The 54743-nt window shown below is 40.6% G+C and overlaps 1 protein-coding gene across 1 annotated transcript; it reads right to left on the bottom strand.

The window, feature by feature from the left end:
• Window positions 1-13158: 13158 nt before the first annotated feature.
• On the bottom strand, window positions 13159-47393 carry SLC36A3 (solute carrier family 36 member 3). The gene is made up of 10 exons (XM_046667773.1): window positions 47254-47393; window positions 37807-37897; window positions 35356-35444; window positions 33062-33157; window positions 23134-23218; window positions 22082-22300; window positions 19760-19858; window positions 19203-19369; window positions 16400-16569; window positions 13159-13421 (listed from the first exon to the last, which is right to left on the bottom strand). Exons 1-10 carry the CDS (start codon window positions 47391-47393, stop codon window positions 13159-13161), a joined length of 1419 nt encoding a protein of 472 aa, XP_046523729.1.
• Between the last annotated feature and the right edge of the window lie 7350 nt (window positions 47394-54743).

Here is a 54743-nt window from a genome sequence, read left to right as displayed (position 1 = left end):
TTTAGAGAATAGTGTGGAATAGCATGGGGACAGGACCCATGGGCAGTCAGAGCTTCTGCTGCTGCCGCTTCTGCTGCCCCCGCTGGCATGGGGACAGGGCCCATGGGCAGGCAGAGCAGCTGCTGCCCCCGCTGGCATGGGGACAGGACCCATGGGCAGGCAGAGCTGGTGCGTGGGGACAGGACCCACGGGCAGTCAGAGCTCCTGCTGCTGCCGCGAGTTGAGGGTTAGGGCTAATTTTTATAAGGCATGGGTATGTGACTTATTTTTACTGGAGAAAAGAAAAGATGATGTAAAAAGTCATTAAATGATTTCAGTGCAGATGGGGTCTGGTTATTGTGCAGTCATATAACTTTAGATAGTAATCTGGCCATATAGATCGGCATGTAGGTGAGGATGCCCTGGGCTTCTCTCCCTGGGGCGGTCCTAATTCATACCATAAAAAAGTCCACTGGGTCGTATAGTTTGGCATGTAGGCCAGGTCTCTTTGGGCTTCTCTAGCTGGGGCAGCCTTAATCCACATCAAAACTACTTCTGGATCAAGATGTCTCTGGGCTCTGAGTGAGTACCTTTAAGAAAGCGACTGTCCTTCACCTTGTCTCTCTGGTTTGATCCCCTAGAAATGTAAGTTTGACTTGTATTCTGGGGAATCCTGGTGGGCTGAGTCTTGAGTCTTGGGCCTGAACCACTCAAGATAGAGACAGGATAAAAGGTTCACCCACAAATTACTACTGGTAGTTTGGTTCTGAGTATTCCTGGCAGTCTCATTAGTATTCTGATCTATGTTATATGTAGAATTGTATTGTGTATTGTTGTATATTAATGTTGTTTGTCTAAATTGAATTGAATGTTTGGGGACTGAGTTTCTTGGTGACCATAACAAACTCCCTTTAGAAGGTAGCTCTCAGACCCTAAACACCACCCCTACAAAGACCTGCTTGTTGTGGCTACCTTGAAAAGCCCTCTAAGATGGGAAATGTAAGTGGCATATTTTCTTTTATAATATGGCCTGACCCCAATACTCATTGGTGTCAGGAGAGGTGTGGCCTGAGAATGGGTCTTTGCACTATAATACCATCTTGCAATTAGACCTAATCTGTAAAAGGAAAGAAAAACAGCTATAGAGACATCCTTGCCAAAATTCTAGCATTTTGAGTGTCTTCTCCACAAATATTAGTAGAAAAGCTTAAAACCAAAATTTGGATAAAGAACAGAAACTGGATTTAGAACAATGGCCATTATGAGGAACTTCGAATTAAATAAGATCATCTAAGAAGAACACTTAAAAACAAGGGTCAGAGTTAAAATTCATAAACCCAGGGAGGATCCTCAAAAGTTTTTGTAAATGGATTATCTCCTGAGATTAGAGAATAGATAAAAAGGTGGAAAATAAGATGGGAGGCCATCATCTGACAATAGCTGATATTCAGAGCCAGAGAGGAATTTTTTCAGGCCTGCTCCCATAAGCTTAAGTAAAACTGGGTACCCAGAGAGAAAGAAGGAATCACAAAAATGTAGCTGGAAGGGTGGGTCAACCTCTTTATCATTCAGGCTGTAATCTAGTTCTTTGGGGAACTGGAAATGCCTGTCTTTGTCTTGCAAATCTTTGCAGGGCCAGAGATGTGGCTCTAGAAAGTGGTTCAAAGTTCACCTGTCCTTTTGCCAATTCCAAAACCTCCACTATTCCTCTCAAAATGCTTGTAGATATTGTGATGTTGGAAATTGATAGGCAAACATGTCTGTGGAAACTCCATCTTGGAAAAAATTTAAATACTTTCTCTGTGCCTTTGTGATGTAGATTTTCTACTCCTACCTTCTCCAGGACCCAAGAGCTATTCTTTGAAAAGCAAATAAATCTTATCAGAAAAACAAAAGCTTTAGCCATTTGAGCAGGTAAACTTAACTTTTCCAGCTGCCAAAACAAAATTTGGATTCAATTGTTTTTTCATAACTAGTGAGCCTTGTATTACTGTATGTGATTCATGGCAGTAATTTTAAAACAAAGGCTGTGGAGTCTCTGTGTACGTGTGTCTATATTTGTTATACATGTGTGTGATTTTTTTAACCTCCAGTTGGTATAATTTTTAAAAGAGCTCTATTTAATTGGCTTAAAGTAAGCACTTATATAAATTATTTCAAAATATAATAGAAACTAACCCAAATGTTTTTTAAGTTAACATGATATGGAATAATCTTTGGTAAATAAAAGCTTATTTAAGTTTGTTGGTTTGACTGAAATAGGCATATTTTTAGAGTTATTAGCATTGGATATGATGCTGACATGGAGCCTTTATTTTACCTGAGTTTATTAGTCATAAGCTCGTGTTATCTCTTACAAAATTTGTCAGCTAAACATAATTCTTGGGAGCAAATGATTTAGATCTAAGAGACATCTTTGGTAACTTGAAACTTTGAAGTTTTGTTAGGTTAATTTAAAGGGTGGAAAATTCATTGACTATATATAGGTTTATCTACTTTTGTCTTCTTAACTACAGAGAAACTAAAAGATGTTTGGGTCTATTAATAAGCATGTCAAGTATTTTATTAAAAGATTGTACTATGAAGTAACATGCTTCTAGAAATAATAAAAAGTATTTATAACTTTACCAAGCCACAGAATGCTAATGTAAAAGACAGTACATAATTGCTTACTTCTTAGTTTTCACTAAAAATTAAAGTTTCTAAGGATTAAGAATTCTAATATGTGATTAAAGTTACTAAAAATTAGTAAGGAAAACACCTTTGTATTCGAGGAAAGGAAGATATATGTTTTTAGTAAAAGAAGGTATAAGGAATGGAGATATTTTTCTTTGTCAGGAAAGATAAATTTGTCCTCAAGTATTAGGAAGGAGGGAAGACATGGACCAAATTCTGAACATAAAAAGACAGTTATAGAAGGTTTGTGGAAGAGGAACCCTGAGGAAAAGTTTTGTGCATGGATTAAAATGAATTTAATTAAGTAAATAAGTTTTAATATCAAAAGTAAGCTACTGCAAAATTAGAATTTGGCTTTTTCTCTTAAAGCATAATTTTCTGGGACTTTTAATCTGTTCTTCATATAGAGATCATAAAAGATTTTTCTTTATTTTTGAGTAAGTCTACCTAAAAGGCAGAAATTCTGTTCTGCTAAAATAATTTCCTATGTTCAATAAGCTGAGCTATGTCTATTAAGAAAACTAAGGGTATTAAAAACTGTTTAACTCTGTATGTTTGCCTTTAACATCTTCTGTTAAATGGATAACTAAGCATTGTTTCACAGTGACCTATGATCAAGTGCTTTAAAACCCTTTGATATTTTTGATAAACTTCCCCAAAATTCAAATCCTAAATAAATACCTTAAAGTAACTTTGAGAATTTCCAAGAGACTCCCTGGGACTTCTCAAATAATTTGTTCTTTCCATAAAGAGAGAGATATTAAACTATTTAGGCTTATTTGGTGTATTAAATTGCATGGGAAGCATTGTCAAATAAATAATGATATACCTTCTTAGGTGGTATTGCCTGTGTGATTGTTATTATAAGTATTTAAAAAATTGTATAACATTCCTAAAATTCTGATCTGTCCTGCTTATCAGGCATAATTCTAGTTATTATATTAAAATGTCATATGTCACAGAAATAACCACATTTATTAATCAATTTCCTTTTTTAAGTCTTTTGCCATTTATAAACAGCTTTACTCTGATGCTTTTGCAAATATGTTTCATCTTCAGAGAGATTCATGGAAAGGACTCTGACATTTACTCTAGAATACAGGTTACTGATAAGCTTTCAGATCATAGAACTGAACTGGTAAGAAATTACAGAACTATAATGGAGAAATTGATGGCTTCATAAAACTGCTAGTGAAAGATCAAATCAGGAGTTGATTACATGTGACTGAATGAACTGATGAGATGGTTATAATTTTTATGACTTTTTGTTTGAAATATTGTTGATTTTTAAAAATTTTTTGTTTTCCCAGATTTAAGGATGACATAGCAATTTTGTAAAGTACACCTTTGTAAAGAGAATTGAAACATTTATCTTTTTTTTCCTATCTGATCCCTTCAGAATTTGGAAACTCTTAATGAGTGAATATTCGTATTTTCATGGCAATATAGTTAGTTACATAAGTTCAATAAGGATCTGTTCTCCTTATAACAAGATACAATTGGAAACCTTGGATATATTAGCAAGGCTTTGACTTGAATGTCATATTTGAGAAAGACATACATAGACTCAGATATGACCAGACAGCTGTAGGGAAGAAAGGTTGACTTATGGAACAAATAAAGCCACTTGGAAATACCAGCTTGGTACCTTGCTTACAAGATTCCCAGCAACATTACCAGGTGAGTAGAAAAGGTCACTTCCTGGCAGGTGCAAGAACCTCAGGATATTTTGGAGAACCTCAAGAAAAGAGAGGAATTCACCCAGGTCTAGAGGTATTGCAGGTAGAGGCTGATGAAAAGTGTTAGCTTGGCTTTGGCTTTCCTGGCCTTGAGAGGCCTTTAAAATTCAATCTGATATTCTTTATGAAAAGTTCCAGCAAAGCAGATTTAAAAGAGCCTATATGATCAATTGGTATTCTTGCTGTACTTATGTAAATAATTGGGTCATCTATTGAAACTAAACTTATTTCGCAAACCAATTAGTCTTAATTTGGCTATCTTTAGTAAAATGAGGGTGATTTTAGAGAGGAAAATTATGTTTCAGTAGAAACGCATTCTAGTTCTGTTAATAGTCTTTGAGGTTTTGTTTTCTACCTGTAAACTGGACTGGATCCTGGATTCTTCTAGTTTCCTGAAATATCTGGCTACAAATCTCCAAACTAATATTTTAATTTTTTCCCATCATTTTCATTTGGAATCACTGAGAACTGAAACCACCCTTTTTCCTGAAGCCCTGCAAATTGAAGCCGGATGACTTGATATAAACTTGAGAGATCACCACAATAGCCCACGTTTAGACAATCTTCATGCCTGTGGCTGTGTAAGCCACTCAAAAATACACTTTAACATCTGATGACATCATCAGAGACATTTCTGTCTGTTCCCTGAGCCCAGGAACTGGTTTATAATTTGCTCCAACCATTAACTTTGTTTTTCTTTTTGTTTCCATAGAAACGCTTCTCATTAAATACCTGATTGCTTGCTTACATAATATAGGCCTAACTTTGGGAGCCCACTTGCATCACTGCCTCCTGAAATGAATTTAACTGGACTGACCTATCATCAAGACTAAGAGACTGGTTCAATGTGATGGAACAATCTACGCTCCTAGTCAGCAGGAAGTAGCTAGAACAGTCATTACCCTATTTCCCTCAAGATTGAAGAATGTACGAAGAAAAGGGGGGAATTGAAATAGCACACAAAACATTGACCAGCTTAAGCTAATTTTACTTCCTTAAAACAGGTTGTTAATTAATCAAACCTTGCTCAATAACAGAGACAGCATTTCATATGTGCAAGGCAGAAACCCATAGCCCCAGGATGACCCCAGAACGAAGAATCTTCAGAAATGTTGCCAACTGAGCCCTTTATGAAACCAGAAGTCTTTCACTAAGGAAAACCCAGCTTCCAGCAGCTCAAGTAACTTGATTACCATACGTGGACTCATTTGCAGCTAGCCAGTCACCTTACATGGGCACAGCTTTAGCTTAGTAGCTTCTAACTCCTTAAATTTCACCCCAAATACTGGATCAGGGAGACAGATTCCAGAGCCTTGCCTCCTATCTCCTTGTCAGTCAACCTCACAATAAAGCCTTTTCTTTTCTCAAAAGCAGGTGCCATAATTTTGGTTTGTTATGCACCTTGGGGAGTGGGCCTCCTTGCTTGATAACTAACTCAAATTGAGAGACACTACAAAATAACTGGCCGGTACTCTTCAAAAGTACCAAGGTCTTCAACAGTAAGAAAAGACTGAGGAACAGTCACAGATTGGAAGAGAATAAAAATATGAAAACTAAATGCATTGTGAAATGTTGGATTGAATGTTGGATTAGAAAAGAACCAGAAATAGGATTTCACCAATGTTAATTACTTGGTTTCAATAATAGTACTATGGTTATGCAAGATGTTGTTAAAAAGAAGCAACAGGCCAGAATGGTTCTGCTAAGCCCATGTCACCAAGCCGAGATTTAATACCTAACCTAACTGCAGTTCAACCTTCCTCAGGAATACAACCTTAACTGGTCAGTCTGGAATTTTCTGGTCAGCACTAATGAGGTAATATGCCTCAGAGACCCTTCCTAAAGGAAGGTAACCTTGTCTGAAAGAATCCTTCTTTTCATTTATGCCTTCCTTGTCCTACCTCCCCTCTGCCTTTAAAAACCTTTTGTTTTCTGTAGCTCTTTGGAGCTCCTTTCCCTTTGCTAGATAGGATCCTCCTTGATTTAAGAATGTTGGATAAAGCCAATTAGATCTTTAATTTACTCGTTGAATTCTGTTGTTTTTTTTAACAATGTTAACATTAGTGAAAGCGGGGTGAAGGGTACATGGGAACTCTCTATTATTTTTGCCACTTTAAGCCTAAAGTTTTTTCAAAATAAAAGGTTATGCAAGTAATCTTTTGAGAGACAAAGTGGATATGAGCTTGCTCTCATGGAACTTTAGGACAGGAAGGGAGATAGACATTATGCAAGTAAATACCGCAACTGCGATGTGTTACACAATGGAAGTTTATCGGGGACTGCAGAGTCCGGGTCAGTGGGGGAAGTCATGTTACTGAACCTGAAGTGAGTTCGCTCACCCGTTGCTCAGCAAGCCAATCTCTGACACCGGGTGTAGTGGAAGAGAGTGGGAAGTTTATTTTTGCACAGCGCTGACCAAGGAGAGAGGGCAGCTAACACTGAAATCCCAAACTCCCCAAAAAGCTAAAAGGAAGGGTTTTTATTTGGGGTTTTAGGTAGGGGGAGGGGGAGCATATGGCCTTGCTGGTCGGAGCTTTCCCACCAGCCTGTCTTTGGCCTTGAGACACTTACAGAGAGGAGGGAGACCGTGACCTTGCTGGTCAGCAGCTTTCCCACCAGTCTGTCTCTCTTTGTGGGGAGGAGATAGTCCAGGTGCTTGTCCTTGATGGTGTCTGTCTCCATGGAGGATAGTGGATTCTGGAGCCAGAAAGCCAGAGAGTAAGCAGGGAATGAGTATTTTGGTTTTAACCCCATATATGCTGGGTTTAATGTGGGGAAACTGATATCAGGGTCGGTATCAGTCACGGAGGATTTTCCTGAGGAAGTGATAGCTGACATCTGAAAATGAGTAGGAACGAAGTAGGTGAAGAGAGGGGGAAAGAGTTCCAAATGGGGGGAACAGTGTATGTGGAAGCCCTGCAGGGAGAGGGAGCTGCTTTTGGGAAACTGGACAAAGGCTGGTATGGTGGAAGGAAAAGGTGCTATTGATGCAAGAAGCAGCTGGAGAGGCGAGGAGACACCAGATCATCCAGGGCTCTTTGCTTCACCTGTGAGTCTCCCTGACCTGTAGGTTCAACTTCCTTAGTTGGAGTCCATCTGAAAACTTTCCCTTAAGAGGGTCATATAACTGCAATTTCACTTCCAAGTGGTGTTGGCAAGGTAGTGGTTCTGCTCTTTTGTGGGGTTTTTTTGACCTTTGAACTCAGATCAGGGAATTGCTTCAGGGGCTCCTGTGTGGGTTGAGTCAGGGACAGCCTGGACGTTGTTTGCGAATAACAAGTCATGTAGATCCTTAAGGAACTGCCTGTCAGTTTCATTCCCAGGGACACTGTGGCTTCTAAACCACTGTGCTTATGTCACTTATTTCCACTTGGTAGCCAACTCCTGGTGCCTCAGTTTCACATGGGTGACTTCAGCTGCCCCATCTTTGCACGGCTTGTGTTCCTTAGCAATCTCAACTCTCTCAATCCTTTCTTTCTTTCTTTCAAGGGCCTTGTTGAAGATCTGAATTCAGCCTCTTCTGAAACTGATTTTGCATCTCATTCCCTTCTATGCCCAAACATAGTCTAGCTCAACCCTGTTAAGACAGATCACATTTGTCGAGTAGAGAAGTGAAACAAGAAATGATTCTGAAGGTCCTGGGGGTCAGGAATCCCTCTACATCCTCTGTATCCTCCCAAATATCTCTATTCAAACTACAGGTCCTAGTTTTTGCTGAAGAAGCACATGGCAGCAGAGAATTCTGTTTACATTGCTGCAACTGGAATGACCAATTTGGGTCTTATCAGTGGTCTCAGAGTGCCAGCTGCAACCAGAAAATGTGTTTTGTACAGTCACATGGTGGCCTGAGTTTCCTTGTCTGTTAGCTTACTCCCTGAGTTATATTGCCCTAGTCTGCATTCAAACCTTAGTGCCAGGGTTGGCTATCCACCATCTGCAGATCGTTCAATGCTATGAGAAGCAGAAATTCTTGCATTTCTTTTTCCAAAGATTCTGACGCAAGCCAGGGTTCATTTACTTCATGGGATTTGTGATCCTGAAATTGCATGCAAAATTTAGCATGTACACGTATATGTGAATTTTATGGGAAGAAGGATTCATAGCTTCCATTAGGATTTCAACAAGGTGTACGACCCCCCACCAGAAGTCATAAGCCACTGTCTGACCTGCACTTTATTGCTCTATATTCTATAATAGGGCTTCCATATATTCCCTGAAGCCTCACCTTCTTGAGGCTTATGCTCTGGGTCCCAAAAGAGCAAAGATTTTATTATTGACTTATAGCTTTCTTATCTAGTGATAGGCTGCTCCTCTCTAACTCAGTCTCCTTCATAGCTACTTCACCTCTCCTCCAAGAGGTTGTTGATTGACATCTGACCATTGGTAAATGAATGACAATGCATTGCAGAATGAGAACTCTTGCTATCTCCAGCTGGGATTCCTGTTATTCAAGCCATAGTATCAATCAGTTAATAGAAGGTGAGGTTGAAAAGTGATGTTACCTATAAATATGCATTATACTGTAGATATATGCTACATACTTTCCCATGTGGGTGTTATAGTTCACTATAAAAAGTTTTTAAAAATTATGTTTCCTGGGGCTTGGCCGAGTGGTTAAGTTTGCGTGCTCCGCTGCAGGCAGCCCAGTGTTTTGCTGATTCGAATCCTGGGTGCGGACATGGCACTGCTCATCAAACCACGCTGAGGCAGCATCCCACATGCCACAACTAGAAGGATCCACAACGAAGAATATACAACTGTGTACTGGAGGCTTTGAGGAGAAAAAGGAAAAAAAAATAAATAAATAAAATAAAAAATTATGTTTCCTTTAGAGCAAAACAAATCTTCATTAATTTTTCACCTCACATGAAGTTTCTTTAGTTATAAAATCAACACATTATTGTTAAAAATGCAACAATACAGGCAAGCAAAAAAAGAGTATAAAATTTCACTCATAATTCAGCTCACTTGGAGAAAATTCCTATAACATTTCATGTTCTGCATATCCTTCAAAATTGTTTGACTATACGTGTATGACTGTTTTTTAAAAAAGAACCAAAATGGAATCATGCTTCACATTCTGTTTTTAACAGCTTTATTGGAGTATAGTTGATATATAATAAAATGTACATATTTAAAGTATATAATTTGCTGAGTTTTGAAATATATATACACACCTAGGAAACCATCCTCACAATCAAAATAGTGAAGATATTATCCATCACTTCCAAAAGTTTCCTCAAATCTTAACCATAATGAGTCTCTTTCAAACAACCCAGATTTGCTTCTGTTCCTACAAATTAGGTTGCATTTCCTGGAGTTTTGTATGAATAGAATCATGTAATTTGTACTCTTTTTGGTCTGGATTCTGTCACTCAATATAATAATTTTACCTTCATCCATGTCTTGTGCGTATCAACAGTTTGTTCCTATTATTGCCGAGTAGTATTTCATTGTTTGGATGTACCGCAATTTGTTTATTCATTCACCTGTTGATGGAGTTTTGGGTTGTTTCCCACTTTTTGCTATTACAAATAAACTTACTGTGAACATTTGTGTACAAGTCTTTTTATAGGTATAAATTTTCTTTTCTTTTAGGTACATATCTTGGAGTGGAATAGTAGGATCATATGGTAGGTGTATGTTGAACTTTTTAGGAGACTACCAAACTGTTTATCAAAGTGGTGGCACCATTTTCCATCCACGATAGCAGTACATGAGCGTTCCAGTCCCTCCACACCCTCATCAACATGAATAGGGTCCGTCTTTTCAATTTTAACCATTCTAATAGGTGTACAATGATTTCACATCGTGGTTTTAATTTGGATTTCCCTAATTACTAATGATTTTGAACATCTTTTCATGTGCTTATTTACCACTGATGTATCTTCCTTGGTGAAGGGTCTATTCAAATCTTTTACCCATTAACAAAATTCAGTTGTTTTCTTATTGGTGGGCTTTGAGAAGTCTTTATGTATTCTGGATATGAGTCTTTCATTAGAGATAAACTTTGCAAAGATTTTCTCCCGGACTGTGGCTTTCCTTTCCATCCTCTTAGCAGTGCCTTTTGAAGAACAAAGGTTTTAATTGTGATGAAGTCCATTTTAGCAATTTGTTCTTTTATGGATTGTGTTTTGGTGTTGCATCTAAGAAATCTTTCCCTAACTTGAAGTCACAAAATTTTTCTCCTGTGTTTTTTTCTAAAAGTTTTATATTTTGAGTTTTTTTTTTTTTTTGGTATATGATGTAAAGTATGGATTCAAGTTCCTTTTTTTTTGCATAAGAATATCCAGTTTTCACAGCACTATTTCTTGAAAAGGCTAGCCTTTCTCCACTCCTTTGCCTCTGCAACTTTGTCAAAAATCAGTTGCCCACATCTGGGTAGACTTTATTTCTGGACTCTCTATTCTGACCCATTGATCTGTTTGTCTGTCTTGGCACCAATACCATGCAGTTTTGATTACTGTAGCTTTGTTACAGTTCTTGAAATCAGACAGTGTTATCCCTGCAACTTTGATCTTTTTCAAAGATATTTTGGCTATTCTAGGTCCCTTACATTTCCATATGAATTTTAGAATTAGCTGGTCAACTTATACAACAAAAGCCTGCTGAATTTGGGGAGAATTGACATCTTAACATAATGAGTCTTCTAATCCATGAACAAGTTGCATCTCTCCATTTATTTAGGTCTGAATTTCCTTTAGCAATATATTATGGTCTCTAGTGTACAAGTGTTTCATATCTTTCGTCAGATTTATCCCCAATTATTACATATTTATATTCTATTGTAAGTGCAATTTCTGATTGTTCTCAGCTGGTATAGAGAAATACCATTGGGTTTTGCATATTGACCTTGTCCTGAAACTTTGTAAACTAAATTAGTAGTAGTTTTTTTGTAGATACCATTGGATTTTCTACATTTTTGATCATGTCATCTTCATATGAAGACAGTTTTACTTCTTTCTTTCCAATCTGGATGACTTTTATTTCTTTTTCTTGTCTAATTTCACTGTCTAGACATCTGGTACAATGTTGAATAGAAGTGGTGAGAGTGGACATCTCTGTCTTGTTTCTGATCTTACAGGGAAAGCGTTCAGTCTTTCCCCATCAAGTATGGTGTTAGCTGCAGGTTTTTCACAGGTGCTTTTACCAGTTGAGAACAGTCCCTTCTATTCCTGGTTGCTGGGAGTTTTATGTCAGGAATAGACATTGGATTTTGCCAAATGCTTTTTTGTGTCTATTGAGATGATCATACATTTTTTTCTTTTTCAGTTTGTTAATATGGTGAATTACATTGATTTTTAAATGTTAAACTAACCTGTATTCCTGGAATAAACCCCACCTGGTCATGATGTATTATCCTCTTAATATATCATTGAATTTAATTTGCTAAAATTTTGTTTCAAATTTTTACATCTATGTTCATGAAGGAGTTTAGTGTGCAGCTTTATTTTCTTGTAATGTCTTTGTCTAGTTTTGGTTCACATAGGGTTTTTAACCAGCTTTTTCGCCACAGTAAATCACAAATATATCTGCATATTGATAGGTGCATTTTTGCAATGTTTGGGGGCATCATAGCATTTTATTCTGGATGAACATAATTTAACCTAATGTTGAATCTTTGTTTCCAACTTTTCCCTATTATTAACAGTATGAATGCTCCTTTTGCATAAATTTTTGCAAACACAAAAGATTCTTAGGAAATTTCCAGAAGTGAAATTGACAAGTCAGAGGGTTACACATTTTAAGACATGTATTGCAAATTGTTCTTTGGAAAAGCCATAACAATGTACACTACCGTCTGCAGAGGGTAAGATTGTCTGTTTTTCAAAACCCTTTCCCAAACTAAGTATTATTTTTAAAAAATAGGTCAGTAGTCCTTGCACATGATGAAATCTTTTTCCCTCACACAAACTGCTCAGCCCCTTTAGCCTAAATCAGCCCTAAGTGGCCTTAAGATTGCAGAGAAGGAAAAGAAAGAGAGAGAGAGATGATGCCCTTCTAGGTAGGGAAGTCACCATAATGAATGATGGCTGAGAAATATGTTTTTATCCCTTAACCTGCTTCTGATATGCCCGTATCTTCAGGGCAACAGGTAACTTGCTGAAGGGAAACCCTTCAATTTTCACCCCTGTGGTTAAATGATAAATTCTTTTCTTTTTTTTTCACTTTCAGAATGTCAGAACTGGAAAAGTCCTTAATAGCCAAGAGGTCCAATCCTTTATTTCATAGCCAGGGAAGCTGAGTCAGAGAGAGGGAGGAACTTGCCCAAGATCATAGGAAGTCAGTGGCAGAGCCAATGGTTGGATAAAATTACTGCTAAGTTCTATATTTGTTCTGTATGTGACACTTCCACTTAGACGAATATCTAAATAGAAAACCCCCTTTCCCCAACATACACTTTTCTGAATTTGATGCCTTAAGGGCAGCTACTGCAGAATAGAGAGAACAATTGACTTTGCATTTGCGTTCCTGATTGGTCTCTGTTTCCAGGGATTGCTTTTCCCGTTAAATGAGACTGATAATAAGAATGGTTGAATGTGGTTTTAGTTCAGAGGTACAAAAGACCTCCAAAGAAGTCCCAAACCAAAAAGGCATGGGAGGTATCGGTACTGACTTGTGTCATCTACATTTCTCTCGGAAAAATAAAGAAGCCGCTAATTAATATAGAGATATTGGGGTTTGATGAATGTATATAACATCCACAATGGAAGTCAAATTGGGGACAGGAGGAAGGGAGAACTATTAAAGTAAAAATAGATAATTATGCATATGTGGAGTTGGCTATGAAATAGCTGATGGGTTGGGTCAACTCATAGAGGGCTTGGTATGTCCCAAATACACAACCCAGAAGGCCTAGAATGCTGATCATGATGTCCTTTGCAATAGTGACACAGCTCATGTCTTCAGGGTAAAAAGTGATGAGCTCCAGGATGGGTGGGATGATGAGGGCCAGGGCACTGCTGCTCACCGAGCCCACCAAGGAGATGACCAGGTCCAGGCGCGGGATGAGGATGGCTGAGATACCTGCAGTGAGAGAAGAAATTTAGAATCCAGCTGAATGTTGCTGCAAGAGAGGAGCTCAGAAACAAACCATTTGTTTGGAGCCTTATAATTCCGCAGATGCCTGACAGACCGCTTTGGAGAGCTGGGAAGGAGCCCCCTGCAGACTTGAGCTGTAGGTCAGGCACTACAGCTCTGGACTCTCATCTCTGTTTTAACTATCAATATAGATGCTCTCCTTTTATGTTTTATCTGTAGGGTTTTTTGCATATATTTATTGGAAAGGCTCCTCTACCACCTATCTATTATAACCTGCTCATTGTAGAGACGGGAGAATCTAGAGCTCTAGAGGGAATGGGATGTGCCCAAGGTCACACAGAGCTGACATGTGATCCATTTAAATGCCTAATCTAAGGCCCTTTCCACTCTACTGTCCTGCCTCCCAAGTATGTGAAAGAACTTGGTTCACAGTAAGGGCTCAATAAATGCTTGACTCTTACCCAGACACTGAATCAACCTTTGTGCTATCTACATAATACAGCCACTGTCTAGAAGCAAGGATGGGTAAAATATGAGAGACGGCTCCGTCGCTGTCAGAATCTCAACCACTTGTTTTCCTACTCTTGGAAGGAGCCTGGTAATTAAGGAGGACATAAAACATGAAGACAGCATTAGGCTCTCACTCCCCACCTCTCCTCTTATATAAACACTCTTAAATCTCCATCTTTTATACATATGGTGAACATATATCATGGATTTTCCAGGGGAGTCCAATTTTGAAAATGTTTGGATGAATAAATATACAGTTTATCCATCTTAACTGTATACAACTATATGATTTTCTGATGAACAAATTAGGGAAAACCTGTTCTGGAAAGCACCCATACTAGCTTGCTGGATCTTGAAGAAAACATCACTTTTTTCTGAAATTGCTCCAACACATCCAATCAGAGAATGAGAGAGACTTATAGACTCTCACAGTTGAGAATCTATCAACCCTCTGATGGGATGATCCCCATCTCAGTTTTCCTTCATCAGATGTTTAATAAATTGCCTACTGGAGGAGGTACAGAGAAAAATCAGCGTCTGTTCTCCAGGAGAGCTCACACTGACAGGGCAGAGAAGATACGTTCAAGGAAAGCTATAATGCAAGGTACACTGGAGGAGGGCTCCAGAAGGGTCAGAGTTGGTCATGCCAACCCACTGCTCAGGGCCCTTCCATGGCTAACCATTGCCCACTCTCCTTAGCACAAGGTCCCTTAGGACTTGGGCCCTGCCAAATCCTCTGGCATGTGTTATCACTCCCCACTGCTTTCACTTCTACAAAGAGGCCATATGTAAGCACTTGCCTCAGATCTGTGCAAAGCCTGCTCCTACACGTGGTACATTCTTCGCTCCTCCACACCTCCCACTTATCTTTTAAGTCTTAACTGAAATATCACTCCATTGGAGAGGACTCCCTGAGCTGGCCCCAGCTAAGTTACATGACCTTCTTATGTGCTCTTGGGGTATCCTCTTATGATCTTAATCATCATAGTACATCACTGTGTACCATCTTGACATTCATCACACTGTGCTGTAATTGTTTCCTTGCGTCTGTTTCCTACTCCACTGTAAGCCTCATGAAGGCAGGAGCCATGTCTTCTTCATTATTCATTATTGTATCTCCAATGCCTAGCACAATGTCAGACACACAGTAGGTGTCCAACAAATGATTGCTGAGTGAATGAAGGATAATGCAATGGATGGATGAATGGAGGAGGAGGAAGTGGTCATGCAGCATATATCAGAAGCAGGACATGTCACTAGAACGTCAGCTGTCTCTAGTGTTGCCTTCCCTGACCTCGAGTGGCCTGAACTACTCAGTTTTTCTCTTCAACTTACATCCTTCCTACTAGGAATGATCTCAAAACAATATATTGACAGGTTCTTGATGTCTTGATACAGACTGGGAAATCTCTAATACCTTCAACCAAGCAAGAGTGCTGTTTCTTCCTGTCGAACTCCAGTTATATGAAGTGTAATATCTGATGGCATGTCCTTCTGGACCGCTCCAAGAGTTACACAGCTTCTCCTGACCCTGAACTGAGACTAGATTCCCTCAACTTTGAACTCTGATGCCTGGAGCCTTTAAGACTAAATTTTCTCTCTCGCACAATAATCCAACAGGCGTTTGAAGAAATATAGAGGAGCCCCAAGCCTTCGCTTCTCCAGCAAAACACCCCTAGTTCTTTTCCTCATTCCTCATGGGGCAACTTTTCTGATCTTCTTTCTCTAGATGTGCTTCAGAGAAAGAATTCCTCTGCCCTGTTCGTGTGGTTTCCCAAACATCTATAATAGTGCATGATGTGGAATGAATAAGTGAATAAATGAATGGAAGGAAGCATGAAGGAAGGGAAGGAGGGAGGAAGGTGAAGAGAAGAGTGCACCCAAAAAGTGATCTCCAAGACTTTAACAAATCAGCTGCTTGGGGTTTTTGCCTACATTAAACACTACTTTATGAGACGGGACTTGACCTTAATTTATGCAGGAGGGAATATGGCCCAACCGAAAATACAGGCTTTGGTGCTACACATCTTGCATTCGAATCCCAGCTCTGTCACTTCGCAGCTATATGATTTGAGCATGTTTTCATTTCTCTGGCTGTAGTTCTCTGAATTGGTAATATTACATCGCTAGGCCATCATGAGTATTAGATAATGTCAGTATGGCGCCTGGCAAACAGGAGACATATAGAATTGTGATTGAATGAATGATACTTTCTCCTGGAACCCAGCCAGTGTATTCCTTCTATGTGTAGGCAGTAGAGATGACTGTAACATTTACTATGGGATAGCTCTGGTAAGCCCATTTTTCAGGTGGAAAGTCAAGGTTCAGGGAGGTGAAGTGTCTTGCCCAAGGTCACAAAGAAGGCAAGTGGCAGAGCCAATGATAGTGGGATAGATGCCACTGTGGCTCCCAGACACAGCTTTGGGCAAAGAGTGCCCTTTTATCCTACTCACAAGTCAGACAGACCAAGACTGTGCGGACAGACAGGTCTACAGACAGTGCCCAGTTCTCTGACACCTGGGAGATGACAACGGGGATGATGATCTCGGCTGGGACGTGGAACTGGAGAGTGTAGGTGAAGAAGATGCCGACAGAGTACATCAACTTGACTGACTGGTACAACCTGCAGACAGGGGGATGGGATGTGAAATTCCATGTGGCTTCTGGGCGGGGACATTCAGGACTTACTCATTGCTCAGAAGCTGGTACTTGTCATCGAGTTATAGAACTGGCTGACTTCTGTTGACTCAGTCCTGACCTGCCATCAGAGCCACCTAGGAAGCTTATTAAAAGTGCACATTCTTGGAGATTCTGATTCAGTAGGCTTGTGGCTCAGGATTCTGTGCCGTTTTTTTTCTTTTACTTCTAAAAAAAGTTATACCTGCATAAAGTAAAACTCATAGTACAAAAGCCATGCTGTGAAGAGCCTCCCCCCACCCTTGATTCCCAGTCTCCAGTTCCTTTTTCCAAAGGCAACCCCTCTAGCAGTTTTCTTGTCATCTTTCCAGAAATAATCAGTGTACATACAAGCTTATATAGAATGTAGGTACACACACACACACACACACACACACCATTGAGCTCCATTTCCGTTCATTAAATATTTCTCGGACATTGTTCCCTATCAGAACACACAGATCAGCCTCTTCTGTTTAATAGCTGCTTGGTTTTCCAATTGCTTGGATATACTATAATTATTTTACTGGTCCCCAGTTAATGGATATTTAGATTATTCCCAGTCTTCTGCCAGTAAACAATGCTACAAAGACTACCCTTGTACATGTAACTATGCACATATAGGATACAACCCTAGAAGTAAAATGCTGGGTAAAAGTAAATGTGATTTAACATTTGACAGCTATTGCCATTTTCCCTTTACTGTCCCAGCATACTGGGGCGCTTGCTTCTGCACACCCTTGCCAAAACACAGTGTGTGCACACATGCTGCTCTTTGCCATTGCATTTGTTTAAAATTGGCATTTCTGTTATAAGGGAGACAAAGCATCTTTTCAAATATATAAAATGCTATTCTTTGGATTTGCATGTGAACTGTTTGCTCATGCCCGTTTTTTCTTGGGTTATTGGTCTTTTCTTATTGGGAAGGCATATTTATTTATCCCTTCTTTAAGGCTCCTCTGGAGAGTGTCATGACCAGCCAAGTTCAGAGCAGGTGTGAAGTCCTCATGGCACCACGTTTTCCAGCTGAGGCCCCTGGAAGGAGAGCACCCGCTCGAGGTAGCTAGTGGTGGTCCGAATTGCCCAGAATAAGAACAGCATATTAGGATGGCATACATCTTAATTGTATAAAATAAGTCACAACTTCAAAGAAATCCCACGTTTACTGTCTCATCTAGTCATTAGCAGAACACAGTGAGATGGGTGTGGCCGGTGATGTTTTTCTCATTTTACAGCTGCGGCCTGTGGGAGTGAATGCCTCATCACCCCCCTCCCCTCTGAAAGACCAAGGCTGTGGGAACACATGACAATGAGAAAAGCAAACTCTCAGTGAGTGCTTACTATGGCCAGACGCTCTTCTAAGGATTTTATGTATATTAAACCAATTAATCCTCACAATCACTCCTTGAGATAGCATGGCAGTCATTTGTGCTGTTACCCAACACTTCTAGTTCTTCCAGGCTCCGGGTAGAATTTCACTTCCCTGCCCCTTGGAGTGAGGTGTGGCCATGGAACTTTCTTTGACTGATGGAGTGTGAGAAGAGATGTAAACGGCATTATAAAGGGCATGATTCATTGTGCCCTCTGTCATGGCAACTGGCAACATTTCAGGGAGTGGCTGTTCCATCAGGCTGGGTCCTGGAGCGGGGGACGGTGCAGAGCTGAGCCCCAGCCATCCCAAAATGGACATGTAGCACGAGCATAAAATTAAGCATCTGTGTGTGTTCAGCCACTGAGATTTTGGAGTTAATACTGGAGCATAATAGTCTATCCTGACTGATACAAATGGGCATTAGTATCATTCTCTCTTTACAGAGGATGGAAATGAGGTCTGCAAGATTAGGTAGCTTGTCCAAGGTCACATAAGAACCAGATGCAAATCCCATCACTCAGCTTTAGCACCTGCGCGCTTAAACACTTGGCTCTACTGATTGCTTAGTCACTATGCACCCAATGCTGCCAGAACAAGGGGAACAGTGAACACTTGCTGAGTGCTTACTATGTGCCAGCCCCCAAAATGTTTCCTGGATGAATGAATGACTGAGTAAACGAATGAATGATCAAATGCAAGAACTCCAGACCAAATTCCAACTGAAGCGTAGCAATGGCAGTCTAGGTCCATTTCTGGAATTGGGGGCCTACATGTTGGTCCAGTGTGGGGCCCTCAATCATTACTCTGGAGTTATACTTTTTGTGGTTGCTGTTTCTGTTTCCCCAACACTCCCAGATCGTTCTTTTTCTAGAGCGTTTGAACCCTAGGGTCGGACAGATTTAGTTTCAAGTTCCAGTTTCTCATCAACAATGTGAGCTGGGAAAGTTACTTACAGCCTCTCCAAACATCAATTTCCTCATCTGTTGAATGGAACTGATAACAATAATGCTTACTCATAGGGCTGTTGTGGGAATTAAATGAGATAATGCACAGCGCCTGGATTATCAAAATGATCTGTTATCATAATACTGATATTAGCAGTTAATATTTGTTGCTAATGATAATTCAAAAGAATGCCACATTCTGTTGCTAAGGCTTGGCTCCCATGACTCTCCTCCCCTCCCCACTTCAGGTGGGCAGGGACATACCAGCAGTTGGGCAAGTTGAGGGTGATGCTGGCCTGGGTGTTTGGTCCAAACTTCATGTAGCCCAGTGTCCCCAGGCAGATGTAGAGGACGATGACAAGGGACATCCCCAAGTACAAAACAAAAGAAAACCGCTGTGGTTGCTTCATCTGGTTTTTGAGAGACAGAACCTGGAGGTGAAAGGTGGTTGCAAATGAAAAGGTAGAAAGAGATGTAGCTCCTTGTGAAGGAGCAGGTTCCCCTACAAGCATGGACATCTTTCTCCAGGTAGCCCTGGGCCAGGAAAGGCTGCATCCCCTCTCATTTTCCTCCATGCTCTCTATTGCCAGGAGTGTCCTACTCCATCTGGGAAGATGAGTGAATTCTCACTCAGTCTTCAAGACTTAGGGTGGTACATGGAGCAGTTGGCGCCCTGAGAATGGGTCCTGACTTTTCCCTCCACCAGGAGAAGATCACATTCTGCACTTTTCATAAATACTATTATTTAGACCTCTGGAACAATAATTGCCTTCCCCAAAGAGCACTAGGGACCACCCACTCAAAACCCGCATCAATCTTACCATGCCAACGCCTTCAAATGTGAAGATGGCTGTACCGAAGAACAGCAAGAAGGTCTTCCAGCTTGCCATCAAGGGTAGTTTGCTGGGATCTGGAATCCCCTGAAAGGAAGAAGAAGGGCATTGACTTTGCCATGGCATAGAAATCATTCCAAATCTTTGCCTGGTAGAAAGCTGGCCCATACCTGAACTCAACGGACACGGAGTTAGGAGCACCCATGAGATATCTAAAGCTGAGTCAACCTTCTCTTTCTCTCTCTCTCTTTTTTTTTTTTTTGCTGAGGAAAATTCACCCTGAGATAACGTCTGTTTCCCATTTTCCTCTTTTTTTTTTTTTGTTTTATGTGAGCCCCTGCCCCAGCACGGCCACTAACAGATGAGTGGTGTGGTTCTGCACCTGGGGACCAAACCCAGGCCACCGAAGCAGAGTGCACCAAACTTTAACCACTAGGCCATCAGGGCTGGCTCCTTCTCATCTTTTTAAAAAGTTATTTATTTTTATTGTGATAAAAGATATGTAGCATATAATTTACCATTTTCAGTTTTTTTAAGTGTACAATTCAGTGGCACATTCAGTGGTATATTCACATAGCTGTGCCACCATCACCACTATCCATCTCTAGAAATTTTTCATCATCTCAGACTGGAATTCTCTACCCATTAAATAATAACTCCATATTACCCACTCCCTGGTCACCTCTATTCTACTTTCTGTCTCTATGAATGTAACTATTCTAGGTACCTCATATAGATGAAATCATATAATTATCTTTTTGTGAGTGACTTATTTTACTCAGCATAATGTCTTCAAGGTTCATCCGTGTTGTAGCACAGATCAGAATTTCATTCCTTTTTAAGGCTGAATAATATTCCATTTGAATGAATTTACCAGATTTTGTTTATCCATTCACCAGTTGATGGACATTCGGGTTAGTTCTATCTTTTGGCTATTGGGAGCCCTCTCATCTTTATATGTGGGGAAAGCGGGACCCAGGCAGAAGAAGGGAATTGCCTGAGGCCACTCTGTAAGTTAGTGCCACAGCTCAGAGAAGAATTCAGGCCTCCTGTTTTCCAGTTCTCTGATGCCCCTGCCCCATCACTTCTCTCAGAGCTGTGCAGTCTACCAACCAGTACAGCAACGATCACAGATCCAGAGGAAGCAATTATTTTAATAGACTTCTGGGGTGGGAAGGATAATGGCTCCCCAAGGATGTCCACGTCCTAGTCCCTGAACCTGTGAATATGTTCTATTACATGGCAAGAGAGAATCAAGCTTTCAGATTGAATTAAGGTTGCTAATCAGCTGACCTTAAAACAAGGAGATTATCCTGAATTATCTGGGTGGGTCCAGTGTAATCGCTAGGGTTCTTAAAAGTGGAAGAGGGACTCAGAAGAGAAAACCAGAAAGACGGCAGCAGGAGAAAGACTCAGCCTGTCATTGCTGGCTTTGAAGATGGAAGGGGGCCACGAGCCAAGGCATGCAGGCAGCCTGGAGAAGCTGCAAAAAGTGAGAAAACAGATTCTCCCCAAAACCCTCCAGAATAAAGCACAGCCCTGCTGACACCTTGATCTCAGCCCAGTGAGCCCTCCAGAACTGTAAGACAAATTTGTGCGGGTTTAGGTCACTAGATTTGTGGTAATTTGGTATAGCAGCTGTAGGACACTAATACAACCCCCAAAACCTTCAGATTCAAAGAAACGAAACTATAATGGTGGAATTTCAGAGCCTGTGATAATAGCATAACTTGGGCTTGGGAAGCAAACTGACAGGCATTAGTGGACAAACTACTTTCTGTTTATCAGTTTCCTTGTCTGTAAACTGAGGATAAAGGTACTACTTCCAAAATAGTATCACGTGACGATTCAATGAGTTATTATATGCGAAGAACTTGGCACCAAGTAAATCAAATTCCTTTATCATCCATGGAGCTGTTGTCAACCTACCACTCTTAAACAATTTCTGTTGGTTATTTGATGAAGTTTATCTCCCCAAGTGAAGGTAACCTCCTTGAGAGCAGACCCCCTGTCAGTTTTACTTACCCATGAATCCCCAGCCCCCTGTGCAATGCCTGGATCACAGAAGGTATTCAATAACTAGTTGTTGAATGCCTCATTGTTATCCAGTGTGACAATGATGATAATGATGATGACTAGCTTTTATAGCTTGTCGGGCAGAAGTGTTCATGGATGTCACCTTAGCAGGGGCTGCTCAGAGCAGCATGTCACTTTCCTCACCTTCACTTGCCCATAATGATAACAACCCTCTCCAGGTGTCTCAGAAGCCCTGGACACTGACCCCCTTCTGCGGTGGTTTCAGGCACAGACCTGCACGATATACTCAAAGATCAGAGCCATGCTCCCCAAGGTAGTGATGTTGGCCAGTGTCGAGAAGATGGACAGCACCTTGAGATTCTGGATAAACACCAACAGGACCAGGAAGGGCAGGATGATCAGCATGTAGAAACGAATGTCCAGGATGGGGATCAGCACCAGGCTCTTCCTGGGCTGGCAGGTGTTGGACGTCATGTGGGCTTCTTCCACCATCTGATGAGAGCACAATGAAGGGCGGTGTAGTTGAGTTGCCAGATTAAACACAGGACGCCCAGTTACGTTTCAATTTCAGATAACTGACAGATGACTTTTTAGTAAAAGTATGTCCCAAATACTGTATAGGACATGCTTATAGTAAAAAAAATTATTTGCTATTTATCTGAAATTCCAATTTAACTGGGTGTCGTATATTTTTATTTGCCACATCTGGTAACCTAACAGAGCGCCCAAGACTGTGACAATCAGAAACCCTTAGAATCATGAAATCTGAAGGCTGAAGGGTCCTTTTGACATCTAGACCAGCCTCCTCTTCCTTACCAAATGGGTTTCTTTCACACATCCCAAGAACAGGAGTTCACTACACAAGAATATCTTCTTCAACTTTAAGTAGCTTTGAGTTAGAAAGTTCTGAATAGTGATCAAAATCTGTTTGGCTATTCCATCTACAATACCTGTCACAGTTTTGGCTGTTTGAGTGCCCAAAAACAAGTCTGCTCCCTCTATTCCATGAAGCCACGGAAGAATGCCGTGATTGATTCGTGATGCCTGTTAGGAAAGCACCGAGGGCAAGGTTGCAGCTGGTGTGCCTTTTGTCTAGTTAATGATTTTCTGCAATGACAAGCCTGAGATACCTAAAGTACATCTCCCCGACACTTTTCAGGCTAAAAATTCGGTTATTTCTGATTGGACATGATTGCAAGCCTCTCTCTCCATCCTGGTTACACCCCTCAGATGTTGCTTTGGTTTCTCTATGATCCTTTTAAAAAGTGATTCCCAGGACTGGGGGAACTCCAGAGTGTGGTCTGATGAGGGAGTAGGCTCCTTACCTGTTGTAAGTTGTCTGCCATGAACATAAAATAAACACTGCAGAAGCCCAGCTGGGTGATGATTAATAAGAAGCTGACAGTGTACCTGAGAAGGAGAAAAAGAGGCAGACAGAGGAAGAAACAAGCTATTTTTTAAAATGCATTTACTGTTATTTTTTGAAACAATTATTTATGGTATTATTTTTAATATTTCCCCACATTTTTTATTTTGAGAATTTTCAAGTCCACAGAAAAAGTTGAAAGACTAGTTTTATTAACATACATATATCCTTTACCGAGATGCACCAATTGTTAACTTTTGGACCTAACTGCATTATGTATGTGTGCGTATGTGTGTAAGTATGCATTCATCCATCCATACACACACACGCACATACGCATTTTTTCAGAACCATTTGAAAGTCAATCACAGATATCATAACATTTCAGCCCTAAATACCTCAGCATACTTCTCTTAAGACTATGATATCCAAAAAATCAACTTCAAAATCATCAAATTTATAGTCCATATTTTAAATAACCCAATTTTCTCCAAAATATCTTTTATAGCTGTTTTTATTTATTGTTATTATTTTTTTATTTTATTGAGGTCATAATAGTTTATAATATTGTGAAATTTCAGTTGAACATTATTATTTGTCAGTCACCATATATATGTGCCCCTTTACCCCTTATGCCCACCCCCCCAACCCCCTTCCCGTCTGGTAACCACAAATCTGTTCTCTTTCTCCATGTGTTATCTTCCACATTTGAATAAAATCATATGGTGTTTGTCTTTCTCTATCTAGCTTATTTCACTTAACACAACACCCTCAAGTTCCATCCATGTCGTTGCAAATGGGATGATTTTGTCTTTATTTATGGTTGAGTAGTATTCCATTGCATATATATACCACATCTTCTTTATCCACTCATCAGTCGGTAGGCACTTGGGTTGCCTCCATGTCTTGGTTATTGTGAATAATGCTGCAGTGAACACAGGGGTGCATGTGTCTCTTTGAATTGCTGATTTCAAGTTCTTTGGATAAATACCCAGTAGTGGAATAGCTGGGTCATATGGCATTTCTATTTTTAATTTTTTGAGAAATCTCCATATTGTTTTCTGTAGTGGCTGTACCAGTTTGCATTCCCAAAAGCAGTATGAGGGTTCCCTTTTCTCCACATCCTCTCTGACATTTGTTGTTTTTTGTCTTGGTAATTATAGCCATTCTAACAGGTATAAGGTGATAGTTCATTGTAATTTTGATTTGCATTCCCCTGATTATTAGTGATGTTGAACATCTTTTCATGTGCCTGTTGGTCATCTGTATATCTTCTTTGGAAAATGTTATGTTCATATCATCTGCCCACTTTTTGATTGGGTTGTTTGTTTTTTCGTTCTTCAGTTGTATAAGTTCTTTATATATTTTGGAGATTAACCCCTTGTCGGATATATGATTTGCAAATATTTTCTCCCAGTTGGTGGATTGTCTTTTCATTTTGTTCATGGTTTCCTTTACCTTGCAGAAGCTCTTTAGTCTGATGAGGTTCCATTTGTTTATTTTTCCTTTTGTTTCCCTTGCCCAAGTAGACATGGTATTCGAAAACATCCTTCTAAGACTGATGTCAAAGAGTGTACTGCCTATATTTTCTTCTAGGAGTTTTATGGTTTCAAGTCTTACCTTCAAGTCTGATCCATTTTGAGTTAACTTTTGTGTATGGCAAAAGATAATGGTCTACTTTCATTCTTTTGCGTGTGGCTGTGCAGTTTTCCCAACACCATTTATTGAAGAGACTTTCCTTTCTCCACTGTATGTTCTTAGCTCCTTTGTCAAAGATTAGCTGTCTGCATATGCGTGATTTTATTTCTGGGCTTTCAATTCTATTCCGTGGATCTGTGTGTCTGTTTTTGTGCCGGTTTCATGCTCTTTTGATTACTATAGCTCTGTAGGATATTTTCAAGTCAGGGATTGTGATACTTCCAGGTTTGTTCTTTTTTCTCAGGATAGCTTTAGCTATTCGGGGTCTTTTGTTGCCCCAAATGAATTTTAGGATTCTTTGTTCTATTTCCATAAAGAACGTCACTGGGGTTCTAATTGGGATTGCGTTGACTCTGTAGATTACTTTAGATAGTATGGACATTTTAACTAAGTTTATTCTTCCAATCCATGTACGTGAAATATCTTTCCATTCCTTTATGTCATCATTGATTTCTTTCAATAATATCTTACAGCTTTCAGTGTATAGGTCTTTCACTTCCATGGTTAAATTTATTCCTAGATATTTCATTCTTTTTTGGGGGATTTTAAATGGGATTATATCCCTGAGTTCTCTTTCTGTTTGTTCATTATTAGAATACAGAAATGCAATGATTTCTGTAAGCCGATTTTGTACCCTGCAACTTTGCTGTAGTTGTTGATTATTTCTAATAGTTTTCTGATGGATTCTTTAGGGTTTTCTATATATAAAATCATATCATCTGCAAACACCAAGAGTTTCACTTCTTCCTTACCAACTTGGATACCTTTTATTTCTTTTTCTTGCCTAATTGCTCTGGCCAAAACCTCCAGTACTACGTTGAATAAGAGTGGTGAAAGTGGGCACCCTTGTCTTGTTCCTGTTCTCAGAGGGATGGCTTTCAGTTTTCCCTATTGAGTGTGATGTTGGCTGTGGGTTTGTCATATATGGCATTTATTATGTTGAGGTACTTTCCTTCTATATCCATTTTATTGAGAGTTTTTATCATAAATAGATATTGGATCTTGTCAAATGCTTTCTCAGCATCTAATGAGATGATCATGTGATTTTTATTCCTCATTTTATTAATGTGGTGTATCACACTGATGATTTGTGGATATTGAACCATCTCTGTGTCCCTGGTATAAATCCCACTTGATCGTGGTGTATGATCCCTTTGATGTATTGCTCTATTCAGTTTGCCAATATTTTGTTGAGGATCTTTGCATGTATGTTCATCAATGATATTGGCCTGTGAATTTCCTTCTTTGTGTTGTCCTTGTCTGGCTTTGGGATCAGGATGATGTTGGCCTTATAAAATGTATTAGGAAATAATAATGTTAATAATAATAAATGTTCTGTCTTCTTCGATTTTTTGGAATAGTTTGAGAAGGATAGGTACTAAATCTTTTTTGAATGTTTGGTAGAATTCTCCAGAGAAGCCATCTGGTCCAGGACTTTTATTTTTTGCGAGATTTTTGATTACTATTTCAATCTCTTTATTTGTGATTGTTCTATTCAGATTCTCTATTTCTTCTTGGTTCAGTTTTGGGAGGTATATGAGTCTAAGAATTTATCCATTTCTTCTAGATTGTCCAATTTGTCAGCTAAAAGTTTTTCATAGTATTCTTTTAGATATTTCTGTGGTATCCATCGTAATTTATCCTCTTTCATTTCTAACTTTATTTATTTGAGCCTTCTCTCTTTTTTTCTTAGTGAGTCTGGCTAAGGGTTTGTCAATTTTGTTTATCTTCTCAAAGAACTGCCTCTTAGTTTCATTGATCCTCTCTAATTTTTTTTGTTTCAATTCCATTTATTTATGCTCTAATTTTTATTATTTACCTCCTTCTGCTGACTTTGGGCTTTGTTTGTTCTTCTTTTTCTAGTTCTGTTAGGTGTAGTTTAAGACGGCTTATTTGAGATTCTTCTTGTTTGTTAAGGTGGCCCTGTATTGCTATGAATTTCCCTCTTAGGACTGCTTTTGCTGAATCCCATATGAGTTGGTATGGTGTATTTCATTTTCATTTGTCTCCAGATATTTTTTGGTTTCTCTTTTAATTTCTTCAATGATCCACTTGTTGTTCAGTAGCCTGTTGTTTAGTCTACACATGTTTGTCACTTTCCATGTGACAAACTTTTTTTTTTTCTTTAGTTGATTTCTAGTTTCATAGCATTATTGTCAGAAAAGATGCTTGATATGGTGTCAATCTTCTTAAATTTTTTGAGGCTTTCCTTGTTTCCCAACAAATTGATCTATATTTGAGAATGTTCCACTTGAGCTTGAGAAGAGTGTGCATTCTATTGATTTTGGATGGAGGGTTATATATATATATTAAATCCATCTGGTCTAGTTTTTAATTTAGTTCCACTATTTCCTTGTTGACTTTCTGTCTGGATGATTTATCCATTGATGAAAGTTGGGTGTTAAGGTCCCCTAGTATTATTGTGTTGCTGTTAATATCTCCTTTTAAGTCAATTAATAGTTGCTTTATGTACTTTGGTGCTCCTGTGTTAGATGCATATATATTTATAAGCATTATCTCTTCTTGGTAGAGTGCCCCTTTCATCATTATAAACTGCCCCTCTTTGTCTCTCATTGTCTTTTTTATCTTGAAGTCTACTGTCTGGTATAAGTATGGCAACACCTGCTTTCTTTTGTTTGCCATTACCTTTGAGTATTGTCTTCCATCCCTTCACTCTAAGCCTGGGTTTGTCTTTAGAGCTGAGATGTGCTTCCTGGAATCAGGATATTGTTGGGTCTTGTTTTTTAATCTATCCAGCCACTCTGTGTCTTTTGATGGGGAATTCAACCCATTTACATTTAGAGTGATTATTGATATATGAGGGCTAATCATGCCATTTTATCACTTGTTTTTGGTTCTTCTGTATTTCCCTTGTTTTTTGTCCCATGCATTTTGGACTGCCAATTCAGTTTTGTGTTTCTCTATGATGGTTTTCTCAGTTTTCTTTTTAATTATGATTTGTGTCTCTGCTCCGATTTTTCGTTTAGTGGTTACCATGAGGTTTGTGTACAAAAGATCTCGTAGATGAGATAGTCCATTTTCTGATAGCCTCTTATTCCCTTAGTCTAAGCAGTTTCCATCCCTTTCCTGTTCCCCTTCTAAGTTATTCTTGTCACAACTTATTCTGTCTTTTGTTGTGAGTTTCTGGTTAAAATGAAGTGATTGATTATATTTATTCTTGATGTTTTCCTCTCCTTTATCTTTAATGCTATAATTAAGTGTTTGCTAATCTGTTCTGATGGAGAGTTGCAATTTTCTGATTTTGTCTGCCTGTTTACCTCCTTGCTCCAGGCTTTGTAAACACTTTTTTTTTTTGAGGTATGAGGGACTTCTTGATTATATCTTGTGTGTGTTGGGAATCTTGTGGCAATGAATTCCCTCAGTTTTTTGTTTATTTGGGAAAGTTTTTACTTCTCCATCATATCTGAAAGATGCTCTTAGTGGATAGAGTAGTCTTGGCTGAAAGTTTTTGTCTGTCAGAATTTTGAATATATCATACCACTCTCTTCTGGCCTGTAAGGTTTCTTCTGAGAAATCTGCAGAAAGCCTGATAGGGGTTCCTTTGTAAGTTATTTTCTTCTGCCCTGCTGCCCTTAATATTTTTTATTTGTCATTGGTTTTTGCCAGTTTTACTAATATATGCCCTGGAGAAGGTCTTTTTACATTGATGTAATTAGGAGTTCTATTAGCTTCTTTTACTTGTAATTCCAGCTCCTTCCCCAGGTTTGGAAATTTCTCAGCTATTATTTCTTTGAACAAGTTCTCTTCTCTTTTCTCTCTCTGGAGTATCTATAATCCTTATGCTGTATTTCTTAATTGAATCAGATATTTCTCATAGAATTTCTTCATTTCTTTTTAGTCTAAGTTCTCTCTCCTCCTCCATCTGAAGCATTTCTGTATTTCTATTCTCTAAAATGCCAATTCTATCCTCCATAATATCAGCTCTGTTATTTAAGGACTCCAGATTTTTCTTTACCTTATTAATTTTGTTTTTCATCTCCAACATTTCCGATTGGTTTTTCTTTATAGTTTCAATCTCTTTTGTGAAGAATTCCCTCTGTTCACTAATTTTGTTCCTGCTTTCATTGAACTGTCATTCTGAGTTCTCTTGTAACTCATTGAGTTTTTTTACGATAGCTATTTTGAATTCACTGTCATTTAGATTATATATTTCTGTGCCTTCAGGGTTGATTTCTGGGTGTTTGTCCTTTTCCTTCTGGTCTGGAGTATTAATATACTTCTTCATACTATTTGATGGGGTGGATTTGTACCTTCACATAGTGATAGTATCTGGTCACAGATTCCACCTGCTGCTGCTGTGGGGCAGGAGCTGTGTATTTTGAACCTGCTGCGATCCCATACATCATGCCTGTCTGATCCTGGGCCACTCCTTGGGACTGTAGCAGCCCTGTGGGCTCTTGCACTGAATGGGAAAGTGATCACATGAGGGGTCAGTGCTGCTGCCACCTGCTCCCACAGTCCCACCAAGATGCACTCCCCTCTTCGGGTTTCCATGGTACTATGGGGGTTTGCAGCAGCTGGGAGCTCATTTGCCTGGGTGTGCAGACCCACCACAATCTCCTCCTAGATCACACCACCTGTTGTGCTTGGTGGGTGGGGCCTCCCCACTGAATCTGCACCTAAGCCACTCCCCAGGACTATGGTGGCATTGTGGGCTCTCCCACCAGATGAGGAAGCATTCACAAAGGTGCTCAGGGCTGCTGCTGCTTGCTCCCACTATTTTATCAAGACTTGTTCCCCTCTTTGGGGCTGAAACAGTACTATGGGCATTTGCAGCAGCCGGGGACTCATTCACCCAGGTTTACAGATTTGCCGCCATCTCCTCCTAGGTCACACCAGCCATTGTGCTTGGTGGGAGGAGCCTCCCCACTGAGTCTGAGCCTGGGCCATGCCCTGGGACCACAGAGCCACTGTGGGCTCTCCCACCAGATGGGAAGGTGCTTATGTGGGGCCTCAGGGCTGCTGTCATCTGTTCCTGCAGTTATGCCAAGATGCATTGGCCCCCTGGGCTGCAGCAATGCAATAGGCATTCTAGCCAGGAAAGAAGTACAGGTCTGCTCAGGGGCTGGGCAGTGTTCACCTATCTCCACCTCCACCCCAGGGGTAGTCCATCCCCCTTGTATAACTGCGTGAGTCTCTCTGGCGTCCTGATGTGCTGTGTGTATATCTTCTGCTGGTCAATGAATGTCCATTTAGTTGTAGTTCAAAGGGGGAGAGACAAAGGGAACACCTCACTCCTCCATGTTGCTGAAATCCTCCTGTTTTTATTTTTTTGATTCAGGATCTCATCAAGGTTTATTGCATTTGGCTATGTCTCTGTAGTCTTTTTTCATGTAGAGCAGCCTTGCATACATCCACTTTTTTTTGTTTTCTATGACGTTGGCTTTTGGGGAAGAGTCCATGCTGATTGTCTTGTAGAATGTCGTACATTGTGGACTTGTGATTATTTCCTCATGATTAGATTCAGGAGAACACTTTTGGCAAGCATACCACAGAGGTGATATTTTGTACTTTTTGTTGTCACATTGGGAAGCACATCCTGTGGTTCCACTGTGATGGTGACTGCCAGATCTCTCTGTTGTAAATATACATTTTCCTCTTTGTAATTTGGGGGTAAAACTTTGAGATGGCATGAATATCCTATTCTCCTCAAACTAAGGTTTTTAACATTCATTGATGATCCTTGCCTGAATCAATTATTTTATCAGTGGTTGCAAGGCAGTGGTTTTCCAGTTCCACCTGTCATTTTCCCTAAATTTATTAGTTGGCATTTAAGAAAGCGATATTCTTCCCTCTTCCTTTTTTTTTGGTATCACAATTGACTCACATTAATTATTTTTTAATTTAATATATTATATTCCATTATGGTCATTATTCTTTTGGATTCTTAAATTGTCCCAAATTTGGAGATACATTTATTTTTTTAAGGGAACAAAGATATGTTTCTCTACTTAGATTTTCATATTTGGATCAGTGTTTTTCAAATCGGGTTGTAGCACCAATTGCATCAGAATCATCTGAAGTTTATGCTAAACATACAGAGTCCTGGTTTTCATATCAGCCTGTTGAGTCAGAAGCATGGTGGTGTCACGTGAGACTTCAGAATGGAGATGATTTTTTCTCTCTTTCTTACGGAGATTTTCAAACATAAACAAAAGCAATGACAATTAACTCAATGACTCCTTGTGTGCTCATCCCAGGTTCAACAATTATTATCTTTTGGCCAATCGTCTTCCATGTATGGATCCCTTCACCCCCACCACACACATGCTTCTTTTGTTGGAATATTTGTAGCAAACTAGAGACCTCAAGTCACTTCACCTGTAAATAATTCAGTATGCAGCTCTAACAGGCAAGGGCTTCAAAAAATATATAACCAATATGCCATTATAATCCCTTACAAAGTTAACAATAATTTCTTCATATCTTTTAATATTCAGTCCATATTCAAATTTCTCCAATTGTCTCAAAAACATCTATTTTACAATTGGTTTCTAAACAAGTCTATACATTGCATTGTGTTATTAAGTCTCAGGTTTTTTAAGCTGCTTTATTCCTCTTGCCCCGTTTTCTTTTGTCCCCTGGCAACTTTTCATTTTTTTGGTTGGTGCTGAAGATACCAGATAAGTTGTCCTGTAGTATGTCCCATTTTCTATATTTGGTTGATGACTTCTACATAATGTCAGTTATTTTGTTCTCTCTCCTCTGTGTTTCCTGTAAACTGACATTAGATCTATTGGCTTGATTACATTGAGGTTCTTCATGTATCTTTCTGGCAAGGATATTTCCAAAGTGGTGCTCTGTATTCCCTACTGAATCCCACATAAGACATCATATCAACTGCCCCATGTCTAAACATGAGATCCTAAGATCAGTACCTGGGGTCTGATGGTGTCAGTGTGTTCTTCCTTTACAAAGTTTCCTAATGACGTTTCACCTAACAGCTTGAGCATCCATTGACGATAGTGGCCTACATGGAATGGGCAGTTTTTAATCAAGCCCCACAGATATCCCTTAGCACACTAAAAATCACAAATCATGGGTTTAAATATTTTCCCAGCTCTTTCTCAGCTCTGAAACACCAAAGACACGGTACCATGTAAGAAACAGGAGCTAGATATTTTGTATTCCAGTCCTTGTTCTGCCATTAAATTCCTGTGTAACCTTGGGCAGCTTCGTTGCCCTATCCGGGCTTTATTTTCTTCCATTTGAATAGGCATGGATATGGTGATCTCTAGATACCCTTCCTGCCCAAAAGTTTTATTCAGGTTGTCATCAGAAACTGATAAACCTTGATGAGAAAGGATGGGCAATTGCGAGTCATCCATGATTACTGCCCCATGACCCTGCCTGTCTGTTAATCAGAGTGACTCCTAATCAGGAGATCAACGATCTACTGAGAGTCCCAAGAGAGGAACTGCAGAAGGGATCTGGGCAGCCACAATAATGACTCACTACCTCCTGAGGGGCTCTGCTGGGAAAGGCTGAAATGTTAGGTTCTCAGTTGAGTCTCGCTCCACCACCGTCTGTGTCTATGTCCTTGGACATGTTGTTTTATATTTATAAGCCTCGGTCACCTCAGATTTCCGGGACAATAAAGACTCACTCTGCCTACCTCACAAGGTCATTGAGATGATCAGAGGAGCTAAGACCTTAGAAAAGCACTTCATAAGCCGTAGCCTTTTTATCAAGCAAGGGAACAATCTAAATGTTTACCATTAGGGGAAGGATTAAACCAAACTATGGTATACATACACACTGGGGAACACCGTGAGCCTTAAAAAGTAATGAGGTACATCTCTATGTCCCAACGTCGAAAAAAATCGACAGACGTATTATTAGGTGAAAAAGGTAATTTCCAAAAAATTTCTAATTAACATACAAGAAAATAGAAAACAAAATATATATTTCCATTCACACATATATTCACGTGCACAGAGAGAAAAAGTCTGGAGGAACATTTACTAAGTATCTGATTGCTTCTTGGATAAAGAGTGGGAGGGAGGACGGCGCTATCAGAGGAGATTCTCTATATTGTTCCACAGTTTGCAATAAGCACACATTCATTTAAAACCTGTGTAAATAGAAATAAAGGAAGAACAGGTGGGGATTATTATTATTGTTGCTATTGTTACTATTACTACCACTACGACATCTATGACGACTACCTCCCCCACATCGAGTGGGTCCTCAGCCAGGCGTTGGGGCAGGTTTCGAGGCTGTACATCATGGCCTCTCCATAGTCCACGAAAGTCTTCTGCAGTCTGGGGAAAGGACAAGCAAGGAGTAACTTACAACACTTTTGTTAAAGGTACAATTTACTCCTGAAGTGAGTCATGATTATGCATTTGTGTGTTAACATGGAGCATTCTGGTAATTTTCTAGCAACAGTCTTAATGAGATATTTTATAACAGTATACTTTTAAAACTTTCAGGAGTCTGCCGTTTTTCTGTAGCTGCCTTTTTAAACACTAACGTTTAAGTGGATTTGTTTTTTAAAGTCAATGGTAGCTGTGCCTTGACTTAGGTCCGCAAACCAGGAGAGAGGGGCTGTGAAAGGTGTGAGGTGTGCGGGAGGAGGAGGAAGCAAGGGGAGGCGAGGTGCGTACAGCCAAACCATGGTTGTCGTTTCTGGACTCATTTGCCCGCCTTCCCACTGTGAGGGAGCTGGAACATTTGAGATGCCCGCCTCCGACGAGATCCCATGCAAAAGGTGATATTAGGCTCCTGCCCAGCACCCTGTAGGATGTGACACCCAAGTTCCAGCCTATCTTGTCCCCCTTCCCTAGGCAGCCCTTCCTGGGATGGGGTGTGGGGGGGTGGGAAGTCCCGTCGAGGAGCTGTCTATGAGTCAGCAGGGGCAGGGCAGGTTGCCGAGGGCCCGAATCCCCAGTTTTAACTGCACAACTGAGGAAAGCAGCTGGGAGAGAGCAAGGGCCCCAGGCTTGTCAGGGGACCAGAGTTGAAATGCCAGCATGCCCCTCAGATCGCTGGGAGACCTTGAGCAAGTCTCCTTCCGGGCCTCAGTTTTTTTTTCACACGCAGTCGCAGTGAGAGGTGGATGCGGAGATCCTTTGGGAATATGGCGCCATCTTGCTGTTTTTGTGATTACTCACTGTGCTTGGCATCTTAAACATGAATGAGGTCACATTGCATAGGACTGGCATATACATTAACGTGAGGGTTACAAATTCAACAGCGATGGGGAGCAGACAAGTGTCAGTAACAGGGTGAGAGGGGCTGGCTACTGAGAGAATGGAGACAGCGGCAAACCCTGGGGCACACGCCCTCTCTAGAAGGGGTGACTGGGACTCCGCTCCTGCGGAACGAGGAAGGGATGAAGCCCCGAGGTGCCAGATTGTCTGACTGGTGAGGAGAGGTGGAGATTTTCTTTTAATGCGAAATCTCCAGGTTTTAAGACATTGACTGAAAAACAAAACAAAAACAAAAACTGTGGGACATATGCGAAGGCCATAGTCAGCTCTCAGGCCATCATCTGTAACCTGTATATTAGAAAAAATGAAAAACAAGTCATCCAAAAAAAAAAAAAAAACAAACCCACGGAAAGGCTCTCGTGAATGGCATAGATGTCCCAAGGCTGCACGGTGATAGAATGGTCCCAGCAGGCATGAGGGAGGAGATTTGCAAAATGATTAAGGAGCGGAGTCAGACAGGGCTTCAAATACCAGCTCTGCCACTTCCCAGCTGGGTGACCCTGAGCAAGGCATTTAACTCATCTAAGCCTCAGTTTACTCATCTTTAAGATGGGAATGAAAATGGTGCCTACCATAAAAGTTTACTGTAAGGAGAAAAGAAAAGACGGCTCACAAAGCTCTCGCCATGTACCTGGCACAGTGTAATTGTGCAATAAATTTAATGGCTGGATGAGTAAAATGTTCTTTTCTTTCTGGAATTGTTTTTGCGTTGAAGTTTTGAACGTATAAACATTGAGTATTGTATATTTGCTCTATTAATGATTGAAGTCATTGTGAACTGTTTATTTCATTGCTAACTATGTTTTTTACTTTTACTAAATTGTCCCAAAAAGAGTTTCCCTGGAACAAATTATCCTTACAAAGTGTGTGCATTGAGTTGGGGGAGGATGGGAGGGGAGATAAGAGGAAAAGAACGACACCCTTAAGTGTCTTGCACACACGTGGAAGTTCATGGAGCGTGTTTGCATCTTTTATCACTTTCGATCTTCCCAGGTGTGGATACTTAGGGTCAGAGGGTGCAGGAACTTGACAAAGTCGTTCAGCTAGTTAGTTGCAGGGTTGGGCCTGGACCTAGGAGTTTCCAGCTTGGATTCCTTATCACCCCCTCCCCTGCCTCTATAGAAGTCAGGGCAGCAGGGACAGTGGCCTAGAGAAGCGTCCAACTAATCAGGTCATTGGTCAAAGGAAACTCCGCACACCCTCCAGTGGGGCCTGGCCCGGGGGTGAGAGAGAAGCAGGGCGCTCACCTCTGACTGAGGTGATGGGCACAGTTCAACAGGATGACCATGCAGTGCACGGTGAGGATCCCGATGGCCAGCAGGCTGATAGGGCCGACCTGGAGGGGGAAGGAGAGGAGCGGACACTGAGCCACAAACTGATGGCTCCCACAACCAGCCTTCTCCCAGCCTGGGTGCTGGGTCCCCTCTTGGAATAAAGCTGCCTCTGGGGTGAGAGCCCCTGAATGTCCTTGTGCGCTCAGATGCTCTGGGTTGAATGCCCTTTGTAGCATCACTGCAAAGTGGCTGCCCAACCTCTGCTAGGATACTTTGAGTGACGGTAAGCTCACCACCTCACCAGATAGCCCATGCCTTTCCTCATCTCCCTTGAATTCTCCCTTCTAGATCCCTCGCTCCTTTTTCACACCCCAGCCATCACTTCCTCCCAGATACTTGAAGACCGAGGTACCTCTTAGGACTTGGCTCTCTCCCTCCAGTACAGGGTTGGCACAGGGGCACTATTAACATTTTGGGCCAGATGGTGCTTTGTTGCGGGATCTGTCGTGTGCATTGTAGGCTGTTTAGCAGCATCTGTGCCCTCTACTCACCAGATGTCAATGGCCCTCCCTCCCCTGCTGAGTTGTGACAACCAAGAATGTCGCTAGACATTGTAAATGACTTCGGGGTGTGTGTGTGAAATTGTCCCCAGTTGAGAATCACTGCTCTAGTATGTCTAACTTGTCAATCTCTCTTTTATTTTTTTAAATAAAAATTATATATGTTTAAGGTGTACCCAGGATGATTGATATACGTATACATAATGAAATGATTACTACAGTCAAGCTAAAGAACATATCTTCTCCTCACATAGTTTCCATTTTTTTGTATATGCGATGAGATAAAAAACAGAGCTCATTATTTATCATAATCTCCCAGATGTGATCAGAAAGGCCTAAAGAGGGACTCCCTCACCTCCTTTGTGCTGGACACATGTGCCTTTATAGATGTGACCTGAGATAACATTATCTATCACAAGAAATAAATGAGAGATCAAGAGCATCGCTAGATTCCACTAGAATGTGGCCTCGATGGAGCAGACACTTTTTGTCTTGTTTACTTTTATATTCCCAGGGCCTAAGAACGCACAGGTAGGTGCTCAGTATTTATGTCTCAGATGAATCATGGTCAGAAGTTCTGGTGGGAGATGGAGGGTAAAGAAATCATCTAAAGATTCTTAGGAAGCAAAAACCCAAGGCTAAAAGAGCTATCTTAAGCAGTAAATACCACAGTGGCAAAGACACTTTGGCTGAGGGCTCTGTGGTAATAATAGTCTTCAGAAGTTCTAGAACCCTCAGGATTCCAAAGGGGAGAGTCTCGTCTCTGGGTTGGAACTGCTACAGATTGGAAGTCATTTCAGAAGAAGCCAGGGTCTTGATATGTCTTTGGAGATGGGGGCCACTTATGAGGCCTGGAGAGAAGGAGAAAGTAGCATTAACTAAATGGAAATCTCCTGTCTGGCACCAATTGAATTCAATAGACATGAACTGGGACTTCCTGTGTGCTGGTCTCTACAGCAGGCATTGTGGGGAGGTGTACAGAAAAATCAGAGTTCCTGCCCTCAGAGCTCTCAGGTAAGCGAGGCTTAAAAAATTAGTAGTCTCATCTTTGCAAGTGCTAAAGAATTCCAGATGAGCTAGATAGAAGTTCTAGAAAAACACCAGGTGAGGGTGGCATTAATTTTAATAGAGAATAGTCAAGATTTACTGAGGAGGCAGATTTCAAAAGACAGAAGCAAGGGAGAAGGGAGCAGCGTAGGAAAGAGATTGAGGTGGGATGGCACTGGGAGTGTCAGGGGACTGGTGAAGCCTTCGTCATCCTCATCTTCCAAGCCACTTTCTCACAATCAATCAGATGGTTTGAAATAGGAGCCACACACACTCGAATGCCTGCAAGGACCAACCAGGCTGCTGATGTAACGGAATAAAATAGGCTGGATATAATCCCAGGGGGTGGGGAGGACTGTGGCTAGATAGATTCTGTATCGGTATGTGAGTATGGTGGGTCTTTAAGAAGAATGGTGGGGTGGGGGGGATTGGATGAAGGTCGTCAAAAGATAGGAACTCTCAGTTATGCGAGTTATAGGTACTGGGGATGCGATGTACAACATGCTGACTATAACTGACACTGCTGTATGGTATATTTGAAAGTTGCAAAGAGTAGATCCTGAAAGTTCTCATTATGAGGAAGAAAAATATACTTTGTAACCATATGAGGAAATGGATGTTAACTAAACTTATTGTGGTAATCATTTCACAATACATGATTGTCAAGTCATTATATGGTATACCTTAAACTTATACAGAGTGGTATGTCATTTCTATTGCAGAGGGTACCCCCAAACTGTCCATTGATAAACACTGCGAAGGCCTTAGGGAGCCATGACCCCTTACCCCAAATGCGGAAACCTAGTTCCCATCTTACCAGTAAGCCGGCATTTTTGATGGCCAGGGGAAGCCCCAGGAGGCCTGTGCCGATGTTGCATTTCAATAAATGGATCAAGGTTTGCAGCATCCTGTCGGGACAGAGGAGGGAGACAAGAGGGTACGTTAGTGGATGGGAAAGGCGACCCTGTGCTCAGGCTCCTTCCAGCATCTCCAGCACCCTCTGTTGGGAAGAGAACAAAACCAGACCAAGTGGACTCCGGTTTAACTCTCCGTTCCCAGGATCTGTGCTGGAACGTCTGGTCCAGAGCTGGAACTGGTTCAGGTGACTCAACAGATGTTTCACACACACTAAGCTCTGAAACAGAAAGCTAACACAAATTGCTACCATTCTGGATAACTCCCTTACCAGTTTATTCATTAATTCATTAAATGATCTCATTCATGATTTATTCACTCAGTATTTATTGAGATGTACCACATGCCTGACATTTAGGTAGACAATGAAAAAATTAAAAACAACTGCCTCAATTTACAGAGTCTGTATCGGGGCCAGGTCATTTATTAATTCACTCACTAGAAAAAACAGTCTCTTACCACATATGGTGTATTTACCGGTTCTAGCTGACCCCTCACCCATTTACTCAATCACTCTTTGTTCTGAACTTATTCCATGCTATGCCTTGGATAAAACTTGTTAACAATGGCTACTGTACATACAGAGTGCTTTCGATGTGCCTGGCAGACTGCTAGGTGCAAGGGTTCTAAATGTTCTCCATCGCTGTGCTGGCAGCTCCTGTCCACCGTCAGTCCACCAGGGAGATGGGGGAGTGGGAAGGGGATCATGAGAAGAGAACCAAAAAGGAAGTGAAATGAAAAGCTGCGTGCAAGAGCGCTAACCCAGAGGCAGGAGCACCAGAGGCTGCGGTCTAGCTCTGCCATTAACCGACTTGTTTGGTCGTGACTTTGAGAAGCCCCTTAGCTGCTTACATCTTCTGTTTCTTCTTCTGCCTAAAAAAGAGAGGGAATAATTCTTGCCATGCCTCCCTCCCAGGGATGCGGTAAGAATCAACAGAGGTAATGACATGAGGAATCTTGAAATCACGAAGTCCTCTGCAGATGTGAGGCATCATCATCCTCACCATCACCATCACCCTCATCACCATCACCACCATCATGATCATCACCATCACCATCATCATCCTCACCATCATCCTCATCACCATCACCACCATCATGATCATCACCATCACCATCATCATCCTCACCATCATCCTCATCACCATCACCACCATCATGATCATCACGACTATCATCGTCAATCATAACCACCATTGATACCAGCCCTGATATCAGTTTCCCTACATTAAACCCACCATATATGGAGTTTAAACCAAAACACTTTTTCCCTGCTTACTCCCTGGCTTCCTGACTCCAGAGTCCGCTATCCACCATGGAAACAGACACAGCCAAAGATAAGCACCTAGATTCATTATCTCCTCCCTGAAAAGAGATCCAGGCTGGTGGGAAAGCTGCTGACCAGCAAGGTCACAGGCTCCCTCCTCTCTGCAAGTAGTCTCAAGGCCAAAGACAGGCTGGTGGGAAAGCTCCGACAAGCAAGGCCATGTGCTCCCCCTCCCCTACCTAAAACCCCAAATAAAAACCCTTCCTTTTAGCTTTTTGGGGAGTTTGGGATTTCAGTGTTAGCTGCCCTGTCTCCTTGCTTTGCACTGTGCAATAATAAACTTCCCACTCTCTTCCACTACACCCCATGTCAGAGATTGGCTTGCTGTGCAACGGGTGAGCGAACTCACTTCAGGTTCGATATCAATTTGGAGACCCAGATGGGACAATGTCCCAAGTGGACATCTCACCTGTGGCACACCGGCCTCTGGCTAAAGGCCTCTCTTGGAAGCTGTCCCACAGCTACCTGAGCTCCTTGTCTCAGGGACAGCCCCAAGCGACTGGCTGCTAACCAGACGTCAGTGGCCCACGGTGCTTTTGCTTTGGTGGTGGAAGAAACTAGGTTTAGGACTTAGGAAGACGTCTCTTGTAAGTAGCTGGTAGTCTTTGTTTTCATCTTTGTGTTAACCTTTTCCAACAGGACTGGCTGGAAACAATGGGTACCTGGCAGCCCTCTGGGCTCTGCTTGTTTTGAAGTCACGACGCCCGGGCCAGATTTTGGTAAGTCCCCTGGGTGTGCACAACCGAGGTCCCTTGTCCTTGCTCATTTGGGAATATCTGCGTAGCAGATCTTCATTTGTTGGGCACCTCCCAAGTGCAGGACATGGACTAAGCTGGGACTGGAAGCACTTTGATTTTTGGTTTTGGTCTTTGTTTTGGATTCCATTTGTGGCTGAGTGTTTTTGGGAAGCACGCTTGTTTGGTATTTGTTGTTGTTTGTCTGTTTGTCTTTCCTTTTAAAAGTGTTAACATGGGAGGTGCCACATCTATTCCACCTAAGAGCCCCTTGGGAAAAACTTTGGCTGATGGCCGACCTATAGCTATAAGCCAATGTCTGAAGAGGGATGATTTTCTTTTGTAACATCATGTGGCCACAATATTCTTTAGACTCCAGAGAGAGAAAAAAAAATGGCCAAACAATGGATCCTTAAGTTGGGAAGCTTTTTAGAGAGCTCTTATGATAAATAGCTGTTTTATTGGTACCTACGAAAAGACCAAATTAAAAGGAAACTATAATGACTAGTCTTAAGAACTTAATCAAACTTGGGGTCTCAGCTCCTCGTAGTCTTACAGATGCTAATGAAAACATTAAGTTAAAAAAGAGAAATCAGAAAGAGTCACAGGACTCATCCCAATGGGATAAAAATCTTTAGCTAGTTATTAAAAAGAAAAATGGGATAAGTGGAACAGACATAATGTTAAAACAAAGGTTTTAATAAAACACTGCCTAAGGTTGGATGGGCTAAAGGGACCCCCCATACGCTCCCCAACATTAAAGGACATCAGACAAACCTGTTCTGTTCACCCCAGTTTGAAAAAATTTAAAAGGTCAGGAGGCAGAAATCAGAGTGAAAAACCTGACCAGCAATTAATTGGGGCAACAGTTAGGCTACTAAGGTTAATAAAACTATAAAAATTAAAGTCTTTAAGCTAATATATGAAGAGGCTATGTCAGCTTTGCCTGGATATTTGCTTTACGAAGAAATGCTAAGTCTAACTGGGAACGCTTCCCCTATACAATGTTGCAAAATCAAAACTTGTTAATGGAATTCTGATGTAAGTTCTAATTAAAAGTATAAGAGTTAGTAAAACTAAGATAAAGTTTTATAAAAATTGGTATACTTAAATGGGCCAATTTCAGTTCACCCAAACTGATGTATGCAATTGGAAAAGCCAGCTGCAACTATGGGAAGCCTGTTTTAATCCTTTGAGGCTTCTAAATAGAATCAGAAATACTTTACTGCCTCTTTAAGAGAAAATAATTGAATAAGTAAACATGCCAGCAGCCAAAGCCCAATCTGCTGCTCTTGTCTACTCTCTCACTGAGCTTCCCAGAAAGCTGAGCTTCACTTCAATGCCCCCAAAATTCCTGATCTAAAATTAAAGAAGTAAAAATAAGTAAACTTTTGAGATAATTTGGAATTGTAGGGCCATTCTGGAGACCTCTGTTTCAGAAAAGAGAGGATTGAAAATCTCTCATAATGAAATTCAGTCTTTAACTAATATGCAAAACTTCTAAGAGACAGTTATTTAACATGATGTAAAATGATCTTTGATAAATAAAATCCTATCTACGTTTGCTCATTTAATTTAAAATAGACATGTCCTCAGAGTTGTCAGCCCTAGATGTGATGCAGTCATGCAGCCTGGGTTTACCGGTCAAGTGAACTCATGTGATCTGTGCTGATTATCAGCAAAACTAATAACTCGGTATAATAGCTAATTTTGTTCAAGGTCTCCTGAGATTTTTGTAGATGATCTAAATATAATTGATAAAGACAGGTAAACTAAATAAATGTAAAAAGGGATAAAAGTTTTTGGTAAAACTTTTTAAAGATACTTATATGTATTATGGTGTATGTACTTAAAGCAACTTAAAATGATGGTTAACTGCTTTAACATCACATGAAGTTTTCAAGAGTAATTTAAACATAATTGTTAAAACTGGGTAACAGTTTTAAGTACAATAATTATGTGTTATAGTCTGCATGCTTAAAAAACAGCTTCCAAAATCTTTTTGGAAACTTAAACTCTATAGCTTTACTAAGTTAAGTTAAATAATAAAAGTTTATTGAGTATCTAGGTCATTTCCACGTAAGATAAAATATTAAAGATTAACTACTATGCATATATGTCTCCCTTTGGTTGCTTATATGAAAGAAACTAAATAGTTCTTAGGTTTATTGATAAACGTTTTATGTATGCTGAGAAATTTTCAATGAGAAAACATGTCTAAAAGGTCTGTATACAAGGAAAGTAAAATATATGTTTTCAGTAAAAAGATATAAAGAATGGAAATATTTTTGTTTCTTGAGTTAAGAAAGATAAATTTGTCCTAAAGCACTGGGACAAATTCTGAATGTAAAAAAAAGTAACGAAAGGCTTGTAAAAGTAAAGCTTTAGAGAGTTTTATGTATGGTCAAGTTGGCTAAGATTAAAGTAAACCCAATTAAGTAAATAAATTTCTATGTCAAGAGTAAACTGGTACCAAATTAAAACTTGGTTTCCTCTTTCTTGAAAGGATAATTTTCTTAAACTTTTAATCTGCTCTTGATAAAAAGACTATGGAAAGGTTTTTTTTGACTATTGTAACTCTTTTTCCCCTTGACTGTTTCTGTGGTCACTTTGAATGGATACCTGAACATGGTTTCGCAGTGAGCTTTGTTTCCTATCTGCACAAGTGGCTTAAAGATATTAATATTTTTGACAAGCTCCCCCCCACACACAAAAATATTCAAATAAATAAAAAAGCTTTCTTTGGACCTGGAAGAAGAGTGAAAGTTTCTCTGGGGGATTTTCAGAGGGCCACTGAAACTTCTCAGAGAAATTTGCTGTCTTCTTATAAGAAAAAATGCTAAACGAATTAGGCTTGTTTGGTATGTTAAATTACATGGGAAGCGTTGGCAAATAAGTAACGATAAATTTTCTTAAATGGTATTGTGTGAATGAGTGTTACTGATATAAGCATTTTAAAAATTATCTAAAATTCTGATCTGTTCTGATTGTCAGCCATGATTCTGGTTATTATCTGAAAATGTTGTCCATCACAGAGATGGTTGAAAGTCTTTGTAAATTGCCACTTTTAGATGTTTTGTTATTTAGAGACAGTTGTTTGATGTTTTTGCAAATGTGTTTCATCTTCAGAAAAATTCATGAAAAGCATTCTGGTGCTTCCTCTAGAGTGCAGGTTCTAATAAATGTTCATACCGAAAAACCTAAACTGGGTAGAAATTACAGGACTCTAACAGAAAAGCTCATGACCTCATAAAACTGCTGACAGAAGATTAAGATCAAGAACCAATCACACAGGACAGAATAAACTGATGAGGATGATTATAATTGTTATAGCTTTTTGATTAAGATCTTGCTGATTTTTGATGTTTGGGGTTTTTTTTTTCAGTTTTAAGAAAAGCTTTTTCTTTATTCTCTTAAGGAACTATGATTTATAGCAATTTGTAAACAAAATTGAAGCATTTGTCTTTTTCTCCCTATCTCAGCCCTCCAAAATGTAAAAAAACTCCTGACGAGTGAGTATTCTTATTCTCACAGCAATATGGTTGTTTGCATAAGGTCAATAAGAATCTATTCTTCTTATAACAGGACACAATTGAAAACTCTGGTTATAATGCCAAGGCTTTGACTGGAATGTCATACTTGAGAGAAACATAGACTTAGATATGATAAGACAGCTTTTGAGGAATGAAGCTTGACATTCTGGAATAAACCCACTTGGAAATATTGGCCTGTTACTGTGCTTATGGGTTCAGTAACCTGGTAAGGTTGAGCAAAGAATGTTGCTCCCTCTGGCAGATACAAGGAACCTCAATATTTTGGGGACCTCGTCAAGAGAGGAATTTACCCAAATCTGTAGGTACAGCTGGCAGAATCTACTGACAGATCCTTTACTTGGCTTTCCTGGCTTCGAGAGGCCTTTAAAGTTCAACCTGAAATTCCTTACAAGGTTCCAGCAAAGCGAATTTAAAGAAGCCTGTATGATCAATGACTATTCTTGCTGTACTTATGTAAATAATTATGCCAAATTTATTAAAACTAGACTTATTTTGCAAGCCAGTTCGTCTTAATTTGGCTATGTCTAGTGAAATTGAGGGTGATTTTAGAGAGAAAAAAATTACGTTTCAATGGAAGCTATAATACACATTTGTGAATATTGGATTTTGGTTCTTTCAATGGTCTTTAAGATTTTTGTTACATTTGTTAACCAGACTGGATCCTGGATTCTTCTAGTCTCCTGAAATATCTGGCTACAAACCTCTAAACTAACGTTTTCCGTTTTTTCCATTATTTTCATTCAAAATAATTAAAATCTGAATCTGCCCTTTTTCCTGAAGCCTTGCAAACTGAAGCTGAAGGACCTAATATAAACTTAAGAGAGATTCATGTCTGCTGCTGGGTGAGCCTCTCAGAAAGCTACCTGAGTGCCCGATAACACCATCAGAGACATTTCAAACTGGGAAAGATGCTTCAACCCTGACTTCCAGGAATCTTGATTGTTTGCCCGCTGGGCTCAAGAACTAGTTTACAATTTGCTCCAACCATTAACCTTCTTTTCCTCTTTTGTTTCTCTAGAAAAACTTCTTATTAAATACCTGTTTACTTACTTACATGATACAGGCCTAACTTCGGGAGCCCAATTGCATCACTGCCTTATTAAAAGGCTGGTTCAATGAGATAGAACAACCTACGCCCCATTTCAGCAGGAAGTAGCTAGATCAGTCACTGCCCCAAAACCGTCAAGATTGAGGGATGGACATAAAATAGGGGGGAGTTGATACCGACCCTGATATCAGTTTACCCACATTAAACCCAGCATATATGGGGTTAAAACCAAAACACTCATTCCCTGCTTACTCTCTGGCTTTCTGGCTCCAGAATCCACTATCCTCCATGGAGACAGACACCATCAAGGACAAGCACCTGGATTATCTCCTCCCCACAAAGAGATCCAGGCTGGTGGGAAAGCTGCTGACCAGCAAGGTCACAGGCTCCCTCCTCTCTGCAAGTGTTTCAAGGCCAAAGACAGGCTGGTGGGAAAGCTCCAACAAGCAAGGCCATATGCTCCCCCTCCCCTACCTAAAACCCCAAATAAAAACCCTTCCTTTTAGCTTTTTGGGGAGTTTGGGATTTCAGTGTTAGCTGCCCTCTCTCCTTGCTCAGTGCTGTGCAATTATAAAATTCCTACTTCTTCCACTACACCCGGTGTCAGAGATTGGCTTGCTGTGCAACAGGTGAGTGAACTCACTTCAGGTTCAATATCACCACCACTACCACCTTTGCTTTGGTTTTAACCTGTTAGAAAGAGTCTCCTTGAAGAGGAAGCTGAGCTGAGAGAAGAAAAGCCAGCAAGGGCTGGTTTAAGCAGACAGAGGTGCCCCCTCTTTCTGGAATGACAGGATACCTCCAGGAGGCCATTGGAGGGACCCCTTGTGCAGTGTTTGAACTGTCAGGGGGCAGCCGGGAAAGCAGAAATAAACCCATCAAAGTCACACAGGGGCTCCCACAGAGACGGTGCTCATGTCTCCAGGTCTTTGTTCCATTGGCTAGGGAGTCAGGGCTGTGTCAGGCTTCTACATTTCGATGCTGACCAGGAAGAGGATTGGGTCCAGAGAACAGGGTGGCCCTTAGGACCTCCGTGACTTCCCGCATCTCTGTTAGTTCAGTCTATTCACCTAAGGTTGTGGGCACCCGTCATTCCCTTCACTCCCATGAGGTAACTTTTATTTCTTGAAAACTGCAATTGGAAAATATGTGAAGGCAAAAAAAAAAAAGATCTAATTTTTTTTTTTTGTCAGTTCTTTGGTAGTAATTTCTCCAAAAGAAATTGCTCTTTCTTTCCCCTTCCTGCCCTCCATCCCTCACTTCTTTCCTACGGCAGCTTCTTGCCCCTCTTGAATCAGATCTCTTGTGAAAGGTGACACAAGGCTTTGGAGAAACTGTTGCGTCTTAGCTAACAGCATCATAGATCAGAGCTTGGAGAGTAAGAGGCATGTTGGGAGCTCTCTGGGGACTTTAAAAAAACTTAGCTTTATATTTTTCCTTTGAAAAACAATACACTGCCATTATAGAAGGAAATACTGAAATTCCACCAGTTAGAAATAACCACTTTTAACGTTTTGATTAACATTCCTCTGGGCATCCCTATTCGCTTTTAAATGCACACAATTTTATGCCAGGAGAACCATTCTAATACTCTATCCTAAACTACTTCTCTTTATGAACAATGTGTCCTGCACACTTTACCACATCCATGGATTTCTTTCATGACTTGTAATGTCTGTATTGTATTCTACTGTATGTCTGTACCATAACTTTATTTAAATAATCTCTTATTGTTTCTGAATTGTCAGTATTATAACCAGTGTTTCAAGAAAATTATTACACATACCTGTGTTATTATCTCATTAGGAAAAATTCCTAGAAGTGGTATTATTGATCCAAGGATATATTTATTTATATTTAATTATACTTTAAAAAAATCTCTAAGTAATATAGAATGAAACTCAAAAGGTAAAACAAAAACAAGAACCAAAAACCTTATGTAGTGAGTATAAATTTCTCTTCTGTCTGCTTCTCAGTCTCCCAATTCTTTTACCAGAAGCTGCCACTACTGTCAGTTGTGTGTGTGTGTGTATGTACTTTCAAAGAAAGCGTATTTGCGTATTTTACATAAATATGTGTTAGGATTTGACTACATGATAACATTGCCATCTAGAAAGATCCCAGTTTAATTCTTCCCAAAAGGAAATGAGAGAGGGCATTTCCTTACATCCTTATCAACACTGGGCATTGTCATTTACAATCTCACTATGCCCATGGCTATTATCTGATCTGATTACTAGATACTAATCTGACTGGCAATAAAGTGCTAAGAAAAAGTTCCATGTGTCTGAGTTTATGGCAGGAAAAGTAAGGATATGGGGCTTGGAGGTGACCTTTTGTTTCCTGGATGGCTTTGTAGGAGAGAGAGAGAATATGAGTGACAGCAGATGCAGATGGAGAGGAAAGCAGACTGGAACTGTGGAAGAAAGAGCAGCCAGCCTAAGACAGAAATTGTTCCTGGGATTGAGAAGCTCATGTTGGGCACGGCTACTCCATCTGGGTTCTTTGCAAAACTGGGAAACAGGTGTGATACCCAGAGCCACACGGATCAGCCTTCTGAGATTCTGCAGGTTTCATTCTGCGTCCGTGCGTCTCCTGTTCAGTGGGGATAAATGTACTAAGAAGAGAAAACTAGGAAGGCAGCAGCACCTGACCTCAGACCTGGAAGGGCAGAGCAGCCACTTACGTTAGTCGGTTGGCTTCCTCAGCAGGACGGACATTCTCTGAAGTGGTGGTGCTGCTACTCTCTGAGGGGGACTTGGACCCATCATCCAAGGAGTCGGGCTCACTGTTGTAGTCCCTTCCAAGCAATGACGTCTTCAACATGGTAGGTGCGGCGGCTCAAGGTCAAGGCCTGTCACAGCCTTGAGCCCAGCCTCTCATGGGTTTTTCTCCAGAGAAACCAGGGCCACAGGCCTGAGGGGCTGGCTGCTGACTCCCGAGGGTGGTTGGTCCTGGCTGAAGCCCACAGCGTGTGACTCCGTGAAGCGCTGGGGCAGGGGAGCCGATGTTCACTCTGCCTCACCTGGCTTTGGGGGACTTACGAGAGTCTCATCTCAGGAAGATGCCCCGTGCCCTTGAGATTGCTCGGCCACACGCCAGGACTCGCCTGGGCTGTCAGCCCCTCCCAGCTTAGCCCTTAGCGCTGGAGGGCCAAGTGCGACTGGGAGGAAGAAGGCACCATTGGACTGGAGGTCTGGTGCCCAGATGTGGGGCCAGGCTCAGCGCTCATCTGTCTTGGTCAGGGAGGAAACCAGAGCTACCTCACAATGGAGGCTGCCTGGCCAATAAGGCGCTCCGGGATCCCAGGGGCAGGTGTGGCCCAGCAGAGGGTAAGCCGGCTACCACCTTCCCCGGATGCTGGTGGAGAGGGGCTTTTAAAGCCCAGTTCAAATGCCACCTACTTGAAATTTCTGTGGTGGAAGGGTGTGTGGACTGCCATCTATTTGGAAGGGAGTGTAAGTAAACTTTTAAAAAAATCACTTATTCAAAAAATACTTATTAAGCACCTAATATATACTAGGCAGTGTTCTCCATGCTGGGAATACATTAGGATAGAAAACCTATTATAATCTCTGCCCTCATGGAACTGACAATCTAGTGAAGAGCCTGACAATAAACGAGACAATATATCAAGTATATGTTAGTTGGTAATAAGTACAACAGAGAAAATTAATGCAGGAAAGGGGAATGGGGAGTGCTGGCTTGGGAGGGGGGGCTTGCAACTTTAGATTGGGTGGTCAGAGAAGGCCTCATTAAGGAAGTGGCATTTGGATAAAAAGCTGAACGAAATGAGGGAGCATGCCTCATGTATGTCTTGAGTAAGAAACTTAAAGCAGAGGGAACAGTAAGTGCAAAGGTCCTGAGGCAGGAAGGTGCCTGGGCTATTTTGAGAATGGTAATAAGGCCATGTGGCTGGCTCCAAGTGCACAAAGTAAAGGGAGAGGAGTAGAGTAGACTTATGTCTGGTTTGCCCAGGACTGTTTTGTGCTGGTTTGTGCTTATTACCCTGGCATAATTATTAATAGTGCCTCTTTTCAGTATCAAAAGTTTCCTGGTTTGGGTGATAAATTACATGGTCACACCAGAGACACAATGAATGTAAGTGGAAGTAATGGAAGAGGGATGGAATGGGGTGGGCAGGAACTTGTAGGCAACTGAAATGCTTTTGGTTTTACTCTGAGAGAGGTGGGGGATCATGGAGGGTTCTGAGCAGAGAAGGGACATGACTTGCATTTTAACAGGAGCTTTCTGGCCATTTTGTTGGGAGCAGACTGGAAGGCTGGGGCATGAACGCAGAGAGATAATTAGGAGGCTCTTGCAAGAATCCAGAAGGCTATTGCCATGACCCAGGTGACAGTCCACAGTGGTGTGGACCAGGGTGGTAGCTAAGGAGGTGGTGAGAAGTGACTGAATTCTGGGTATTTTTAAAAGGTAAAGCCAAAGGCTCGTGCTGATGGACTTGACGTGGGATGTAAAAGAAAGAGAGGGGTCATGGAGGATCCCAGTGTTCTTGGCGTGAGTGAGAGGAAGGATGGGATCGGCATCATCGAAGTCTAGCCTTAAAGAGGACTTTGCAGAGCCAGCCCAGGCACACTGTGTGTCCACTGTATGTTTATTTGGCAAGGTCTGCACAGCTACTTACAAAGATTCCTGGCGGCCAAAGTGCTCCCCATGCCAAGTCTTAGCCCCAACACAGAATTGACTCCAGGAGCCTCTCCTTCCTCTGACGCCCTGAGGACTTTTTCTCAAGTTGAAAATAATTTCCCTCCCCCATTGCGTTTATCCACTGCTGTAAGACTCACTAGTGAAAGCCTACACTGCTTGAGGCGCTGCGGACTCAGCAATGAAGACAAGCCAAGGTCCCCTTCCCAAGGCGTCTGCGCTCTAGTAGGAAGTAGGAGGATGGCAATAAACAAGTAAATACGCAGGCAGTGATAGATTCTGATGAATGCTGTGCTCGTTTTAAAACAAAGCAAAACAAAACTCAAAACTGCAGAAAGAAGAAAGCGACACTCACCACCATCCAGAAAGAAGAGCTGGGCACATTTTGGTGCGCTTTTTCCACGACGTCGTGTGAGCACTGGCACACTTCCTACCACCAACTTAATCTGTAAATCAGCTTTTTAAAATATTGTGGTAAAATAGACATAACATAAAATTTACCATTGTAACCATTTTTAAGTGTGTGGTTCAGTCGTGTTAAATACATGCACATTGTCGTACAGCCAATCTCCAGAACCTCCAAACCCAGTAAAAGACTCCCCATTCCCCTCCCCCAGCACCCCCCATTCTACTTTATGTTTTTAAGGATCTGACCACTCTCGGTACCTCATAAAACTGCAATCATGCATTGTCTGACTTTTTGTGACTGGCGTAGTTCACTTAGCATAATGTCCTGAAGGTTTATCCGTGTTGTAGCATGTGTCAGAATTTCTTCCCTTTTTAAGCCTGAATAATATTCCATTGTACATATGTACCACATTTTGTGTATTCATTTATCTGTCAATGGACACTTGGATTGCTTCCACCTTTTGGTTATTGTGAATAACACTGCTGTGAACACGGGTGTGCAAATATCTCTTTGAAATGATAATACAACTCTTTCACTTAATATATGTTATACAGGGGCTGGCCCTGTGGCCTAGTGGTTAAGCTCAGCGTTCGCCACTTCGGCAGCCCAGGTTTGCTTCCTGGGTGTGGACCTACACCACTTGTCAGCGGCCATGCTGTGGCAGCATCCCACGTACAAAATAGAGGAAGATTAGCACAGATGTTAGCTCAGGGCAAATCTTCTTCAGCAAAATAAATAAATAAATAAAAATATGTTATACATATATTCACTTCACAAAACTTAAAAAGAAATAATTTTTAATGATTAGTGAGTGTTTTATTTGTAAAGTGGGGTTTATTGAGGTGTAATTTACATCCAGAAAAACTCACCCTTTTGAAGTTTACAGTTCAACAATTTTTGACAAATGTGTACAGTCTTGTAACTAACGTACAATCTACATAACATTTCCATCACTCCAAAAAGCTCCCTGTGCCCCTTTGTAGTCAACCTTCTCCAACGTCCAGCCCCTGGCAATGGTTGATGTGTTCCATCCCTATGATTTAGCCCCTTCCGGAATGTTACATAAATACAATCATATAATATGTAGGCTTTTAAGTCTAGCATCACTCAGCATAATGCTTTTAAGCTTCATCCATGTTGTTGGATGCATCCATAGTTTGTTCCTTTTTATGGCTGAGTAGTATTCCATTGTATGGATGTACCATAATGTGCTTATTCATTCATCTGTTGATGGACATTTGGATTATTTTCAGTTTTGGGTAATTATGAATAAAAGTGCTGTAAACACTCATGTACGGAACTTTGTGCAGCCAAATGTTTTTATTTCTCTGGTAAAGATTTAGGAGTAGGATTACTTGTGTATTTTTATGTTTATAAGAAACCACCAAACTGTTTTCCAAAGTGGCTGTACTATTTTGCATTCCCACCAGCAATTTTTGAGAGTTCCAGTTGCTTCGTTGAATAGATTTCTTCTTGTGCCTTATTTTATTTAGTAAGCCCTTACTATTGGATATAGAGGACATGCCCAATTTTTCAGTTTTATAGACAACCTTGTGATGAGCAGCCTTATAAATATGGCTTTGAGCATTTATTTGATTGTTGCCTTGCAATGAAGTCTTAGAATAGAATTGTTGGGTCAAATAATATTCTTATGTTCAGTTTTGATTCATATTGCCCTCTGGAAAAGTTGGTACCAAATACATAACCACCAAAAAAATTGAGTGTCAGTTTCTCCACATTCTGGCAGTGCCAGTTTTTATTAATCTTTAAAATATTTAGTAATGTGGTAAGTAAAAATGACTTGTTGCTTTAATTTCTAATTCTTTAGTTATGATTGAAGATGAGCATCTTCTGTAATTTGGACATTTGCATTTGTTCTCTTGTGAATTGCCTGCTTGAGGTTTTGTCTATTTTTCTATTTTGTTTAAGGGGGGATTATTAAGGTGTATGTGTTTGCATTTAGGTATTTACCCCTTGTCTTCATTTAGTCTGCAAATATTTATTCACTCATTTACTTTTGTCTGTTTTTATCTGTTGTTTTTTGGTGAGGGAAATTTGCCCTGAGCTAACATCTGTGCCAATCGCCCTTTATTTTGTATGTGGGCTGCTGCCACAGCATGGCCGCTGACAAGTGGTATATGTCCGCGCCTGGGAACCGAACCCAGGCTGCCGAAGTGGAGCATGCTGAGCTTAACCACTAGGCCACAGGGCCAGCCCCTGTGTAACATATATTAAGTGAAAGAGTTGTATTATCATTTCAAAGAGATATTTGCACACCCGTATTCACAGCAGTGTTATTCACAATAGCCAAAAGGTGGAAGCAATCCAAGTGTCCATTGACAGATAAATGAATACACAAAATGTGGTATATATGTACAATGGAATATTATTCAGGCTTAAAAAGGGAAGAAATTCTGACACATGCTACAACACGGATAAACCTTCAGAACGTTATGCTAAGTGAACTACGCCAGTCCCAAAAAGACAGACAATGCATGATTGCAGTTTTATGAAGTTTAATAAGTTTGGTGGTGTAGGTCTCCGCCTAGGAACCAAACCTGGGCTGCTGAAGCAGAGTGTGCCGAACTTAACCACTAGGCCATGGGGCCAGCCCCCTGTCTGTTCTTTTTAAATGCAAAATTTTAAATATGTTTGGATTCAGTTACTTAATCTTTTTCACTTTGGTTTTTTATTTCATACCAAAAGGTCTTTACTACTTCAATGGTATAAAATAATTTCTTGTTATGTCATATTTTTAAATGGTTGTTCATTTATTGCCTTTAAATATTTAACTTTTAATGTTTCATAGAATCCTGACTCTGCCACTTATTAGCTGTGTGGTTTGGCCAAGTCACTTAACCTTTCTGTGCCTTATCTGTAAAGGGGTATAGTAGTAACACTAATGTCAGAGGAGTGTTAGGAAGATTGAATGAGTTAATATGTGGACAGCATTTAGAACAGTTCTTGGCATCTGATAAGCAGCCAATGCATTGTTACTACTGCTGTTGTTAATCTGTTAATGGCTAACTAGTTTCCCCAGCATCACTTATTGAGTAATCTATCCTTTTCCCATTTTATTTGAAAGATTCCCGTCAACATATAATAAAATTCTTGTGCATGCTTAGATCTGCTTTCGTGTTGTCTTTTTCTACTGATAAGTCTTTTCTAATGCTAGTGCCAAATTTTTTTAATTATACGATATATTTAATATCTAATAGGAAAGGTCCACTCTCCTTATCTTTTTCATAATTTTCCTTTATCCCCCCTACATTAATTCTTCTAGATGAACTTAAGAATCTGCCAAATTCTTCCCCCACCCCAGGAAATCCAGTTGGGCATTTTATTGAGATTAAGTTAGACTGACAGATTTAATTGGGCCAAATGACCAGACTTACAAGATAGTTTTCCATCTAAAGCACGTGTTCTGACTCTACTTATGCAAGTCTGGATTTTTGCCTCTCAGTCGACTTTTATTTTCTTCATGTACATACAGCACATTTAAAGAATTTGTACTTAGGTGCTTTTGTTTTCTATCGCTGTGTTTTGTTTTCTCTTTCTGCCTCCCCATTTTATTTTTTCATCATGATTAGCATGTAGGAAAGATACGATTTTGCAGATTTTGTTACTGCCCACCTCACTGGCTCCTTCTGTGTCTAAAAGCGCGCCGTGGGTTCTCCTGAGCTTCCCAGGTAATGGCACCGCAAATAATATTCCTTCTTTCTTTCCAAAATTTATACCTCACGTTATTCTTTGTGTTGTTAACATAGTGACATCAAACATCCTTTTCTAATTTCACCCTTGGCTGAAACTGCTTTTAGTGTTTCCCTGTTAACTATGGTGCTGCCTCTGAGATTGCTTTCTCCCTCCTCCTCAGATCATGTTAACTTTCTTACATGTTTATAATATGAAGAGTTTCCTTTGGAAGTTAAAAATTGCATCCCGAGATTCTACTGATGCTTTTTTCAGAACCTATCAATGACCGGTGTTTCTTGCCCGATCTCAGATGCTATCCACGGTGATGGATTTATTAACGTCGAATCATTTTGCGTTTCATAGGGAAAGCTCCGTGGTGTATTGTTCTTTTCATATGCTGCCAGATTCTATTCGCTATTTTTTAGTATATTTTTTATATACAGGAGCTTGTATTTATATTTATTTGGTCATGGTTTTTGTGTGTACTGTGTCAGATTTTGGTATCAGCCCCAGGACACCTTTGTAGAAAAAGTAGGGGAGACGTTCTTCGCTCCTTATGCCTGGAAGTTTCAATAGCATCTGGCAGGACTGCAGGGTGGCGAGGAAACCCTGCTTTGCTCCTGATCCATCAGACAGTGCCCACAAACCCCTTCTTCACTTCATGTCTAACTTCTTATTCATAAAGAGACGCTGCTGGGTTTTTAATTTTTAAAAATGTGTAACTTTCCGAACACATTTTTCTGATTTTTCGCTTTAACTGTCACCATTCACAGGTCCCTCTTAGGCTCTACAAAGCAGTGAGGGGTGTTGGTGCATAAATGTTTGAGTCCTGAACCCATCTGTCGCTACATTTGTCGTCCGCAGGTTACTTAATATCTCTGCACCTGTTTCCCTATATGAAAATGAGGACAATGACGGCATATACCTCACAGGGTCATTGTAAGGATTGAAGGAGAGAATCCCACGCAAAACACTCAGTGCTCACTTAGGGAAAGAAGGAGGGATTTTCAACGATCCTTGATTCAAGAGCAAACTTCAAAAGTTAAAGAATCAGTAAGTTAAATGGCGGGAAGGCAGTGTGCGTGTTTGTAAAAACCAGTACCAAACAATTAAAAAATTTTAATATTCCCACCACTCAAACACAATTCTAGCAGCTGGGATTCTTTAGAATTGCTGACAATTACTAATGAGTCTCCCCAGCTTGCTTTTATTGGTTACATTAATGTTGCAAAATTTATTTTTTTCTTTCCAAGATTTAACTGTAGCCAGATTGGTCTAAATGATAAGATTAACCTGATCGTCTTACACAGTAAGGAGAATGAGTGTGACCATCCTTTGATGACAGAGAAGGCAATCTTAAACTTAGCAAGGATGGGTGGGTAATGATGGAGCAGGGTGGGAGAGACAAG

The sequence above is a fragment of the Equus quagga genome, chromosome 7 (genome assembly GCF_021613505.1).
Source record: "Equus quagga isolate Etosha38 chromosome 7, UCLA_HA_Equagga_1.0, whole genome shotgun sequence".
Classification (NCBI taxonomy): Eukaryota; Metazoa; Chordata; class Mammalia; order Perissodactyla; family Equidae; genus Equus; species Equus quagga.
Note: the sequence above shows the minus strand (reverse complement) of the source record. Positions and strands in the feature narration are given on the sequence as shown.

Excerpts from the sequence above, each read along its gene's own strand:
- SLC36A3 (XM_046667773.1), bottom strand. The coding sequence starts at position 47,393 with ATGTTGAAGACGTCATTGCTTGGAAGGGACTACAACAGTGAGCCCGAC. Across the intron at positions 33,158-35,355 it reads GCCCATCACCTCAGTCAGAG|ACTGCAGAAGACTTTCGTGG; the intron begins GTGAGCGCCCTG and ends TCCTTTCCCCAG. Across the intron at positions 13,422-16,399 it reads AGTCTTGGTCTGTCTGACTT|GTATCTCAGCCATCCTCATC; the intron begins GTGAGTAGGATA and ends CTCTCACTGCAG.